General features: G+C 38.0%; 1 protein-coding gene and 1 long non-coding RNA gene across 6 annotated transcripts; both read left to right on the forward strand.

Annotated features, from left to right (window-relative positions):
* The first annotated feature begins 334 nt into the window (after positions 1–334).
* On the forward strand, positions 335–44,391 carry TINAG (tubulointerstitial nephritis antigen). Of its 5 annotated transcripts, none has more exons than XM_026103080.2 (11): positions 336–832; positions 4,602–4,665; positions 5,392–5,481; positions 7,120–7,234; positions 14,556–14,679; positions 16,921–17,071; positions 24,026–24,206; positions 24,648–24,693; positions 29,355–29,460; positions 42,960–43,005; positions 44,084–44,391. In XM_026103080.2, exons 1-11 carry the CDS (start codon positions 463–465, stop codon positions 44,192–44,194), a joined length of 1,404 nt encoding a protein of 467 aa, XP_025958865.1. In that variant the 5' UTR covers positions 336–462; the 3' UTR covers positions 44,195–44,391. The 5 variants fall into 5 exon arrangements, with proteins under 5 accessions (XP_064364650.1, XP_025958865.1, XP_064364653.1 ...); XM_064508584.1 differs by having other exon boundaries at positions 338–622; XM_064508580.1 differs by lacking the exons at positions 42,960–43,005; positions 44,084–44,391 and adding an exon at positions 38,800–42,951 and having other exon boundaries at positions 335–832.
* LOC112984890 (uncharacterized) lies at positions 7,253–12,514 on the forward strand. The gene is made up of 2 exons (XR_003259611.2): positions 7,253–9,822; positions 12,224–12,514. It is a non-coding gene; the product is annotated as an uncharacterized LOC112984890 (long non-coding RNA).
* Positions 44,392–63,512: the final 19,121 nt, after the last annotated feature.

Consider the following 63,512-nt stretch of genomic DNA (forward strand, 5'->3'; position numbering starts at 1 on the left):
ATGTAGTTTCCAATCATATGGAGAATATACATAGATTACAGTTAACTGTAACCAGGAGGAAAGAGAGCTTTCTTTGACAGCATATGCTCATCTCTCATATTATTTTGATGTTAGAAGTTCAAAATACAGAACTAAAATATTGGATCATGTATCTTCTGCATAAGAAATTCAGCTTTACTACAGACTTTCTCACTTGGAAAAGAATACACCCAACATTTCAGAATGATGGATACATTGTGGTGGCTCCATTTCCAGTATCTTGGGCAAATAAAACAGTTTACAACATGTCTGACTAATGATTAACACATACAGATTCTTCACTTCATAGAAAACTGTAGTCTGCAAGTTTCTGTGCATGTTTCTTTCTGAACAGTAACTGAAGATGTTACACATACAGTAAATAGTCATTTTCCTACAAAGAGAAGCATAGGAAGCCTTAGAAAGGCTGCAAGAGACAGAAGAATGTGGCTCAAAAGCCAGATCCTGCTCTTATGTTGCATTGCAAGTGAAGTTTGGATGGTAAAGCACCTTGACTCTAGAAGGAATTTCTCACGAGGACTTTACTCAGCTGAAGACCACCAGTCTGTAAAGTGGAGCAGACTGAAAAGGAGCTTGTACCAAGGCAAGTACTGCAAGACACGAGGCTGTTGTGCAGGAAGAGATGATGGCTGCAGCTTTAACATCGCTTCCAGAGCAGCTGTCTGCTACTGCGATCAGTTCTGTACCACAGGTCCTCCTGGCCCTGTAGACTGCTGTGCTGATTACTGGGATGTCTGTGACAACTCTGTTGAGCCCACCAAATCAGATGAGCTTTGGCCACCTCCAACAGCAGGTACATAGAGAGAGTGTGATGAATTGGCAGCACATCACAATAAAAAGGCACTTGCAACAAAAGCTTCTGATTAATTTTTAGTGTATTAAGTTTTAGTGTATTTAAGCTAAAATGTGACTAAAGACACAGTGGACAAACACCAGCTTTGGTATGAAACAGGAGTAAGAATTTTGCTTGCTATTATTTCTTTGTTTCTAGGGACATATTTTTTAGGGTTAGCTAGATAATATCTCTTTTGGAAGGAGCCCCTAGTTTACCCAAATAAGATAACCTCACTAGGTCATTAGTGTAATTTCATCAGTTTCAATAGCGCATCACAGATTAACATGAGATTAATATCAAGCTCCAAATTTTAGTATCCATTAGTAAAAACAGACCATCAAGGAAACTGAGACTTATCCTAAATGATAATAGTCTGAGGTATCCTGCAGTAGTTTAGACCCAGCATAGATCCTGTGGGACATCACTTTTCTTGCAGCAGCTCAGGTGCAGGAGTAGCTGCAGGAATGTGATTAGAACAGGGATTTTTATCTATTACTGTCTTTTTTTAGTTTTTCACTAGTCAGCTTGTAGTGGAACTCCCTCCAGGACTGCTCTAATCTCAGTCTATTCTTTTAGAACTAGAGACTGCAAAAAATGACCTGCAAGCAGCTGTTTCTCACTTGGTTCCTCCATAGCCAAATCCTGCTGGCAATAAAGATTAGAATGAGGGATTTTAACACTATGTAGTTCCTTACTATTAGTAGTCCAAACCTGGCTGAAAAAGAAGAGACTGTATCAAACTTTTAAAAGCCTAAAATCAACACAAATATTGCCATGACTTTTTAAAATTAACTGTTTCTTTGCAATAACTTTGATGATTATATTTCAGCACTCAAACCACAAGCTCTTGAGAAGGCTGTGTTCTTAAGCTAGGCATAGAGCCAAAACCTAATAAGTGATCATAACAGGGAGTGACAAAAATGCTAAATGCTGTAAAGCAAATTTGGTTTTCCAAAGTGTTTTTAATCATCTAAAAGAATGTGCTATGATTTATGTAAATAAAGACATTTATTTCATATTTATTTAGATTGCACAGTTGCTTATTAACTTCCAAAAGATCACAGGGTTGTTGTAGCAAGCTCTGCATAAACATATAGCAGCATTTCTGCCCCTGAGCTGATAGTCTAAGGTTCTAGTTTTGCAAACTGTTTCAATGAAGTATATCTCTACAAAACCTGCACCAGTCTGCCATGTGGATCCTGCGGTAGGTCTACCTCTGAAAGGTAAAATTGTAATGGATAGTTTAGACAAAGGATTAGGTGAGAGGGAATATTTTTACTGTCTTCCTTAATCCAAAATTTGCATATGTGTTCACTGTTCTGTAGCTCCTGGGTTGTACATGCCTAGCATAGATGGCTAGTACATTTAATCTAATCATGCACCTTTCTTTGTCCTTTAAGTGAACTTATACCCTATTTTTTATATCTTACTTCAAAACAAGTTCCTGTTTTTTTCCTGGTTGTTAAAGTGCTTCACTGATGGAAAGTCAGCTGCTTGTTTTATCTGCTTATTGGATATTTTTTATACAAGTAATTTATAGGGCAGACAGAATAGTAAAACAGTCAAAATGCATCAGGAAAAACATGTAACTAAAGGACCTTTCTAGAACTGAAAAGACTGAGGAACAGGGAATGGAGAATGGGATTGGAAGGAAAAAATGGAGGAAAAAAGGACCAGATGTCTGAAGATTAAGCAAACTACGAGGCATTTTTAGAAATGACGCAAGTATATTAGCTAACTTTTAGTAAGTGAGGCTACACTTCTGTCTTTGGCTAGGAATTATTTAAGCATGAGAAGATCACATATGTCAAATTACTTTTCACCTGGAAGATTTTGATCTTTTGGTTGCTTGTGTTTTTGCTCTCCATGTTTCCTGTGTCATATTTCTTTAAATAAACCAATAGACTGACGTGCTTTACATGGCTTGGAACACACAGCAATAAAGCAGCACTTCATTTCTGGATCCCAGTTTATTCATTGGCGTGGTGCATGGCAGTAGTAAGCTATGCTGTGATTTCTTTCATAAGTGTGCACTGTTTTGAGGCCACTCCTGAGTTAGCTGCGTGCAACTGCGTTGCCATTGTCTTTGCCATACAATATGTTTCAGTGTCTTTCCTGTGTAGTTTCAAAAGAAAAGGTGCACATTCCAATTTCAGCTTTCTTAGACACTGAATAAGAGTTCTGGATTGTTTGTTTGTTTGTTTGTTTTCTGTTATAAAAGAACCCTTAACGTTTTATTTATTGACCAGGTTTATTATTTACCTTTTTATTTCAATTACTTTGGTGGTACAAAAAGGATTGTGTATCCTGTCAGAGTCAACACACTGGATCTCACCCTGGTGGTAGTATAAAGGCAAACAGGAATATAGAGCCGAGATGGAAGTCCTGGTTTATCAAATCCCCTCCCTTTCTACCACAGCCTCCATGTGGTATAATCCCACTCATGAAATCATCAGGCTCTATCTTGAAATGAATTATTTTCCTATTTACCCCACAACTCTGGCTAGGAGGCTTTTCAGAGTCCTACTGCCCTGATGGTTTGGAGCCTCCTTGTGATTTCCAACTTATTCCTATTTATTGCTATCCACTCTTATGCTACCCGTCTCTGTTAGCTTAGATATGTCTACTCTATGTCTGACACTGATATTTTAGGTACATTTATAGGTTGTACTCTTAGCCCTTCTAAGTCTTAACTTGGCTAGGCTAAAAAAGCTGTTCTTCTTGTCTTCAATTCCCTAAGTGTGCATTATTAGAAAGAAAAATGTGAGATTTAAGCAATTTGCCTTGGATGTACTTTGAAAAAATGTCTCCATTCTTAGAAGAAACTGAATTTGAGCAGTCAGTTTGCGCCTCGGTTTGAGTGGGGTATGGCTCACCTCCATCTGAGCTGGCAGTCTCCTATATAACTAACAGAGAGAAATAGGCTGTTATAATCGATTCATGAATTCTGCTCTACTTTAGCATGAATTAATTATGGCCTAGAAGCACATATTTGTCTCTTGTCGATAATGGAGATCTAGACAGCTGAGACATAAGTGTCTGTATCTGGTCAGAGGGACTCCACCCCTTGTCATGAGAGAGAGAGATTACCTTCCTCACAGCTGTGTCACAGAAAAGCCATGATATAATGGTAATATAAGCTGACATTATAGTCATATGAAATATGGTTAAAGCTGCCTGCAAATGGAGTAGAAGGAAAACTTGGGGGTTCCTTACTCCAACCCCTTTCAATGGGTGAAGGAACATGATCTCTACCTGTAGACTCACCAAAATCTGAAGGAAAAATAATATATTACAAAAGGTTTGGAATAGGTATTAGTTTTTAAAATTCAGTAACCAAAAAGAACTTATTAAAGATTCTATTTTAGTTGTGTATTATGTAATAATTTTATTATTAGAAATTTATTATTTTGAAATTATTAGAAAATAATTTTATTTGAAGAATTGTTTGCTATTCACATGTAAGATAGATAATCATTTTTCAGTGTGTGCTTTGATTCTGTTGCTGATTTTATTTACTGTGAATAATAATGTACCTAGGAAAAAATTAAAATTCATCAGACTGTCTTCATTACTTGGAAGAAACTGGAAATAGATATTGCCATCTTTCATCAAAATAATTTATGTATATTGCATTCAACCAAATAATTTAATAATAGCAAGAGTTTTGAGTTAGTTCACTTCAAAATGATTATGTTTTTCACGCATCTATATGTTATGTTGGCAGGTTGTTATAAAGATGGCCGATATTATGGAGAAGGAGCAACAATTAAAGACAACTGCAATTCCTGGTAATGTTTCAGAGAACAGCAAATTGAATTTCATTTAGCATGCATTGTGAAACAAGAATTAAGATAGTGAATGTCCTTTAAATTCATATTAAATGTGTAATCAACTCTGAATGATTGGAAGACTTGTCCTGTATTAAGGTATCATAGACTAAAGCCCCCTTAAAACAATGGTAAGAGATCATTAGCCCTCCTTGGCAGGAGCCCAGCGTCTGAAGGCCGCAGGGTCCTGGCGTGCCGGAGCCCCAGCCCCGGGCTGGCAGCTGGTGGCTGTGGCTTTCCCCAGCTCTCCCAGGCCTCCAGCTGCTGGCTCCGGAGCCTCCCCACATTGCTCCGGCTGCAGCCAAACGGAGCTGGGACCCACAACTGCTTCCTTTTCAGCCCAGGGTCCATGCAGCAAGGTGCCTACGGGCACATAGTTCTTTTCTGGTTACCCAAAATGAAACTTTCTCAAAGCATCTAATTTACAGTAAATTTCTTTTTCTCTGTTTTTTTCTAACCAAGATGGAAACAAAATTTTGCCATACCACACTTCCTGCAAGAACTAAACCTCCCCACCTTGTTCTAACTAGGATTCATTAAATAGTGAAGTAGCACTATTTAGTGAATGTTTTCATTAATACTATGTGACATTTGTGTTGTTTACGCTTTCCTTCCCATTTTCCTTCTGTTGTGAAGAGCATAGCTTTCCTTCGACAATTTTGCTCAGAGATATTCTTGCCCTTTCAGCAAATGCTTCCAAAGTCTGTGGAAGTGTTCAAACAATGTATGTCTTGTTCGCCCAGACCTAATTCACCACATCAATACTGGAGATTATGGGTGAGAACCCTTTTATTTTAAGGTTTTATTGTAAACCTCTGTATTGCTCATAATATGCATATGCAAATTATAAGTTATGGTGTACTCCCCTCCCCAATTACATCCCATCCAAAGACAAGAAAAAGAGATGTTCATATCTGATAGCAAACATCCTTCTATGAAAACCCTTTTTAAATCTCTGGCAGGTTACAGAGATTTAAATAGAAAGATGCTGAAAGTCTCATGCTGGTAACAGCTGACAGTTAATGTCTATCTAAAAACATCTAGTTGACATCTATCTAAAATGTTTTCCAAATTTAGTATAATTTTTTGCTCTTAAAATGCTATTTAGATAATCTTCATCCGTTCCTTTTTTTATTACTCAGGATAGATATTAAAGTTATTTTTCTCTATATCCAACTGTGCTATTCTACATACCGGGACTCTAGGTAGCATTGCAGGAGTGGATGGGCCAAACAGGGACCAAGATATCAGAATTTTGTGAGGTTTAGTGTTTTTCTTGCCTTGAGTTCTTGTTCCCTTCAAGTGCTGCAGATGTGTTAGGGAAACCCTTGGTATCGGAGCAGTATCTCAGGAGCCTGCTGGCCATTTACAGAGATTCAAGGATTTCCTCCCTGGCAGCTGAGGCACTAAATCACCAGTGACATCTGTGTAGGTGCCCAGATTTCAAGTTATGACTCAGTACTGGAACATTTTGTACTCCATGGGAGTGATTCAAACCAACTGAGTTAGGACAGAAAACTAAGTTAGTCAGCTGGACACCTTCACCTCTCTTTCCTTCTGGTGGTAAGATGCCAAAGGGTGGTTTAGCCCATCTGAAATACAGCTCAGCTTCTGCAGGTACTTACTTACACTCTCCACTGATGACAGGCAGACCAAGTGTGATGAGGCTTTGCAGCATGAATCCTACTTCCTATTTCATCATATACAGGCAAGAAAGGAAAGAATAAAGAGAATGTTCTTCCTTGTGATTCAGCTATTTTCTAGTAATAAATCCAATTCCAATATGTTCCAAATGTGTATAATTGCGAGCTTTTTTTCTGTTGTACGTACAGTTTTCAGGGTTAGCACTAAATTCTAAGTCTGGTCTTCTTGCCTCAGAGAAAGTAGGGACAGAATAACTAAAGACAGCCATGGGGCCACTTCTCTCAGTTGTAAACCCAGGCAGAAAGTTGCTAGAGGGGCTTTCTGCAGGGTTCAATGGTGTCTCATCTGAGCCTTAAGGCCATGTAACCTATCGCTTGAAGCTATTATTTTTCTGCTGGCATCTGATCTGAAGCATAATGTAAGCATAACTTCAACACAACAGTAATTATTATCACTGCGCATCTTATTTTCCAGTACTTCTCTGAAGCATTGCATGCTCATCTGTTACTGGCTAACACAGTGCTGACCTCAAATCACCACTTTTCATTCACTGCTTTGTTGCTCCATGCTAGAGCCATCTGCAGTGGAAAAACCTGAGCTAAATATTTTGTCATGCAGATATAATACAATGTTTTAAAATCTAAGCAAATTTGAATTGAAAAGTTTATTTCTGGATGTTATTGCTAGTGGTTATAAAGAACGAGCAAAGTTTTAATGTGAGCAGTATCTCTAACATGGGTTTTGTTTCTTTGTTTTGTGTCTATGAGGAAGATGGAAAGCTGAGAACTACAGCCAGTTCTGGGGGATGACACTGGAAGAAGGTTTCAAAAAACGCCTGGGAACACTCCCTCCATCTCATTCTTTGCTGAATATGAAAGAAACTCCAGTGAGTGTCATGTTCAATTGTTCAATATTGTTAATAACTTTATGATGGGGGAAAAATAGATGTGGAAAATTATAAGCACACAGCTCAGGGATTTAACACTCACCGCTTCCAGGTTGCATATGAAATTTCCAGAACAGTTCTCCTAGCCATAGACAGTGTGATCATTCTGATAGCAATCAAATTAGGAGGAGCAAAAGGAAATGTTATCCGCTGGGAAGCTGCGCACCAATATTCGCTTAACCAGTGCTGCCTTGTAGACCACTGATGCATAGAAATCTTTGCTTCTTCTCCATGTGCTAATCTATTCCAATTGCACACATGACTTCAAAAAAGTTCTGGATGTATTTCTTTAAGGATAATGGCTGAGACTAAACAGGATTCTTGGAAAGAAGTCCTGGAGCTCCATAGGATAAAGCAATGCAAAGATGCAGAACGAGGTTGGCATTTTGGCCAAATGGAAGGAAAAGTGATGGAAAGCATGGGAAAAGGAGATGATTCTCTACTACCAGCTGTCTAAACCTCTTAGCCACGGCCACTTTCTTGGCAGTTAAATTAAATTTCTGATCACATATTTGTGCTCAAATTAATTCTGCAACAAAGCAAATATACTTTAAATTAGGTAGGTTAAGAAATTAAGGAAGAAATGCATAGTTACTTATTCTGAAATAGATTCTCCAGTGTTTTGAATTGGTTAGCTTCTTTCTTGGAAGGACCACAATTATGGAAATCACAGTCTGAAAAAAGCAACTACTCCAGCAATAAGAACAAAATTAGAAAAATTGCAAGGATAAGTAGATAGATCCAGGGTTTGCCAATAACATCAAATGTGCTCCTTTTTGATTTTGGCTTCTACATAGCTCCAGCTACTGATTCTATTTGAAGACAATTGCTGGTGTTCATTGTATATACCTATGCATATAGATATAAGAATACGGCAGAAAGGTCTCCAAATCACGGAAAGCCTTGTGGATACCGCAGGGCAGAGTTATGACTTGAAAGGGAATTTGGGAGAGAGGGGAGGACCAACAATTTTAAGTGTCTTGACCCTTCTTCTTGATGCAGACTGATTCTTTGTCCCACACAAAGTCTGCTTGTCCCAGTGTGCTGAGGCATTGGGTTGTGGCCTAGGAAGATTGCCTGGCACGCTCCAAATTACACTATGAATGATTGTCAGAGCCATAAATAACAGAAACTGAACTCTGGAGTCAATGACTTGCCTCATACGTTCTGCTAGACTGCTTTTCACAGCAGAGGAGGAATCCATTTAGACTGAAGATGGCAAGTCAAAATAAGAAAATGACATAAAAGATTTTAGTGCAATATTGAGTTGTACCTGCCACAAATTGCCAGTGAACTACAATGAAGATAGTTTAAGCGAAGTGGATTGTTTCTTTTTGCGGGGGTGGGGAGGGTTTTTTTGTTTGTTTATTTTGTTTTTTTATTTTGGCAGGGGAAGGGCTGAGAAATACAATGTGATGTTCATATAGCAGAAGCAAGAAGTGGGTATAATGTAATTAGCTCACTCAGACATTGACTTCTTCATTATTAGGTATCTAGTTAGGTGAGACAGTTCCCACCTAGAATAACAAGAAGGGGAAGGATACAAGAAATTATCTATAATATTTTCTCTCTTCCATTACCCTTTGGGGAGCTGGTCACCCAGTGGTCCCATATTATTGAATCTTTGTTGTTAAGCTTCCTGTGGCTTCCTTGACTGTTGCAGTACTTACATCCTTTGTTCCCCTGATGCATTTCCCAGGAACAAGTTCTCTATCTGTTAGCTTTTTACAAAATTTGCGGGCCACAACTCAACTACCTTTGGCTCTGCCAGACTCCCCAGAAGGTTCAATGCAATCTTCTCCAGAAACCCAGCTTTGTGCATTTGTCCATTTAACCCTCAGGAAATCTTAGGCATTGCTGGAAGCGTAAGCTTTGCACAGGATTCTAAGAAATCTTCCTCTCTACTTACAAAACCTAAAAATGCACAATAATAACCTCTGTACAACTTCCTCTGCTTCTGGAGAATGCTTTCACCTTACAGAAAATTGCTCTGAATTTTAAAGGAGCCCATCACCTGCCAAAGGTTTCTCTTCAGAGATATTAAATCTTTTTACTCTTGGATAGTCTTGATTAAAAAAAAAAAATTGTTCTAAAAGGCTGAGAATCTCCCCGATCTAGTCCCCTTCTATAGTTTTCCAAGGAACATCATCTCCTTAGTTTCCTTGCTCTGCCTCATGAAATTTCCTACTTGTCAAATTTCAATGCTTTACAGAGATATGAGAGAAAACTGGTTTTGTCACTTCAGACAATCCAAGTTAGTAAGTGACTCCACTTGAATCAGCAGTTATCAAGACCCAATGACCAATGGGGTGAAGATGTGATAAAGTATCGCTTCATGGCTGGCTCTATGTCTATTATCCCTGTGTGATTCAGCAAGTTTGCAGCAGGGGTCAGGGTCCATGAGGCATACCAGGACAAATGCTTCCAGTTCTCCATTCAAGAGTGACGCGCCGCCAGAGGGGCATCCGGGATTCTTTCAGATTCTGGGGTTAGTTGTCCTGAACTCAAAAGATCGTCATTTGTCGAGGGTGAGAATTGATTAGAGCTAAGAGGTTATAACAAAGCTAACAGTACAGCAAAGCTAGAAATATAATAGAACTGAAAATATATATACATATTAGAGCTCTACAGTTTGATCGTGGGTGCACAATACAGTGACCACTCTTGCCCTTTCCTTGAGGGCCACCCCTCCGGTAAATTTTTCCCCATATTCTCTAACAATGGGTGCACGGTACAGCGAACGTGCTCACCTCGATGGGCCACCCTTCCAGTCTAATTTTCCCCATTTTTGGTTCACCACGCTGTTGACATCAGGGGCGTCCCCACTGACGGGTGAGTCCTCAGGTCCACAGGCCAGCTGATGGTGGGTTCGAGTCCACACGCACGTATGTGGCTGATTCTCTTTCATACCCAGTCAGAACAACGCCAGCCCACAGCCATACCAAGGCTGCACGGCTGTAGTCAATACCAGTGTGCACATCAGCAGGTCCCCTCGTGCCACACACCGCTGGGTGGGTAGCAACGCGCCCATTCGCAGGTCGTTCTGTGGAGAAGGCTCCACAGCCCCAAGGTGTCTATGGTGTGATGTCACTTCTCCTTTGTCTGGCCTTGTCAGTCATGGGGTGGTTAGAGGGTATGTCCCCAGGTTGCAGCAACCCCACAGCGTCAGCCGGGGGTTGTTAGCTCTCAGGGAGCACCCCAGAGCAAACCCATCTTCTGCCGGCTGCACCATCCAGTGTCCCACGCTTGCCTGTGTGGCACCTGTTTTGTCAAACAGTAACCATGGAGTTCACTTCCAGGCACTTTTGAAGATAAGTAACTTACCAGCTTTTCAGAGAAACCTGCCTCTGCTTCCCCTTCCATGAATAATTTTCTGTCACTGGTATTTTGTAAGGCACATCAACACGTTTACAAAGATCTAGTGATAAAACCATGGTAATTTTCAAGAAAGTGTTTCCATTAAAATTCACCTTTCTCTGGGAGACGGGTCAGAAAAGGATATGAATGACAAGAAATTCAGAAATAGTGACTTAAGCATTTTGAAAGGCCCTCTCAACGCCTGAATGGCTGGACCCTAAAAGGACCTTGTTGAGTACTAATTTACCTGCAGGCCAAGGTGCTACTTTCTGGTCATGGATAAAATTGGTACTAATTAAATCTTCATGGGTTCTCTGGGATTATTACTGTCTTTCCCATTTTGTAGGTGAGGAAACTGCAAGACATTTGCCTGAAGTCATCTGTTTAGTTGTTAAAAATGCTATGATTAGTGTTCAGGAGGTTTTGGCTCTATCCTATGCTTATCTGATTAAAATCTGGTAGCTTTGCTAAGGAAGAATGAAAACCATAGCTACCCATTCATTAAATACAACTTCCTCTGAATTTACATAAAAATCATTTCTCTAGCAGGTCACTGATCTACTCTTTCATGAATAAATGAAAACTTCTGATATCTAAAGGGCTGCTGTTTTAATCATTTTTATTTGGTTTTCAGAATGCTTGAGAGAAGCAATTACATGCAAAAATATTCAAGAATCTAATGCCCTTCTGTGTTAGCCATTTTATAGCTACAGAAGACCCTGAGATCTTATTAATGATGTTGAAATGTTTGGTCACAAAATAGAGGGTTTTTAGCTGTTTCTTTGACTGATAATCCAATTACAAATTTGGCTTCATAATGTTACTTCTAATTAAACCGTGTGACAGAGCTACATTTTGGTTTAGGGAAAATACAAGCTTCTCGAAAGTGCTTGCAGAGCTTTAAAAAGCTCTGCTATTAATAAAAGATTATGCCTGCTCAAAAAGGTGATGTTTATCACCTTTATTTATTAATACTGCATGATGGCATACTAGAATATCTAACAGAAAATTATGTGGCACGAGAATTAAATCTGGGCTGAGATGCTCTATGGAAAAGTATGGATAGATCTGAATATAGACTGACAGCTAAATACACCACTAAAATCTTTATGATTCTTGAGAAAGTTGAAGCCCCCATGTATATCACTGCAGAACATGGGTGTTACTTGAGAAGGTTCACATATCTAAGTTGTATCACACAAGAAAATTGAAAATATAATTAAGTTAATAAGGCACCATTTTGAAAGGCATTAAATATCAAAGGCCTCATAAAGGCAATGGAAAAATATACAAAGTATGCAGTTGTTGCCTTAGGATACAAATTATTTTATATTGTTTCCTCTGATATACATCTTGTAGTAAAAAAGTTCAGCAGGTATACATGTCTTCCCTCTTGCAAATTGAAGGGCATGCATGCTCGTTTTGTCTTTTTAAAGCATGTGGTGTAAATAACTGTGGGGTTTTTTTTGAACATTTAAAAATATTTTAATTTAAAAAAATTACAGCTTTTCTTAAGAAAAAATATTCCCACATTTATCATAATCAGTAATTCTCATTTTTTTTCTCTGCTAGGCCATCTAATTTTTCTGAAGAAACGCCATAGCTTCGGTTGGAGTATTCTTCTACACCCTGTACCTTCCCCTTTAGGCCAGGTTGCTTGCTTGATGGCATAGAACATGTATGCAGGATGAAAAAGTTTGCCAATCGTTGTGGTGATTGCATTGTGCTGTCTGATGGTAGCACGTGGAGCACACATTGAGAAACAATCATCTAGATCTACTTTTTGTCAGAGAACAGTAATGTTTCTGAATATTGTAGTAGCAATTTCTCAGAATAAAAGCTTCTGTTTCTGGCTACAGGTCAGTCAAGGCTGAGGGTTAATGACTGATTTGCTCTGGGATTTACAATTTGAGGCTATTAAATACATTGGCAGTAGTTTAGGAACATGCAAAGTAACACATTGGCGCAGACCAAAAATCTATTTAGATACTCCATTTTGAGTATTGTATGCAGGTGCCATCCGGGTTAAGTGTGCTTTATAACCTTTTGCCAAATTCTGCTTGTTCACCAGCTGATAGTGAGCAGTTTTATCAAGCAAATGAAATGCTATTTGTTTGGTATTTTGTCAATAATCTTCAAAGTAAATCTTGTGCTTGTGCTTGCTCATTAATAATGAATCTAATGATAATTTAGCAAGAGAATCTTTAATGTAGCAGTGGCTTTGCATGCATCCTTTGTAGTCAGTCATATGTTTCTAACAAGCTTTTGAAGAAAGTACACTTTTGGAAGTGATTACATCAAAATATTGAGAGTTATACCTTTGCAACATTAAGCAGTTTATTTACTTGTTATGGGTGGAGGTAAAACTTGCAAAGGCGCCTAAGTGACTCGAGAGCATACAATACACTTTGAGAATGTCTAGTGGAATTTAGGACTAAAAGTCTGGATCTAAATTGCTGAACCTAGAAGCACTTCAGCATTACTGGGCCTGGGTGTGTGCACAGACTGTATCCCAATCTAACATCAGATAAAGACCTGAGGTACACGGCCTCTTCTTTCCCTCACTCACTTCTTCTCCACCTTTGGTTTTCTGTGGGAAGGAAATCCAGGCGTACAAGCTGGATGGAAGTACTAGTGTTTCCCAAGACATACCATAAAGCGATCATGACACAGCCACACTACTAAAGCTTGACTTCCCAGAGGGTCCTGAAATAGCTTGAAAGAACTGGGCTAAAATGTTTAAATCACCTGAGGAAAAGGTCTTGTAAGTCACTTAAGCACTTCAGAAAAATTATGAAGCAAGGATGTCCAGAAGTAGAAGACTAAGGATAAATAAATAGAAATGAAATAAAATAAAAGATTGTAAACAGGATAGAAGCCATTGTGCTTCAGGGTGTAAGCCTGCTTATAATAAAGAAGAATCAGAGAATGCTTTTTTTGGGAGTAGATTATCTTACAAATGCAGGTTTCATTGTATTTTCTCCAGAACAAATGCTTTCAACAATTGAGAGACACTGCTGGACTGGATGGACCATTATTGCCATTCAGTATAGCAGTTCCTAGTATAGCAGTTCCTACCTCCCTATGCAGCATAAGCACTCAGTCCAAAAAATTTAACTACAATGAAAAAAAAGGTCAGAGGTTTTGGTATGTCAAACAGAGCAGATTATGAGTAGTTATACCAGATGGTCCTTGCATACATGGATATTTAAGCAAAGTGTGGAGGACATAAATTAAGGCCGAGAGATGAAGATGCCAAAAGAGGGTGGCCAAATGGATGTACTGAGCAGGGCATGAGTTCTCATCAGCTCACGATCAGATTGTGAAGCAGAAGAAAATGTTTTTCCTTCCAGAACAAGGATAAGTGCTGGAGATTGAAAAGCCTCTTTGTGAAAGATGAATCAATGATACACTCTACTGATACCTCTCCTGTGGTAATTAGTATCTCCAGCCACTTGGAGATACATTCATTTCATATGTAAATCATGTTGAAGCAAAGAGTGTAACAGGTACATAACCTTGTTGCTATTCATAGCAGAAGGCTCTTCCTTCTGAAAATGCCACCTGGGTGATAACTGACATGTTTCATTGGGAATTGTTATTTGGGATAAAAATCAGAGGGGAAGCAGACCAATTCCTCACCAGACACTGCCTGGTTGGCAGATGCGGAGCTGAGCTTCCTGGCCGAGCAGTGGAGTGCCAGAAGCCCGAGTCCCCGGCTTGGAGACTTCCAGACACCAAGCGCCTGGCCTCCAAATGGAAGCCACAGCTGCCAATGTTTTCTATTTATTTCCTCAATTTAAAAATTAAGGATTTTTAAGGCAAAGTTAGGGTCAAATTTACTCTTAACGCATTCCTCAGTATGGAAATAAAATATACTTGGGTCTTGTACACTTTGTTTTAGAGAAACTCACTACCAGAAGAAAAATTTCCTGCGTTTTTTGCAGCAACTTATGCATGGCCTGAGTGGATTCATGATCCTTTGGATCAGCGAAACTGTGGAGCATCCTGGGCTTTTTCAACTGCAAGTAATATTAGTTTCATTCTCCTTTTTAAAATATCATTGTATGTTACAAGTGTGACAGAAACTTGTAGAGATTAGTAATGAAGTGATTTCAGCTTGCTGTTCACTTTTTATCAGCAAATAGCAACATTTAAAATTACTATACCTTTCCCTCTAAGATGTCTCAGTGACCTAAGAAATTAAGCTGCAGAGCCTTTTCTTTGCTTTTCATGAATTTGCACATCAGAGGGAGGCTTGCTGGTAAAAGTAAGTAGCAAATGAATTGACTAGTGTGCTTTACCATAACTAGTAGAGTAACTTTTTAAAAATCTACATGGCCTGCTTAAACAACTAACTGCATGCTTCTCTAGAAGGCCTAATGGAAAGCCTAAAGGATGCAGGCTTTTTTTTTTTTCATATATTTTTATATTTGTGCATTTGCCATTATCTAGCCTCACTATTCTAGTAAATTAAGTATAATGTTTTCAGTAACTTTATGAGGAGAAACACTGATACTGCTCAGATATTTGTGTAAGAAATCATTTCACATTCTGTAAACAAAGAAATGTCAGAACATGAGGCTGAGTTGCACTGCTACAGCCTCTGGTTTTATGAAAAATGGACACATGAGAGTTTGTATCCCCTTCTTCAAGGAAACTATAGAGATCCGTTCTGTTCAATTTTTTTAAGCAGCAAGAAATCTGAGTACATATTCGGGCATGTAAAGATAGAGAAAAAATTTATATAGTCCTTATGACCTGATCCTGCCAGTGGATCCCCATGGGTGCAGGCTTCTGCAACTGTTGCTTTAAATCACAGTGCTAAGAGAAGGAAAGGAACATTTAGGTTAGTTAATCCCAACTTTTTGCCAAAGCCAGACTGAACATACTCTGTTACCAAAGTACCTTGTCCATTGCAGTTTTAAATGAGAAAATTGAGAGAGCTTCTAACAGCTCTCCTGACAGATTACTACAGAGATGAATAAAGCTCCCTGAGCAAAACTTTCCAGGTACTCAGCCTAATTTTTGCCTTTAATAAATAAATCCTCTGATTTTAATTCACATCAATTTTCAATGCTAATATTATCAGCTCCCTTTCCATGCTGTTTAGGTTATTCTAACATTTTCAATATGAATTTTCAACCCTTCTTTTTAAAATCAATTTTCATTCAAAGAATATGCAAGCACTGCTGTGCCATATCTTCTTATTGTAATTTCTATAAGAATTCCAAAACTATTCCAAAAAAAAAAAAAAAAAAGCTTTTACATCCATGAAAATAGTTTCATTATCATGTGACATCTCATGCCAGTGTAAAACAGAGTCACTGTTACTGTCGGCTGACTCCATTTGATCTTCCTCATTCTTTTGAAGTCTGGTCTTCAGTTCACTGAAGTCTGTTGATTTTGATTGGGCTTTAGATTTCAATGGAGATTTTTATTTTCAGGCTCAAAAATGAAGTGCTAACAATAAAAGAAGATATAATTTAAGTACAGGTAATGATTGGGATTGGGGCTTGATAATTGTTTCACTGTTGCCCATTAAAGAATGAGAGAGATCTTAATTTCACCTACAATTTAGTTACCCTAGTCTGCCTTTAAATCAGTACATAAATATATTAGTACTTAGAGCCATGACTTGCTGATCTAGTGTAGACATCTAAGATGACTACCTCAGAAGTAGAATTTTCTGTGATTAGAGAAGATGATCCAATGAATCCCACACCTATGCAATAATGAGAGCAATTCCAAAATATTCTATCCAGTACTGCATACTTTCAGTCTTGAATTGTGTTCTTGACAGGACTGTTCATTTTTGAGTTTTTTTGGCCAAGTAAAGAAAGGAAATGTACAAATGAAAGAAAAGAGACTCTTGAATAATAGGAATTTGGACAGGCATCTGCGGAGAGGTGGGGAGTATTTGCATCTTCTGTTGGAGTCAACCAAAGATGGATGTACATTAACAAACACAGTAGAGACTATCAGACTAGATTATTTAAATGCCTTGCCTGATCTTTAGACATATGGGATGCTATGATAACCAGTAAACCTATGAAATTATAATATTACAGAAAGTTGTTCATTTATCTTTGGAGTTTCACACTTTTCTCCCTCAAAATTCTGTACAGATTATATCCCAATTGTTTTGTAAAGATATCTACATATAGCAAAAATATTGATGTTGTATTTCAGGCCACCTTTCACAGTGACCAGAGAGCTTTAAAGAATACTTATTCATTTTTAATAACGGAAAATTTCTTTCAAAATAGGTGTTGCAGCAGATAGAATAGCAATTCATTCTGAAGGTCTGATCACAGACAACCTTTCCGTTCAGAATTTGATCTCTTGTGATACCAGGAATCAAAATGGATGTAATGGTGGAAGCATTGATGGTGCTTGGAGATATCTGAAAACCCATGGGTAAGTATTTAACTATTTGTTTAGATTATTTTAACTTGAACCATTTGGTTAAGGTACATGTGTTACAATGATTATTTTTGACCTTTCAAAATAGAAACATTTAGTTCTGTCTTAGGTCAGATTAACTCTATTACCTCATCAGGATTATCACTATCTCTCATTTACATTTTCTTTAAATCACTTTCTTTGAAGCCTGGGAACTGCAAAGTATTCCCAAAAGGATAAGTGAAGATTATTTTGAATGAAACAAGAACTCTTGCTGAGAACACTCTGCAAACAGCTATCTCCCATTTACACCTCATTATAACTAAACGTTGTCAGTAGCTGTAATGCTGTTGAACTTTGCGAGGTTTCTGTCAGCATCCCTCTGGATGGTAGTCCTTCCCTCCAGCATATTGACCACTCCCCACCAATTTGGGGTCCTTCACAAATTAGCTGAGGGTGCCTTATGTCCTGCTGTCCAGGTTGTTAGTACAGATGCTAAGCAGTATTGTCCCATTGTAACCCCTGAACAACGTCACTACTGAATGGTCACTTTGAACTGTTGACCTTTGAGCGTGGCAGTCCAGTTCAGTTTCCGCTGACCTTGGAAGCTACCCATCCAGTCTATATCTTTCCAATTTATCTGGAAGAATACTACAGGAGATTGTGCTGAAAATGATGCTAAAGCCAAGGTAAATGATATCCGCTGTTCTTCTTTTGCCCATGGAGCCAGTCATCCATTTATAGAGAGGTATCAGGTTGGTTAGGCACCCTCTGCCCTGGTAAACCTGCGCTTTCTGTTCCCAATCTACTTCTTGACCTTCATGTGCCTGGAAATGGCTTCCAGGAAAATCTGCAATGATGATATTTTATATATTCCATAATCAAATTCAGTTGTTTCTCATGTTATGAGAACTAACTTGTACTTCCTGTTCCTGCTCTCTCACTTTTACAGTCACATATGCCTTACTCTGACATACCTGATGCTTTCAGGAAGAGAGATCTCAGGTCTGCTGTCTGCCAACTTTCAATGTTAGTTAAAAAAAAAAAAGCAAACCGTGAACAGATCAAGAGATTGTCAGACATGACTCATCAGACATTGTAGTTGCCATGGCAGCCTGGGTATCCAGGTTAAGACCAAAGTGCTGTCATTCACATGGACACTAAGTACACAGAGCAATCATACTGGTTATCTTCAAGTGTATTGAGTGTATTTTTGCTCTAGCAAGGATTTTGTATTGTTATGAAGAGATTTTACAGCAAGTATTTCTCTATTTTCCTATCTCAGAGTTTAAATATTAGAAGGGCACTAATTATGATCTAGGTTTTGAGTGGTAGACCCTTTATATATGTAATCACATTGGGGTAGTAATGAATTCCACCCTAGAAAAGGCCTCTTAGCATCTCATTCATGTAAAGCCGAAGGACTTCATGATGCAATGAAAGTTATAGTTTAGTATTTTAAGCAATGGTTTTCTATAACTTGAAGAGCAGCCTTCTTTTAACCAACAGCTCAAGCTCTTAAGAAAATAAATAAAACTTTATTTTTTACTTCTGATTGTTTACTTGTTTACCATATTAGGGATAGCAACACAAGAATTGTCAGAGTAGATCAGATAAAAGATCCATTTGAATGGGTATTCTCGCTACAACAGTTGAAATTCCTTTTTTAGAGGAAAAAAACCTAAAGAATGAAGATATAGCACAGTCTCCTAGGTTTCTGTTCCCCCTGTTATCTCTGTATCGACGTAACTACTATAATGCCTAATAATAAGACTCTTTCTATCCCAGAAAGCAGTGTGGTTAGTGTGGTGCAACCCTTTCTGCAGAAGCAATATAAGTATGCAGAAATTAGTTCATTTTCATAAGGAAAGAAAGGTGGGCTGAAATTGTATGAGAAAATTCTTTATCTACTTAATTGTATCCACACTGGAGGTTGTGCTGATATAAATACTGCAGGGAGAAGAATACTTCATGTCTGACCACATCATACTAGTGGGAAACAGTGTGTAGAGCAGGCCTTACAACTGGCATAAGCTTGAAAGCATTGAGGTAGGGCACCTCAGGTCCCCAGAACTCTTGGAATTAGACCTTTTAGCCTATGAATTCCCAAATACATGCATTATTGCTCAGTCATCCTCACCAGACTCTTGCAGCAGACTGTCTGAATCTTCAAGGCAGTTGTAAGAACTAGCATGAATTTTTGAAGACTCTCCATGAGATCTCTGTAACATAAGACCTTCTTGGCCAATCGTCCAGTATTATTGTTCCCACAGGGCCAGTTCCAATATGTACAATGTCATTGCACTCTTACAGACCTGTCATCCATATTTATCCCTTATTACTGATTCACCGTTGAAGTGAACAATAAAATAAACAAGACTTCAAAATACTCATTTTCATTCCCAAATCCAAATGATATTTCAAATTATCCTCCAACAATCCTAACCACAGATAAACACCTTAAGAAAAAGATCCAAAGGGAGCGGGCATCAGAGCATAAGAATGTCCAGAGCAAAGGTTCATCTAGCCCAAACTTTTGTCTCTGACAGAAGCCAAGAGAAAATGGTATCATGTTTATCTAAAAGCAAAATTAACCTTTGTGATTCACTGGCACTGATAATTGAATTATTTTAGTGACTGAAAAACCATAATCCATAATCCTTTACTTTTGACTATGGAAAGATGGAAATTTATGGGATAAAAGTCTGAAGTGTCTCTTGAATAAGCCTTGTTAAATGCTACTTGCTTCCTCATGCTTTGAGGTAGATTTTATTTTATGAGATGGTATATCACAATCATTTTTTTCATTATCTCCATAGCCGGCAGTAAGAAGAAAGCACATTTTTTTTCTGTGGCCTTGTAAATTTTCACAGCAGATTTTCAATGTTGTTTTAAAGCTCCTGGTTTTCTGTTTTCTGAAGTGTGCTTATCTCAAATTTTTGGTAGATTTTCAGGAAAAGCAAGTGCTGGCCTAAACTGTCCCTGATGAAGTCAATAGAAGGCTTCCATAGAGCTGAGCGGGGAGAGTTAGGCCAGCACCGAGACCTGACCTTTCAGAAATGCCGAGCGCCCAGTTAACATCGAAATCTGTTATAAGTGGAACTGAATCACTGCCTGACACTCACTTTCCCTCTCTCTGTCTCTCTTTCTCCATTAATTAAAGAATAAATCCAGCTGATTATTATTAATTTTAGGCTTCTTAGTTACATTGGGAGGGATCAATGTATTTTGAAAGCATCTATTTTATCTGGTAAAGCTTACAGTCTTTAAAAACGGGGAAAAAAAATTGAGTTCCAGGTAGTAAAAGGTTAACATACTTGAATGGAAATACTGCTTCTAATCAGGGCCTGACCTGTTTAATAGTTTGGCCTCTCAGTGGTTGCAGGGTATGATAAGGATATCATTGTTATTAATTTTGGCCAACTTGCTAATAGTATAAGCTAATATTTTATATTATGTCCTTATCTCTCAATTAAGACACATAAATGCAATAAAAATGAAAGATTGTCATAGGGTTGAACACACAAAACCATAAATAACTTCATATGAATTCTACCAAGGTTATGAATGCAGCATAGACTTTTGATATTTGTCACTGGGTATTGCTTGCTCCTAGCCCTATTATATGTGCATATGCATATGTACATGTACACACAAACACATTCATATTTGTTTCAGTTATTCTTCTATGACTTTTCCAACACGGTCTTCTTTGTTGCTATCTCTGAAATGTGAAACATGCTTCAGAATGTGCAGACTAATGCAAAGAGCTGATACCTATCTTTATGCTAAATTATGCTAATCATAACTGCAAAAACTGTGTTTAATGAAAAAATTTAAAAGTAACTGTAATTTCAGAACTATCTTGTCTGAATTGCCACATACCTCCAGTACACCAGCTAGTCTCTTACTGCTTTGCTTCCTTTGCTGTAGAAGATACAGGCAGATCTTGTGACAACTCCAGTAGAACAATCTAGCTGATAAAAGGGAAAAAAAATCCCTATCCCAGGAAGGAATTGCTCCTTTGTTTTATCCGTGTGGAATGTTTCTAAGTACATCTGAGGAATAGGTGTCAGATGTCATCCTATTCCTTATGCTGGGATGCAATCACATGCTTCTGCCCCTCTTATACTGGATCATGCTGTAAGAGCTCTATTTACGCACCTTACCTACTTTGCAGGCCTGGTTGCACTTATCAGCAGTGCTTTATTTCTTTAGGAAATTTGTGATCCAGGGTGACTAGAGAAATTATATATAAATAGAAGCATTCGATATGTATTTTATACACACACACACACACACACATCTATATATATATACACACACATAAACCATAAAAAAGTTTTATTTCAACCCAGCAATAGAAACAAAGCACAATAATTTTTTTAAAAAGCAATAGCAACCTGTGCTATTTGACCTAAATAATTACTATTCCCCGGTTGAAATCTGGGAATACAGAACATCTTCAGACATTTGGAAGGGATTTAAAGGGGTTGCCAGTCATTAGATTGAAAACCTAAGCAATAATAGCTAACAGCCCTGGGATGGATGGTCCCTTTTTGTCTAGGCAGAACTGTGTTTTTTTCCTGCTCCTGGCTGTTTTTGTCTAGCTTGGTCAGAAACAATTTGCTAAGAAAAAAAGACGTTGAAACATTCCCCTCAAGGTCAATTGCTCTACTACCAAATACTTGATAGGAAAAGGCGACATTTTTTTCTAGGGTAATTGAAACATATATGTGTTCATCTTGTAAAAGTTCTGACAACTAAGGAAACACAGGCAAACATAATTATTCCCCAAATTGTGTGGAAATACAGTTTGTAGTTCTTTAGATTCATAGAAATCAGTATATTTGCTGATCTACTAAAATAGATGTTCTTTTTTACAGGAATATCTATTTTAAAATATTCTGCTTCAAATAACTATAATGAACTATTTAGTTCTGTTTTTAAAAGACCCCTCTGATATGCCTCCATGACATCATAACAGAAATTTGTAAAATTGTTTTGGAAACATCTAGTACTATAATGTAAAAAGCTAGGAGGTCCTAATATCTAATAACTAGGTTAAAATAATTGCTGCAAGACTCAGGATGCCATTATACATATATTTCAGATCATCAGTAAGTGCATTTTAAATATATGTTTTATTCGATTCACTTTATTGAACTGAAAGGGATGTTCACATAGTCAAAGTCAGAATGGCTGAACAATTCAAGATATGCTACTTGAAGGAAATAAACATACTGTGTGAAGAAGTAGTTGATTATAGTAAGTTTTTGATGTATTGACAAGGTAAAGAACTAACCCCCCCCCTTACTTTTCCTTGAAACACCTCTTATCTTCATTGCCCCCTCCATCCTTACATGCATTGAGGTCTCTTAACATGGGCTTCAAAGATCCTTTGATTCAGCACTTTGGATATTTTCAGATCCAAAGCTTATAGGACTTTAAGTCTCAGGTGACCGATTACAGCTGTTCCACCATCACTTCTCAGACAATGTCAGTGTCAAATGGTGTCAAGTATTTGCAGCCTGCCACTATAGAAGTGTTTTCCAGATGAAGCTTTGTTATTCAGAGCTTTGTCTTTGTATGCAGAACTCTTTTAAAACAATAAATATAATTCATGTTTCCAATGGTACATTTCCCCCAACATTCTTGTCATAAGAAATTTTTTGTGGTTTTGAGATCTTTATTAGAATAACAACTGTCCAGTGATTACTGGACTCAATATGTTAAATATATCATATAATTTCATTAAACAGTGCTAGCAATGAGTCATATTTCCTAGAAATAAACTCTAAAAAACTTGAATCTGAACCATTAATAGAGCTTTATAGTGAATAGTAGGAAAAATGTAATTGTTGTATGTGTGAGCAAAGCATCTCTCAGCATTTGGAAAATGTTTAGAGATAGACACTTTTTTAAGAAATAACCAGGATGCTTTCCTGGAAGCATATTCCTGGAACCAGGAAGCATATTCCTGTGATATCATGGTCCAAGCTGTCAGTTTAGTCTCCTTGAGAGACTCATTGCTGTCAATGACTAGGAACTGGCAGAGGAAACCCCGTGACTGGTCCCTTGGCCTTTTCTTTCTCTCCAGTGGATCAAGATGGAGAAACCCAGTCACCAACCCTGTGTGAATGCTTTCTATAGTACCTCTCTACAATCAGATATTTTGTTAACTCAGTGCTTAACATCTTCCAAGGCACGTTCTCACTTGTACTTATCTCCAGTGTATTTCAGTTCACTCTTAAGGGGGTGCACTCCACTCGGAAACAAATGCTGTTGGTATTAACCACTTAGGCTTGTACCTTTCTTAAGAAGAACCACCAAATTTAGTCACATGCCAACAGGAGACCAAACATTTTCACTCAAACCTTTAAAAAATGCATATAGGATTTTTATGTCAACAAATGTTCTTAAAGAGAGGGATAACAAGTGTTCCCCTTATTTTTTCAGAAAAATGGAAGGTCAGAGACTTTTCAGCTAAAAGAAATAAAAAGACCTGCTGCTTTTCATCAGCAGTCACATAGAAAATGTAGAGAAAACAGAAAATGGCTAATTTCCCTTAAAAACCTTCTGCTGCCAATATCTATGTTCCACAAACAGTTTTTGCTAAATGTATCCTCTTGACAACATTGGCAATTTATTTATCTTATTCAGTGTGTACCGTCATCATCATCATGAGATGAATGTGCTGGGCAACAAGGTGCTAAAACGTATTTCTTTCAATAGCTTTCTTTGACAGAGGGGAGGGAGCGCACTATTGCAACTGAAACTTTATCATAAGCATCATGCATATGAATTCATCCAAACACCATCCTGCTGAAGACAGTGGACATATTCATACTTTTGCAGAATGTAAACTTACTTGATATGTGGGCAGTGTTTAAATAATTAAAAATTTGAAATAAAACTTCAAAAATGTTTAAACAAGCTTCGTACCAATTTATTTTTTTATCTGAACAGGATTGTGTCTTATTCTTGTTACCCATCATTTTGGAATCAACACTTGCAGCCACCAGGTGAAAATCACTGCTATGTGTCAAGTGAACTTGGAAAAAACTATACAACAGGGCTGTGTCCCAATGCTTTAGAGCAATCCAATCGGTTATATCGATGCGCCTCCCACTACAGGGTCTCATCACAAGTAGGTTCATGCTGCGTATTCGTTCTCTCTTGTATTTGTTTTTTGTCCTTTCGGGCTTGCAAGTTATCTGGCATGTGGAAATGCGTTCACGTTACTTGAGAACTAGGGCAGTTATAAAGTCTATTGCCCTATTATTTTCAGAATGTTTTAAATTCTATATTGTTTCTCAGACCTACATTATCTCCTTAAAGGTGCTGTTTTGTGGTCCTACAGAAATTAGACATAGAAAAGAAATTATACCATCATAACTGTGCATAACTGCTTCTTAGATATGTTTCTGAAGGTTTTACTCATTTGGTAAGCCTAACATTCTGTAGCAGAAATACAAGTACAGTGATATATTTGTATATGTATATGTATAGTTTATGTATAGCACATTTTATTTAATAGAATATATTTTATTCCCCTGAACTCTCCACTCCTGATGTTCCCTCCCCTCAGGAAACCGATATAATGAAAGAAATCATGGACAAAGGACCAGTGCAAGGTATGGTGAGTTTGAAAGATGATAATATTATTACTGAAATAATTAAAGTGTGCAGTGACCTTGTATCAAAATATTAGAAATCATAGATTGCATTCCACAGTGAATAAAACTGACGTAGGGCCTGTAGTTCATCAAGGGACTCCAGCATTTATGTAAGTTTTGGTGTGCAAGCAGTGCCCCTAGGGACAGCTGTACTGGATCAGGGTCCATAACGAGCAAAAAGACCTCGAGCTGGATTTGTTGCAAACTCGTGCAAAATCTATGTGCTGGAAATGTAACTTTTTCCCATGACAGCTTTTCATTCACGGATGAAATAGCAATTTGGGGCAGTGCAGGCGAAGTTTAACATTAGCAGAGCTCTGCCGCCTGGGGCTGGGGCTGATGCCGCCGCTAGCCAGGGCCAGCCCTTCGTGCCTGCTGTCACCCAAAGGCAGTGCCGAAGCATTTGCACCCTCTAGAGAGTCATTCAGTGCTGAAATACCCCCAGAATTTCCCCTTTCATAGCCTGTACACTTTTTCTGCTGCAAAAGGCTCACAAGATTTGGGCTTTTTTGTCTGAGACCTGCAATGAAGAATCCAGCTCTCTTAGGGAAATAAAGAAACTGGCAGGAAGTGAGGGGAGAAGAGATGTTTTGCCCAGCTCATATCTGAGTGCAGCCGCAGGTGGTCCTGATGGTGCCTGCACCCGCAGCTTCTCACCCTCCGGTTCTCCTGAGATGTCAGAGTTTGGGGATTGAGTCTTGGGTGATAGGGAGAGTGCTTCCAGTGAGAGGTCCATCTTTCATAGATGGAAATAAAGGTAGACCTATAGCAAAACTAAGCATTTGATATTAGGGGATTTTTAAGGAAATACTATTTTATATATTATTCTTCAAGTCTGCATTTCTACTGCCTTCAGTTTTACAATGAATTATCCTTGCTTCCAACTTGTTATTGAAATGGTCCAGATTATTAAGTTGAATTCAATACATCATGGTGTTGAAATTTTTTCTTGAACTCTTTATGTTGGCAGCTGCAATTAATTTGAAGCTTGGCCTTAACAAGATTAATACTAGCAGTCTTTTGTGACCTGCCCAAGTTTGTTTGCTCAAGGAAAATATTGTTCCCTATGTTTCATTTGATCTAGGATCTACTTTTTCTAGGATTTAATCTACTGTATTCACATACAGTAAGTTCCACTGGTTTTAAGAAAGAATTAGGGTCCTGAAGATAAAATCTTAGACCATTTTCTGATATTGCCTTCCTAAGGCATTTATGCACAGTTTGCTGGATTAATCTATCAATACTAAATCTCCCCCATAAAACAGTCTATATTCAGCCATTTGTTCAGTCTTAACCATTCAATAATTCCTACAATTTCCTGAAAAGTCAACAGGTTTTCAGAGAAAGTGGCTGTATCAGGTGAAGGTAATGTTTGTGGAAAATCAAAATCTGAAGCTAAGTATATAATAGAAAGTGTATATCGCTGAGTGAAATCCCTTTCCATTTTTTCTTTTTGCTGTAATGAGATTTTTAACTATGTCACAGTTATGACCCCCAAATTTGTCACTGGTTTTCTATTATATCTGCCCGTACTACAGATACAATCAGGGCATATTTCTAACTTTAAAACCATATAATGTATATATATATATATTTTTCAAAACATCCTGCAAATGATCATCAGCTACTGAAAACAATTTTCCAGGATTACTCCATTTGTCATTCCTCAGGAACTTACAAAGTGCTTATGGCCAAACCTATCTAATGTACAAAGTAATTTTTAATAGTTGGAAAACATTCAAAATCCTTTCAAGATCATGATGTAGAGAGTCACCTTGTATGATGATGAATATAGCTGTATTTTTCTGCATATTCGACTAAGAAAATAATTTATTTTCTCATCATTCTGAAACTGTAGATGTAGGAATTTACTTGAAAACTTTCTGTTATGCATCTTTCAAAATCAAATGACAATTTCTTTTTGGCAGACTTTGTTGTGCTTCATGTTACATGAACTGGGCAATTAGCAGTTTCAGCTGCAAATGATGAAACACTATATTTTTTTAAAAAAGGGTTCCATTTCAAATAAACATAGTGAACTTTCATTAGTGCCTTGAAAATATTCAAATGGACCATTGAATACTCCCCTCTCAACTTTTTATTAATGAACTTTAGACAATACTCTGTTAGCTATAGTGTTGACAGAAAAAATATGCCTCTCTATCACATTATTCAGTCTCAACCGAAAGAATAGATAATCCATTATTAGCAAAGCATGAAGATTTTGCCACCACAAAACATATCATTTTAGCTATCGTGATCTTGGAAAACAAGGGTGTTTAATTTACTGGCACAATAAAAGAGAAATCCGGAGAAAGCACTATGGTATATTATTGTACCGTGCTATACTTTTGTTCCTTCTGTAGTGACTGATTTTTAGTTTTTCTATCTTAGAATGTTTTAGATGTATAGATTTTGATTTAAGAATTTTATGCAGAAAAATCTATACTAAAATGGATGTAACAGTCTGATACATTTATATATGTACATCTGACAGCTCAGCATGACAGAGGGAATTCATGCATGAGCATGAATTATAGTTAACCTTATGAAAATTACTGTTTTGAAAATCTTTTGATTCATGAAAAATTGATCCATTCATTCTGGAAAATATACAGCCTCTTCTACCTAGGAGGGAATACCACCATCTGGTAGAGTGTGATCGTCTCAGTCCTGTCCAAGTCAGGGCAACATCACTCTCAAAAAATAAAATATCTTAATAATTCTTGAACTTAATTTTGAAACATCATCCCTCTGTGCACACTACACCTCATGTACCCAGGCCACTGAACTTCCAGTACCATACCATTATTTAGCTCCTGATTAGTATGGACGATATATATATGTATGTATATATATATGTGTGTGTGCACCATATATGTAGGTATAATATGTAATCCTGGATGGTTTTACACTACTGAGCCTGGGGGAAAAGAGAGAAAAAAAAGAAAATTACAGAGAGCTCTAATGGAATCCTGAGCTTGTGGACAGAAAGCAAAAATAAAGTTTGTGTTATTTTCCACTTGGGTCTATTGCTCTCAATATCTGTGAGCTCTGGTCCTGCAGACAGCTCTGGCAAAAGCTGTAGCTGTATTCCTTAAATAAACTTAACTTTTTTTTTTTTTTTTTTTTTTTTTTTGTCAGATATAGCTCTCCCACAGACTTGTCTCTCAGGTAGTATCACAGTTGCTTATTCTCCATGTGTTGCTATCTGCATATATTTTGGATGTGAGTGATCCCATTAACAAAAAATATTTTTAGCTAGGTTTGCTAGGCAAATGGGCTCATTTGATCACGTCCTGCACTGTTCTTTACCTTCCCCTGCCCCCCATTAAATTTGTGAACATTTTCTGTTTTCAATCAAATTTAATAGAGGCCGAGAGGTTGTAAAGATAAATAATTTCCTTTAACTTTATGAAAATACTCAAATAGCGGAACAAAATTTGGAAATACACCAGACAAAGAAAAGACTGCAGCATGAGTTCACCTTACAGGGTACCCCAGGTCTATAGCAGGCACATACGTTACAAACACTCCAACCACATAAAAAGTTGTCAGTGAAACTTGTACTTTATTAGACTCACAAGGCACAAGCTCCTAGGAAATGGAGCTTCATTAATTCTCATGTTCCACATTGTGTGGATGTCTAATAATGTTAAAATCACAAGTGAAATGTAAGCTGGAGCTGAGCTTGTATTTATGCTTCTCATTCACTAGAATTTAAAGGTAATGTGGACCTGCAGAAGTTTTTCATTTTTCTGGTGTTGATGGCCTGCCATATAGCAAAGCAAATGGTACTAAGGTGACAGAAGAAATGTGGAAAAAACCAAAACCAAAACATTTTCTTTAAAAATAAAGGTACAGCTATTCCCATGAAGTGATGCATACACCTAAAATGCAAACTGTAATTTTCCTTCTCTTGCACAAAATCTGCAGTTCATCAGTTCTTTGGCCTTACATTGTTATGGACACAAAGCGTCATATTTTCCCCGTCTGTGCAATACTTTCAGCTGAAAGTCAGGTTGAACATATATATGGAAAATCTATTTTCCTATTTTTTAGCTTTCCATAAGGAAATTCCAATGTAATTACTGAAGTCTGTATAAGATTCAGACAAAGACATGCAATTCACCAGAGGTCTATCACTGTGCCAGATTTTAAAGGCTATTATATAAATGGATATACATTGACTATTAAATACTATTCCTGAAATTTGCTTGTCAGATACTTGTCAGAACTGAAGATTTTATGAATAAACTTTAAGGGAATTTCTCTCATTGGACTAGGCTTTGCTAGGACTGAAAAAAAAGTTATGTACACCTACAGAAGACGATACTTCTTCGTACTTGGAAGACTTACTTGTATTGGAAGAAGTCCCTGATAGGGAGTTTCCATGATAGGGAAACCCAATTAATTTGACAAGAGACGTTGGAGAGAAATCTGTTGGAATATTTCCCTTAGTTTACTCACAACAGGGAACTTCTGTGCATTATAGTTACAAAGTACACTTATGCAGTCTAGCACACAACAAAAACCTCACTGGTAAAATGCAAGGAGCAAACTAGAATAGAAGCAATATTTGCTGACTGTGCTGATTTTTTCCTATTGTTTTTTTTTAGCTATAATGAAAGTGTATGAAGATTTTTTCCTTTACAAGAAGGGAATCTATAAACACTCTTACAATGCAGGATCTCAATGGAAAATTCATTCAGTCAAACTCCTTGGGTGAGTAAAGCACATTTTTTTACCCTTTTCCTTTGTTGGTTGTGCACTTAATAAAATGTTAATATACAGTTTGGAACCCAACAGCTTTTATTGTCAGAGGTGGAGCACTGTTAGCTCCCAACATGAGGTTATTTTCGTTTTAATTTTTGTATATCTGAGAATTTTAGAGGACGCTGGAAAGAGCTATAAACCCATGCTTTTTAATCCACTCTAACATTTACTCTAAAGCTCCAAATATACTGGTCTATAGAACAAAATGTTTTGCTGAGCAATTGCAAAGTATTCTGTGTGTACACCAGCTTACGAACAAAGTTGACACAGTTCCATGTAAATATGTCACCAAGCAGAACGCAAACTGAAATATAAACATTGCTAGCTGCCTGCTAAGTAACTAGCAGAGCTCACCGACACGGCAGCCTAGGCTCTCTATACCCTGAGCAGAAATGACCTGCTGTTGGCATGCTGCTGATTTTGTCTGGGGTGTACAAGGAATGCATACCCTGTGAATGAAACTGCTCCAGAAAAATATGTACATTACAGAAGTAGATTTCCCCTCATATGTTTAACAGTGACACTACGTTAAGATGACAAGTATCTAATAATGTGTACAGTCAAACTATAGTAGACACCCCTGGGCTCTATCCTCAAATGTCAAGGGGCTATGCAAGGATGCCTTTATTAAATCACTGAATGAATAGTTCCACAGAGAAAGATGGAGAGATGGCTCAAATATTTTATAGGAGATCTAGAATATCAAATAAATAATGCTTCAGGCTTATGCTAGGAGGATTACTGAGAAAGTCTTCAACATGTAGTTCAGGAAAATAATATAGTGAAATAAAATGGGGGGTTTTTTGCTTGTGATTTTAGTGAAGATTATCCTTGTAAAGTGACACAGAGAGGCCTATGATTGTGAAATCTGTAGGCTGTGTATTATGGGAATGGGTATGATGGTGGCACAGCAGCAGAGAGGAGCAGCAGGCTCATGCAGCAACAGTCTTGAGCTGATACAGTTGCAGGAAGTATTGACTCATCCTAACAGAAGAAAAGTTCCTGTAGCATGCTTTTAGTGAATATCGTGAAGCAAAGAAAGAGATAAACTGGAACATAGCATAGCATAGAATAACAGAGGACTGCATTAGGAAATGATGTTTATGAAAGAGAGCCTGCATGCAACGGTTTATGTATGCATATACCAGTATACATGAAGGACAATGAGAAACCAATAAAATTAGACAGTAAAATCTGCTGTGCAATGTGAATACCTGAGTTCAGGGATGAGCTGCTGTGGGACGGGGATTGCAGATGTTACGTATGTCTGGTGCAAGTGTAGGGTGATGACAGGTATTCCCTCAGGCAAGTATATATCGAATAAATGACAGGCGGGTGGCAATGCCACAGTGGCACAGGGGGTCAGGGAGATGGCTGCGGAGGAAGCAAGAAGGAGGGCTATTTGACGTAGCCTAACATGCTGAAATGGATGCCAGTTTAAATGGGAACTGATAGGCTGTGCAGAGAAAAGACAGCAGCCTTTAGGCAAGGAGCCCTGTACTGAGAAAAAAAAATGAGAGTATTGACTGAGATACGTAGCTGCCTGGAGATGCTTGAGTTGACCAAGTTGATACAAGACCAGTGAGCAGGAGGAAAGCAAGCTGGCCTGATATGCTGAAGAAGACAAGAGCAAGAAAGTGAAAGAAAAAGGAAGAAAACTGAAGGTGCAGATATATAAGAAACCTCATCATGCTTAGTATTTTAATATATGGGAAATACATTCAGTTACTAATATTCACTGAATGTTGCTGAAGTACTCAATCGATCCAGTAATATACAGAACTACACATCCTTTCATTATCTAAAAAGTAAGTGTTCTGCCCTCTGAGGTTATGCCATATAAAATATTGGTGTCGAGGAGCTTAACTGTAAAAATTGAATTCAAAATTTGAAAAGCTGGAGGCTGAGCCCAAGACTTGGGCTGGTTGAGTTTCTAGTAAAGATAAATCCAATGACAAAATGTGATTCTGCACCATGAAGTATAATACATAACTTGTTATAGATTTTAATATGTCCAAGATCAAGCTGTCACTTTGTTAGATCATTCTAAGTTTGAATTAATTTGAATATAAAATATATTGCCCAGGTATAAGCCCTTCACCACTCACACATAACTTGTCTTTTTGAGCAAAGGATAATATGAACTGCTTGACTTAAATAAAAAAAAATCATGAGAATCTCATGAAACTTGGACTTGCTATAAAAATGTTGATGATTATATGCATTATGCTTAGTGGAGTAGTATTTGGAGAGAAAAATGGAGCAAAGACATACTGACATGCAGGGTAAAAAAAACATGTTTGTGCAGCCTGATGTTTATTGTAACCCGATTTTTTATTTCTAACCGTTGCTGTGAAAGAGATTCAATATTTGTAGAAGAAAGTCATAATAATGAATGGCCTTATTGAATCCATATTTGTAATCTCTCAAAAACATTTTTGAAAATGCTTCACACAGGCCATGCATTGTCGTGTGTTCAGGGTGATGGAGTCTTACAAAATGCAGATATATTTTAGAGGAACTTTCCAAAGCTGTTTGTACTGGAAGACAAATACACGTATGAACTTTCAAATTGATCACTGAATCATAAGGATTGTAAATCCAAGGACTGAATTCCATTGTTCTGCAAGCTGAAACTACTAGGTATTTTCTAGCACCTGAAGGCTGTTTATTTATAAAACCACCTTTGATTGGACTATAAATCTGTCTCCAAGGAGATACTGTGTGGCATCAGGCTCAAGGAGAGAATGGGAAAAGACAGAGAACTGCCTGGAAACATGAGAAGAATATGGGCAAATGAGGTTGGTGGGGGTTATAGATTGTTTGGATGTGATCGCAGTCTCCGTGGACAGTGAAACAGCAGCTTCTAGAAGCTGAAGGCAGGGTGGATTGACCCCACTGACATTTAGAAAGAACAGGGTCTCTCAAGTCCTTCCTGTGTCTTGTATTCAGAGAAGGGGAAGCAGGCATAAAAAAATGAGGTACAGAGACTGGGATTCATAACAACCAAGTCTTGATGTCTAAACGTTAGATGTATATGTCTCTGCTTGGCAGCCATGCTTCCCTTCATAATCCATAGATATTCATCTGCTCTATCCTAGGTATCTATCTTAATGTACATTAAATTGCTTTGCCAGCCCTTATTTCTCTCTCTCTTGAATATGAAAGAACCCATGGATAATATCAAGCTGCAGTAGGTAACATTAAGATGTCTAGATTAGAGTAGGTGAATCCCACTTGTAAAGGCATTATAAAATACCTTAAACAACAAACTGATTGTCCTACTAGAGTGTAATTATAGTAAGGTAGTATCTTAAGGATGTCTTGCATATGTATATTTGTGTATATGCGCGCGCACACACACACACACATTTATGTGTATACATACATAAAATTACCACTGATAATTACACTAGAATGAAAACAAGCTAAGGAGGCTCAATGAACTGCAAATACTGAATGGGACTGAGGACTCTGTTATTATAAGAGGACTAATGACTGAAAAAATAACATGTTAAACTGTACTTTTAATCTTAATTTCTCTAATAATAAAAGCAGACTGAATTCACATCACAAAGGATTTTTGTAGCAGATTTACCTTCCAGGTCTACGCAGTTAAGCCAGAGTTGCTGAACAAATGTGTGAAGTCTATTTTACGGCAGGTTCTCTGTGAGATTGGTGCTTGTCTTTTTAATCCTCCTCCTTCCCCTTCTAGTCCTCTGGCTTTCTTAGTGCTATCTAGGAAAAGAAGACAGGAGACAAATGTAGTGTTCAAAGGTAAAGAAAACAATGAAGCAGATTTGTAGATGGTGTAAATGTGTCTAAGTCCATTAAATTTAGAGGAAGTGTATTGGCTTGAGTAGCTAGAGTTCTAGTTCAAATATATCTCTTTCTAAAGTTGGATATAGTAAGGTAAAAAATCCAGCACTAATTTTTGCAGCCTGCTTGGACAGATTTTCCCTTACCCTGATTCCTCCATTCTGTTCAGCATTGGTGCCAAGGTACAATATCTGATCCATAGTTCCACCCAAAGAGCTGTTTCTGCTGTACCCTTGACACTGAAAATTTCAGAAAGCCCTCAAAAGCTCAAATCTTGGTCTACAACCAAATCTATAGACCATAGCCTTAAGGCATAGGGGGCACAAGAATAATTTTATTAAAAGCATTAGATAGTGTTCCACAAAAAAAGATTATTTCTGAGAGATTTAGAAGGTGCTCCTAATGATAAAGGACTTTCATAAGAGAAGGTTGAGAAATGTACATTCATCAGGAACACATCTCCCTTTTATTTTTATGAATGATTCACTGGAAGCTTTAAATTCAATAATGCAGCAGATTAAATGGCATTGAAACAACTATGCCCTGAAAAGGCATAGGTTGAATTCATTACTTCTTAACACAAAAAGCCACACTAATGGAGATAAAATTGATATGTGAAGCAAAAACCTGTGTTTTGTTGTTGAGGGGATGGCCAGAGAGAGCAGCAGCAATTTAAGACTTAATACACAATTAAATGACTCACCTGGGCAAAATCCAAAGGCTTAGAAAAAGTTCTTATTGGTAACTACTATTAATGATCTTCCAATTTATGCCTTTGAAGACACTCGTCTTTGCTCCAACTCAGACTCAGAACAACAACAAATAAACACCATCTTAAACAACAGAAGTGGTTTTCTTCCCGGCTAAAGAAACCTTGAAATGAATTCCCTGTTTCCTTTGATGAGGGAAGAAAGTCTACATTATCATCAGACAATCAGCGTCAAATAATCTACATATTTATTACAAAAATATTACAAAATTAAACAGCACCACTCATAAACTATTTTACAGAACAGAGAAATACATTGCAAGATCATGAGGAAAAGATCCCCCGGTGTGAGGCGTTTGGTGTTTCATGCAGTTAAATTCAGGAGACTCTCTCCCATGTAATCTGGTATGGTAGACCTGTGGGCATGATGTAACTGCAGAGTTACTAAAAATTTCATTCATCTTTTGTATGCTAAAAAATTCAGGTGAAATCACAGTATCAAATTCCTGGAATCATTTTCTAGGAAGGTGTGCCTGGCAGGGAATGCTAGTCAGTGGCTCTAACCTTTCCTTTTATGAACAAAAGATTAAGAACCAAACTTTTGTCTAATTTAGTAGGTGAAAATCCTAGTCCTTAGGAAAGTACTGTGTATTTGTGCTATAGTACCAAGAATACAATTTAAACTGCAGTAGTTATGCCTTTTTTGTCTGGTAGCATTATAACAGTTAAATGGTAAAGTCCAAGGAAGAAAGGGAGATGACAAGTCTTACACTATGTGTATTACTGGCTCCAGCTCCTTTTATCTGGAGAAGGAGATACTGTGAGCCTCTTACAAAAGCAAGAGCTGGATATCAAAATAATCCAGGTCAAGATGGGAGGGACTCATTAATCTTTTTATTTTGTTTCTGTGTATATATAGTCTATGAGAAGACGGTTGTCTTGCCCAAAAGATTTTATTGTTTTTTTGGTCACAGTGGTGACAGTAAAATAACAATGACTACATATAAAATATAGTATTAGACAAATAAACCTAGTTTGTTAGCACCAGTTGAGGTGAGCACTTAGGCAGGATGAACCATCTTCAGAGGGTATCCCTCTCTCTTGATTATAGAAGTGGCTCTTTTCCTAATTCAAATGTTTCAGTTCCCTAATATTAAATGGGATTAATCTGAACTTCACCAAGTCTTGTTTGATCACTAGCATTTTTTTTCAGGTACTGAAAGGGAATCTCTGTATTCAAGGCTATTTTGATTGAAGATTATGAAGGGTTCTTATTAGAGAGCTAAGTAGTATATTTATTGCAGAATATTTTGGTGCATAGAAGAAAAATCCATTTTTAAAGTAATTTTCTGTCACTGATGGGCAGATCTTCTCCTTAATGATTCCTTAAAATCTCAAAATCTCTTATTTTCTTCTTAATACAAATGGAAATTTTAGAGGGTGTAAAATTGAAAGCTTTTCCTTACGACTGAAAGTTTTTCATAAGAATATTGAAGGTGGCAATATCAGTGGTCCAGAGCTGTGTAAAAATATCTGTAACAGGTTCCCTATCTCAGTGAATAATGAGGTCCAGCATCTGTTTGCTTTTGAAATGTCATTCCTTGGAAGTAAATATCACGCTGGAATAATTATAAAAGAAAGAAACAAAAGAGTGCTATTAGATTATTTTGATCATCTTCCAGAAAATGAGATATTGTTCTCCAATAGATGGTGTCCAAAAATCTGTCAACTCACTTTTAAAAGTCTGTCATTTCCACTGAGGGACTATTCCACTGGGAGTTAAATTGCTTCACTGTTGGGATACTTTTTCCTGATAATTTCTTTCCTTGACTTCTTCCCATTATTCTACAAATAGACACTTAATACATGACACTTAATTCTCTCTTTCTTCTTGGTCTTTAAGCCCTGCACACATCTAGGTAGTTAGTTAGCATCTATATATTTTGATTTATTCTTTTATCATTTCCTCCCATGAATGTATGTTATTGTTGCTCTGTTTATTCCTGGCAATGACTTCACAGATTTAGTGTGGCACTCCAGTCACACACTGTATGGTCCAAACCTCTATGGTCTTGCCTATTTATAATCCCAGTTTTTGAGATTTTCTTTCTAATGCTGTTAACATGCTCAAAACAGATGCATCTAATTTCCTGCTACTACGTCTATTAGCGGTTTCCCTCTGTTTTCCAATATCTTGGCTTCCCTGGAGATACTGGAAATCTCAGATTAACTTCAGCAAAGTGAGGATGTCATTAGTTAGGAATATGAAGTTTGCATAGATTTACTTTAGGAAAAATTGGTGAAGACTGTATTAGCACAACTACAGGATCTCAGGAGTAAGAACTGCCACAAAAAGTAAAAGAAATGGAGAAGGATATATAACATGGACTATATTAGAGAAATTATATCAACTAACAACTGTGAAGGCGTCATAGTTTTTTTTATAGAGTAGCGTCACTCATTTATTAATTCCTACTGATTTTAACTTATAGTCACAGTATCAATACCTCTCAGATTTATTAATGGATTGCTAGTTCTTTTCTTTCTTGAAAGATTACTTCCCGAAAGTAGATAATGGCAACAACATTTACTCTTTCACTAAACCATTTTTCACATGCAAAGCCCCATACAAAGGAGTTTGGTTCCATGACTAAGACTCAAGGCACCGCTGTTAAAAATGAACCGTAAACTAAAGCAACATTCTCCCTTCTCCCTCCTGCTGTCAATCCCGCAACCACCTCTTGGTCTACCCTGTGAGGAAACATGAAATGCAACCCAAATTAGTTTAACAACCTTTTTAGCACAAATCATTCCTGATAAAATTTTGTTCAAACTAGATTGTACCATGTATGATTTTGTGCTATATTGTGAAAAATGATATATAGCATTCTCATGTTCTTATGATCATTCTCTCCCCCTTCCTCTCTTTAAATTCTTTGATTTTATCCCTGATGATAGAAGATATACAGCATCAAACTTCTTCAGTCTTCAGTGTCTTAATCCGCCTTATCTTTCACATTACAGTTATATTACATATATATATAGTGTATTACAGTATATTACTGTTGTATATTTTTGGAAGCTGATACATTCCATGTCTCCAATGAGTGGATAAAGATCTCTTTTAAGAAGTAAATCAATTTTGATGGTTTTCAGAATTCCAGGGTGAAATCTGTCTATTAGGTTAAAAAAATTCAGTTTGTGCAGGACTGAGACTGACTTATTTTTTGGTATATTTTAGCAGTTCCAGTAAAATACCACCCCACTACTCCTTCATTTTCTGGTATATAATTTATAATTCCTCATAATTTCATATTTTATTTATCATGTTTGCATGCAGTCATACACTTTTCTGTACTTACATCCCCACAGTCTTCCATAGGTAATATTCTTTCTTGTAGCTGTTTTTTTTCTTTTTCTTTTCTTTTATATATTCATATGTGGATTCAAAATCAGTTAGTTATATTATTACAGCACATTAGTGGCCGTGAACAAATGTTGTCTGCCAATTCCTACTCCAATACTTTATTCACCGTATATTTCCTAAGAGTTTCCAGTTTTCTCCTTTGCTCCAGTCATGCTTCAGTAGGCACTCATGCTAGGGTTCAGTTTGAGATTAAGATACTTACATTTACATATCTGCAAGTAGGTGTGATGTGCTGGATATCTAAATTATCATTACAGAGATGGAGATCTAGTCAACACAGGCAGTGGACCCTGCAGAGCAAATCATCTGGCAGACTATTGGATCAATTAGTTGCCTCCGCATGGCTATTTGATGCTATGGGAAGTGCTCTAGAGCATCCCACCTGCTGCTTCTCCAACAGGGCACAAATCTCTATGGGACACCCCAAGACTTCTCAACTAGCCCTAGACACCATAGGCATGTACTCTGCTACTGCGAGCCCACAGACACCCAGCACACTTGTGAACGCCTGCATTTAGATGTCTTAACCTTGAACTAAATCCCTCAGTGTTTTACTATCAGGGAAAAGGCAAATTCTAATTCCAGTTCTGACATTAACATTTACATTAAGGCTAATAACACCAATGTTCAGAATCTCAGAAGAGATCAGTACAACTGACTCCATTAACTGTGTTTTTAATAATATTGTTAAGCAAGTTTTAAGTATTCTACTTTTTCATGCACTATTAAATAATATCCTTGTACTACTGTTGCCTTCCACTCCACTTTTCAGGGATAGAAAGGGGTAGTTTGGGTTTCATTTTTATACCCCAGCTGCTTATCTAGCTCTTTGTTGATTATACTTTTAGTTACTCAATTTTAAAAATTCTGCTTTTGAAGATTTCAAAGGACCACCTAATACTTCCTCTGAGCTGCTATTCTCCAGGAAAAAGGATCTGGAATGTTATAATTTTTCACTATTACTATCAATGATATAACAGGTTGCTTTTTACTCCTATTACACCTTCCATGAGGACTCCTTTTTAATTTATTAATGAATAAACCTTTGCAACTAACATCTACTTTAAAGTAACAAAGAAATAAGTCAAATCACAAAGATTACCCTGATTCAGGAAAAGATGCTTCCACAGACTCCTACCTATTTAGGAAAAAACACAGGACTTGAACTCCATTGAAACAAGACTGTTTTTCTGAATTGTTGAAATAACACACCGTCTAGCTTTCATTCAGCCTGTTGGATAGCTGCTGGATTTCAGAAGATTCATATGTCCCCTCAATTTCTTTTCAGACCACTGGATAGTATCTGACCATTCCAACACATTCCTCTCTGCAGGTTCTTGTGCATACTTGAAGGAGCAGTACTTACAGCAGCAAGTGCAACAGAAGTCGAAATGCAAGCTTAATTTAATATTATTAATTTTTACTATATATTCCTTCATAAATCAAAAAAATCATCCTCAGATGCCTGGCCTTGGCAGAATAAAGGATATTTAGGGATTTGTTTTCTCTGATGAAATTAAGTTTAAGTTAAAGTGCAGTGCTTGGTTGCTGTAGCTTACGTTTGAGAGGTACAACTGAGGGACACATTGCAGAATGAATTTATCTCATCAGTAAGGTTGAAGTGATGAAAACTGATGAAATGTAACTATATCGGCAGGGACAGGGAAAAAGAAAAATTGAAAAGATCAAACGCAATATTTATGCCGAGAAATCTATTTTAGAAAATATGTACTCCTTTTCTAAAGATACTACTGCAGAAATACTTTTCACTTAGGAGCTTTTGGAAAGAATTGTTTCCTCGTTAGAAGGTATATTAGTATGAATCTAGAAATCTCCAGAAATGCTATTAGCTGGAGCTGGCATTCATTCCCAGAGGCAAGACATCAAATCAGACTGGCATATGGCCACAAACACTGCATCATTGAACAATATATATCTAGCGATTCACAAAAGAACAGCTGTTTCCATTACATCTGAGTGCTTTTCCGATTGAGAGAAGCAGGTTAGCCTGAGAGAAATGAAAACTGGTGATCCCAGCCAATCTTTAGAACAACCCTGAGCAAACAAGGGCAAGTTTTGGGAAAGGCTTGGTTAACAAGCCCAGGACCTCCTGCCACACTTACTGCCTGTATGGGTCAGACTCTATGGAGGTGTCAGTCTGTTTCACCTTTCCTGCTAAGTCCTGATCCTAATTCATTCACTAAGAGTGGTTTTGCTCAGTAAGCAGTTATCTGCTCTTTAGACTGCAGCCATTAACATATGGCAAAATGGCTTGCCCCATCGCAAGCATATTTGGTTATTTACCTGACATGCAAAGTCCATACAATGAATACAAAATAATCTAATAATTCATAGAACCACATACTAACTTAGGCAGGAAGTCATCTCGTTCAATCCTCCACTACCACAGCGGGAGCAATTTAAATGAAATAGCTGAGATTATAAACTAGTGGAGGTTAGAACGCTCTCTGAAGGTTCAGTCCCCCAGCTCAGGACAGGGCTAACTTCAAAGTTAGCTCAGGATGCTTGGGGCGTTTTCCAGCTGAGTTTTGAATATCTTCAGGGAAAGATATTCCACAACCCCCCACTTTACTTGTGTCTAACCATACTCATTATAAAATACTTTTTTCTTTAAGTCCAATTACAATTTCCCTTTGTGAGTGTGGTCTCCTGTCCATTTGCTGGGCACCTCTCAGGAGAGTCTGGCTCTGTCTTCTCTGCATCCTTTCTTTACAAAGCAGAAAACAGCAATTATATCTCCTTGAGCTGCCTCTTCTGCAGGCCGGACGAACCCAGCTCCCTCAGCCTCTACTTTTATAGTGTGTGCGCCAGAGCCCTGAGCATCTCAGTAGACTCCCCCAGTCTTGCTCCAGGCTGTCGATGTCTTTTCTGTGTGGGGGAGCCCAAAACTGGACATGGTGCTCCAGATGCAGAATGACAGGTCCTGTGTAAAGGGGAACAGTCACTTTTCTTGACCTGATGGCTGCAGTCTTGTGTACTTTGATTTGCAGTATTTTAATTTATAGTATTTGAATGAGTAACTGTGGGAATGGATTACTGACTAAGCAGCTCTTTCTAAATCATAAAATAAAATGCTTATGTTAACTATTCCTGTTTGCATGTGATTAGGCAGCAATAAAACCCAGGAAATAAAATTCAGATGTGTTAAGGATATTAATGGATCCTCGTCCATTTTGATCTCAGAGTTTTTTTCTGATTAGAAACATTTCTAAGTATCAACAACTCTCTATCAATGTAGGAAACAAAAAAATCGAGCTTTTTAGAAAACAATAAGCATTAGGAAAATGTATGACAAGAACATGAGCCTGCAAAAGATGGTCATCATCCTGCTCAAGCACATGGGAGAGATAATCTGTACTGCTAAATGAAGGAATACATGGATATAAATTCGAGGAAGTTTTCATATATCTTTAAAACTGATGTAAATATTGGACTTGCACACTGAAACTGTCTCAACTGATGGAATTTTTAGTAAAAAAAAAAAAAAAAAAAACCTCAAAACCCACCAGGAATAAAGTAAATCTCAAACTTACGTGAAATTAAATAGCTTATGCATATTGCAATTTTTTATCTATGATCATGAGGAACTGTATCCAAGATATATTTGGCAAAGAAATGGCGAATTTGATTAATAATCACAGAACATTCATGTGACAGTGTAAAAAGCTGTAGCTACAATTTGTCCTTCAAAGTTTAATCCAAACTTCATGTCTTTAAAAAACATTTGTTTTGAAAGAGGACATTTCTATCTAATTGTTCTGTCATCCTGCTCTTCTTGGCAGATAATATTGAGACCATGGTGTGCAGTATCCAGAAAACAAACAGCAATATGTTGTGCCGTATTGTTTTTAACTCTAATCCTTATTATACTACTCACCTGAGTCTGAAGGAGATCAAAACAGGAAAGATTAATCAGGAAAAACAGGATGTGTCTAAATGAGGAGATAGATGTACGCTGCAATACACCTTCTCCCCACAAAGGCTCTGACAAGAGGAGTGACCGTGTAGTCGCAGAGGCTGCAGTGGGATGCTTGTTAGGCAAACTTCCAGTCCTCAAAGGCTGGAAACATTTTCAGTTTCTCAGCTTAGACACAGCCACGAGAAAACAAAACAAAACAAAACAAAACAAAACAAACCTGTGCACTTATCCTGTTCAACATCTCTTCATATCAACTTTTATACTGAAAGATTTGGAAACAGTTATGCCTGATGTTTTAAATTTGTCTTTCCTGCTTTTTTCTTCTGGGACCCAAGTGCTCAATGTACATTATAGCTTAATATTAAGCAAGGAAAGCTAACGCCACCTTGGCTGTTCAGATTTTTTACCAAGATACCACGAAAATCCAATTTCCCCACCCACACTAATGGGGTTTCCCATTTTATATCTCTGCTGCTCGCCTCTCGCAGTCTACAGAACATTACAAATACAGCCCAATCACGCGGTGCCAGTGCGATGCGTGTGTGATAAATACCCCATTGACAGCATTTTGTACACTGTAGAATTAACTTTATACTATGGCAAAACCACAATAACAGTTCATATCTTCAATTTTCTAGTTATTTGTCTGCTTGTACACTTAGGCATCATGGCCGATGAATAATAAGTAAAGACATTCTTTGTATGACTGCAAAATGAGACAGAGCTCTTTAAATAACATACTGATATGTATACCTATATACAGGTGCACAGTGCAGCTTTCTCTTGCTGAACTGCATGCAGATGATGGCCTCGGAGTTTTACTTGCTCTGTACATATACACAGAGAGGCTGAGCAGCACAGAGCAATTCAGCTACAACTGCACAATTAGGAAAGAGCTATTGCCTAGCAGGTGGGGTGAATCTCTTGTGTGATTTCATGGGTTTTCGCACAACATTTATTGTGTCCTGAAAGAGCTGACCCTGTGTGTCAAAGATGTCAAAGAAATGTCAAGTAAGTTTACGGGTCATTCCCCACACTGTGCAGTAAAACAGATTAGGTTGTCAGCAATCTAATTTGAGGTGAGATTGGCTGGGGACACTTTTAGTCTCAGCTCTGCCAGCTATTTTGGTAAAAGTGTTGGATGAGATCTTTGACAGAAATGTTCCTAGGGATTTTCAACTGAATTGCAAAAATGTGTTCACATTTATTTAAATACTCCTGTGCAGTTCAGTTCAGTTCAGCTGGCAAACTCTCCAGAGGAGGGATTCTGTCGGGGAAAGCGTTAGGTTATTGCAATGACAAACTAAAGCTACACTTGTGTTGGGAAATTTCTGTAGTCCCTGACAGCAATTTGGCTTGTGGCTAACAGGATATACGTCTTCATTTTCATCTGTTGACAGCATTTAAAACATGGAGGTATCTATTAGTCATGCTTTTTCCTGGTTTTGCTGTTAGAACAAGTAACTATTGTAAGCGTTTCTTTCTGCTTGTTTCAAGCAACAAAGTGTGAACATATGCATCAGAGGCCTCACCTGTATCATCTCTTGTAACAGGTGGGGAGTACTAGCTGACAAACATGGGCAGAAACAAAAGTTCTGGGTGAGTGAATCCTTACCATTGCGTTTTGAGGCAGAAGACAAAATCTCTAAATTACAGATTATCAGAGAACTTCTTTCCTTTCATTCCCTCTTGCTGTATCTACTTTTTTTTCTCACCACCTTAAAGTCTCCTGCATAGTTCTAGCCCTTTTCTGCCAGCCTTTTGTGTTGCTGACCTTTGAACTGTAATATCATCTGGCTATTTCAAAGTCTGCTTCTTCAACTTGTCTTGATCTCCCACTTGTATCCATGCTTTTCCCCACACCATCCTTTCTGTTTCAAAGAATACCTTCTCCTTATTCAAACTTCCCATGAAGATCTCTTCTTTTGCTGCCTGAAAAGAAGACTCAATAATATTAATCACTATTATTGGCTAAGCCATTAAAAAAAACAAACTGTCTGTTTAAAGTGCATTGGCAAAGGCCAGTCAGCTATCAGAAAAAATTAAGCATTGGCTTTCTTCCACTTAGAATAAGTCAGATTCTATCACTTTGATTATGATTAACAGCTCATTCTGTTATTCCTGTGTTCAGCAGGAGGTAATCTGGAGTTTACATAGCTGATGGCAGGGCTCATGGTATAATAGCTTAGTTTTACTGACATCTAGGGCAAAACTCCTACTAACTTCATTAGAAACCAAACTGCTCAAAATGTCAATAGCTACACGAATGAAATATCATTCACTAAAAGTCAGCTTTTTAATATCTTAGGTCTCTCTTTAACACATTAGTTGTAATTGGAATTTTGACCGTTACTGTTTAGATGGTGACTTCCTCCAGCCAACTGTTGAATTATTTAATGATTTCTGCAAAAAACATATCAAACTACCTCGTAGAAATAGCATTCTATTTTTATTCATAAAGGTTTTGGAACTGAAATTTTGATCAAAATAGAAAGGAGCAAATATTTAGAAATCATAAAAAACAAATACATTCTGATCCTCAGTGTACCAAATCTGAGAAACTGTTTCTTTAGTGAAGACTAACACATAAGATGCATTTTACTTTTTCACACCTTGCATTTTTAAATACTACATAAAATTACAAATTAGTAATTTTTTCCTCTTTGTTTTTCTTTAGATTGCTGCAAATTCCTGGGGAAAATCTTGGGGAGAAAATGGTTATTTCAGGATTCTGCGAGGACAAAATGAATGTGATATTGAGAAGCTGATTATAACCACTTTGGGATAGCCATGGTCTTCCAAATTAATGTATCATACTGTTCTTTCCATTCCATTTCCTGTCTTTCTAGAAGAAATAAAATATCAGCTGCCAACAGGAATCATCGGTCCTAAAATTATCTAAAAGAGAAAGAGCCCTGCTATGTTACATAGGTGGGAAAAAAGAAAACTGTCATGAAATTCCAGTGAATAAAGAATTTTTAGTGACATCTTCAGGGTCTTTATTAGCCTATTCCTCATTCTTTCATTCTAGAAAATGGAGAACTTGACTTCTAATATAATCAGCAAAGGAGTAATAGCTTTTCCTTCAAGAGGTGTTCATGGTGGTAGTATACAACAGATGTCCTTGCCACTAAACTTAGGTCACAAGTTATGTAGAGCACTTCTGAAAGAGCTTTTATTAAAATGCTAGTATCACACTGTTGCAGAGCAAGGTCTTTTGTGGGCTCGTGTGTCACACAGTAAGCTGAATTTAGACACAAAAACCTTAATCACTTGAAATTTACAGCAGATTGTAACACAAGTAATTTGAGAAAAGCTAACCTCTCTGACAGAAGAAGTAACTTTTTTAGCTTTAGTGAGCTAATTCAGTATTTGTGAGGAAAATGTACTGAGCCATCTATATGGTGACTTCCTAACTTCTTGATGTGCATTGATTCCCTAATCTTCAAGATTTTGAAAGAGGAAGTGTAGCTCTGCAGTGAATGATACTGTGAAAGCATATCCAGGCAGTTTTGGTGTTTTGTTTTATTTAACCTTCACTTCAAGTTGCCTTGCGCTGTTATACTTCTCAGTTCCATCAGTGGCCATTGCTACCTCTGATTCACTTGCCGAATTTATCCAAAATTTTTGCATGGACAGTCATTTTGAGTGTCTTCAGTGAACAGAAAGCTCAGACTAGTCTATTAGATCTTTATCTGCTTCAGTCTGGCTTGAATGAAACAGCATAAGCAAGTGAAACACAATCCACCATGTAAAATCTATTTATTGGTTTGCAAAGTGGTACTGTCTTACCCCACATTCTGGGATGAATTTCTGGTAGGCATTCTTTGGTACTCTGAGGGGGTCTATATACTCAGTGCTCTGTCTTCCACTCTTTCTCAATAGCATAAAGTTGCTGTCTGCGGAAATGCCACAAGCACCATGCTTCATATAAATAACTTCAAAGTGGAGTAATTCACTTTTTATGGTAGACAACCCTGAAGGAGAATGCAAAGAGAACTTTGCAGCAGGAACTTTGCCATTAAGGAACTCAGTCTGTAAACTATACGGTGTCTTGTAGTATATCTGACTGTCTTTGTGGCCTCTTCTTCTGTCTCCTGCGCAGTGAACACACAAATGTCATTTATATATATTTGTCAAAATTATAAGGCTTAGTGATCTACTATCACTCCTTTTCCAAAGGGTGAGGGCGACTTTGGCTAGCTGACTAAATGCTGGCAGGAGGATTTCTTGTGTGGCATTTTTGCGATGATGTCAGCTTGGTGTATTTCCATCTCAAAAGAGCAGAACAGTTCATCTGCACTGGTTTCCATACTGTTATGAGGAGCTATAAAAGTGCAGCAGCAATGAACACTGAGGAATGATAAGGCTACAAGGTAGTATGAGGAAAGGAAGAGCTAGCTAAAAGAGTGATCTAGAGGCACTTGTGAGGTTGGGCAAGTAGAGAAGTAGTAGCTGAGTTTAATGAGCCAGGTTTCTACTGTACAGTAGACAGGTGAAACTGGGCACCATGTTAATTCTAAGTGACTATGGAATGACATGGTACCCAAATTTAACAGGCAGGCAAAAGTAACTGTGTCTGGAAGTCCCTTTGCTCCGCGAAAACTATGCTGATGCTCAGGCAGCTGCTCTGCTGCTATTCAGTGTAAGAGTGAAGGGTCTCCTGCCAGTGCAGGTCTTCTCACTCTGGCTGATCAAGAGATGATGGAGCCTGGGAGCTGCTGGCAGCTCTGCATCTTGCAGATTGCCTGGAGACAGATTTTAAATGTCAGAAAGGCTATGAGCTCTTCTATTCTGCTATTTGGTGAGCGCACAAGCAAATTTGTTCTTCATTAAGGTACCTCCTCTCTCATTTTTTGCCTCTCAGTCACTAATACTCAGCTGTGCATACTAGCTTGGACTAAAAGTGCCATCTAGCCTGGAGTTTCTCCTATGTAAATGGAAAGGGATAATATGTAGGCTATAACTCAAGCTAGCTCAATACAGAGCTCATCGGCTTTAAATCACGAGTGTTACTAATTGTCCATGGGAATAGCAGAAGGGTTGCTGCTGAAAGAGGAAGGCAATGCAGAAGTATCCTCTGTGTTTGTGACATGCCATAACTTCCCTTTTCCACTGAAAGCAGCTAGGTAATTATTTAGGCAAATAAATAAAGGCCTACTCAGATTACACATCATAATATCCCTTTTTAGCAACATTCTGTGTGAGGTTTTGATCAGCTGTGACTCTAATTGTGAAACTTTTACACTGGGTACAGAAGTATCTACCCATGTAACTACATATGCCTTAGGACCTGAGACCTGACAGACTTCATAGCTGATTCAAAGATCCCTGTGTAAGTTCCTACATATTTAGAAACAGTTTCAGATAGACCTCTGAATGTAAATGCCTATAAATTTTGGGAGAGTTTGAATCTTCCCAGCATTAACTAGACAGAACAGGATCCTTTTCAGTTTACATTGACTATCCTTGAAAGTTTTCCGCAGTCAGATAATAAATGTCACTGCTGTTATCTTGTAGATGAACTAGGTTATTACCTTTTCCGATAACTTTGAATGGAAATTCTTTTAAAAATTAAAACAGCTAACAAGCCAATAAAGAAACCTAGCTAATACTCTGTCACTACCCTTTTTCCATCCTATTGTGATACAAACACTGCCCGTCTGTTAAATGATAGCAAATCCAGCTGTGAAGGCTGGTTCCTATTCTATATGGTTCCTATTCCCATAGCAAGCACTATCAAGCCTCCTTATATTCTGTGTGTGAGTGGTTTTACTTGCATAGGGGAGTCCAGCAAGCACTAAATTCCTGAGGGCAGCTACTCAGAGAGGGGATCTGTGTCAAACACAGATGCCCAGGTCATGGGGAGCTGCTTCTACACCTGGCTCCAGCCAGAGATTTCGGTGGGGCTCAGAGGCACACAAGGCTCCTTTGCACAGCTATCTCACTAGGAATTGCTGCACACAACTTAGCACGGCCAGATTTCCAGAGCTCTGAGTGGTTGCTCATCATCACTAGGAAGTCTGCAAATTGATGACACCTGCCATAATAGCAGTTTTCATTTCATGTAACTGTTTCAGAATCCCATGTGTGAAGAGGACAGTTTTACAAAGCTGTGCGTTGTCATTAAAGCATGGTATGTAAGTACTCTCGCTAAAATTAATGGAGAAAGGAGAAGCACTTGATTATCTCACCTGATGAGCACAATTGCTTGAGAACAAAAGGCTGAAGGCAGCCAGGCTGCAAAAAGAGTCTGGAGCAGAGGAAAAGGTTATACCAGTGTGGTATTTATACAGATTGAGGCTTTCCTTCCCCTTCAAATTAGGGGAGAAGTAGAGACTGTAGGCAGCCTTCACAGTGCTTCTTCAGCAACTGAGGGAAGCCTTCCTGCCCCGCTGTGTACTTGCTCTCCTGCCTCCAGCTGGGAGATGTAGTACATCGCTTGGATTTTACTAGGCTTTTTTGTTTGTCTGCTGCTTACGACATATAGCATGCCTGTAATGTTCCCTTAGCAGGCTGTAGTTGGGCAAAAAAGGTTTGTCCTGGATGCACGGAGCTGAACTCCTTCTAGAAGCATGCTTAGCTCAGGGAGGCTTCTGAGCTTCAGGCTGGTCCGAGGCAACCTGCAGCTGGCACAGAGTCTCAAATCTGTGAGTACATAGCTCTACAGATAGATAGGTAAGTACAATAAATGCTGTGCTGTGGGGGAATGCAACAGAAAGCAAGCAGAGACAGAAAGCTATGGGACAAAAGGAGCTTGCAGCAGGAGCAGAAGACATCTCCCAAGAAAAATAAAAAGAAGGGGATGTTTGGGTTTTCTTGTAGTTCCAGGGGTCAAGGAAAGTTGCTGGAGTGAGAGCAAAACTGGAGGAAAGAAGCTGCACTTCAAGGACTCAGCCTTGTAAATCCTTCTAGTTTAATGTTTCATTAGAGATGTGACAGGAGGCTGCACCAGAGCAATTAATGTTGCACCTACCATGTGGCAGGGTTTCCCTATGCAAACAACTAGCTCACATCATTGCACCCAGTCCCCAGCAACTTCTGCAAGGATTGAGCCATTGGCAGGACAGGGGCTGAGTCCTTGCCTGAATTATCAGCAAGCTGTTAGCAACATTGCTTTATTCTGAAATACTCCTACTTCTCTTCGGCTAAGATATGCCAGTACCTGGTTACCTTGTTTGTTTTCAGGCAGCTTCAGTCTGGCTACTTCCAGGTGTTCCCTTTTTCTGCTCTGGAATTTTCTTGCTCTTTTGATGCTGGTACCATGTGTTTTTCAGCAGTCACTTAGAGCTGAGAAGTCTGGCAGAGGTCAATGAGTGAAGACTGTTTAGCATGAACCTCTGCTTAATATAGCAGCCACTTCCTGCTAGAGCATATAGGCAAAATGAATGCAATGAAAGGAATCAATTCTTGCTTTTCTTTATAACGATATAACTGTCAAATATGCATACAGTATTAATGACATCAATGATTATTATTGCTTCCTCTATAACACTTCTCTCACTGTGTCTAGAAATCTTGAGCAGCACCATGCAAAACTAATCTCATAGCATAGCAGAGGAAAAAGCCTGAAGCAGGAGGTCAGACTGCTCTCCACTGAAATCCTCAGTGATATAAAGTTTTCCAGGGGTACTTGAAGCCACGGACTGCTTTAGGCTGCATATGAAATGATTTAGGGTTATCTGGAGGTTTCACTCAACTGTGCCAACAGTAACAGCCATATAAACACAAAGATAGGAACTCATGAATTTAAACTACTCTCGTAATCTATGCATAATTGCATTTCCATTGCAAAACTCTGAAGACTATCGCATTTTTTCCTCTGTGGCATAAACAGCATAACTACTGATTCTGTGCATTGTATCTATTAAATCATTATAAACAGCATGGCATGTTTTATCAAAGAAAATTTTCCAGAGAAATTATGTGTAAAATACAAATATTTTGTCCTAGTACACTGTTCTGTTACAGAGTGAAGGACTTGGCTCAGGGCCCAAATTCACTGGCAACATTGCTATTGACTATGATGGTACTACTATTCGCACTGAGGTGGCATCACTCAGACAACAGTCTGTTCATCAACAAGAAACTTGCTAGCAGGGAAAGTGGGCAAACAAGGCCTTAGAACCTGCATATTTCCTTTTTATTTATTTTATTTATTTCACCTACACAGGCAGTTTTAAAAAACTGTGCTGTCTTGATCCACAGCCTATAGAAAACTGAATTAAAGATATGCAACATCAAGAGAAGCCAAATTGCTGAAATTTGCTGAAATTTGTCAAAGTCTCAGCAGTAGAAGGAAGGCAAAAAGGCAGGAAAAAAAGGAAAGGAAAGGGGAGAAAGACTTTAACATACCTCTCATTTAAGCTAGGACTGGAAGCAAAACCTGACTGTACTTTTTGTCTTGGAAGCAAGTTTTGCCGGGTTTCAGCTCATCATGAAACAAAAATTCAGACCATGATTACAGGATTTTTATCAAGTCCAGGCCAAGTTTTGAGCAAGCACAAAGCAAGTGTATGTTGCTGGTGGAAGCTGTATTAACCATCCTCTTATAATGGTTTTCCTCCATAACCAGCCCTAGCTTGGAACTCAGCTCTGTTCCACTTTGATTTCCTTGTTGGCTCTAATCCAAAACTAAGATGAACTGTGGCAGCAGATTAATGCAGCTGCACTGAAGGAGGGCACCAGGTTTGGGAAAAAAAAAAAAAAAAAAAAAAAGCTTGTTTGATGTCCAGTGAATAGATCCTGCCAAATTTCATACAACACTGCTAGACACAAAAATAGTTGATCACCATGGGGGATGCTGCCCTTGTGGCATTTTCAAGGCAAATAATTGCATGATGATTCATCCAATAAAAGATCCCAGATAGAGGGGGGGGAAAATTACAACTAATCTCTTATTTTTCTAAACCCTGCAGAATTAATAATTCCATTGCATATCTGAACTTCCTGCATCTGGAATGAGCAGCTGTCATTTCACTAATTGGCTAGTTTTCACATAGATTTTCATTCATTGTTCTGATGCTTCTCTGCCTCTTCACGCTGCATTGCCTTTTAATGTGTTTGCATTTGCATATTACCTTTGTCACCTTTATTGACATACTCGTGTTTTGGATAGTAAAGTTAAATAAGGTTGCAGGCAAGCCATCTGCGTATGCTTGGAATAGCATCCTCCTATGTTTCCATGGTGTTTCAGAGAGGCTGCTAGAATTTACTTCAGTAGAGCTGGAGAACAAGAAATTTAACGCAACTCAGAGGTACCGGCATTTTCTCAATGGACAGACCACCCATGTGACCATTACAGAGGAGGAGAGCGAGGGAAATAGAAATAGGCAAAACAGCAGTTTATCATCGACCAGTTGTGATTTTGTTGCACTTTTTTTTCAGTCTAACTGAGTGTCTGTCAGCTTAGCTCCTGTGCAAGGTGGTGCATGCTCTGTCTTTGCCAGGTTCTCTGCTTTCTCAATACAGCAAAGCCTTTTTCTGGCAGGGGCTCACACAAAAGGGAGAGATTAAAGATTAGCTGTTGCAAGATAAAAGCATGAGAAACGAAGGGCACACTTTGGTGAATATATTATGCAAAGCCCTTGATTTAAGCCTGAAAGTCTTGACCTCTTATCATGTTGGTATTGGGAAAATATGATGCTTGAGTAATTCAGATTGATGCCCCAGGTTGGCTTCAAGTATGTGTGGCTCTTAAAGCTACTTAAAATTTCCTCTGTATCAGATACCCTGATTTTCACAGTTGTACACTGATTTACACAGTTGTAGGCTCCTGGTGGGACTTGTGTGATGCAGAGGACAAATAGAGATCACACTCCACAAGGTGCAAATAGCTATAGTATGTGTGCACATGTGTGGATCCGTGTATCTGTGTATTTGGGTATACATATAGAGAGAATATTTTTGTCCAGAACACTGTCATCGTGCTAGATAAGTCCCAAAGGAGAGCTAAATCCAATTAGCAGGTAATTCAGGTAGTCAGACTGTTCAGAGCTGGATAGGTCTCAGGATGGTAAAGGGAAGAAAAAAATGTTTTTATTCTGAAGGCAGGTTGCTCGATTAGTTTAAAGACCATGAAGGTGTCAGCAGATAACAGGTGAATTTGCTTTTCTGAGAACACTGACTAGACAAGATAGGACTGTGTAATCATTTTTTTTCTCTGTAATAATTTCAAAATAATGACATAGATGAATTAATCTGTAGCCAGAGGGCAAGAACTTTACCTTTTTGTACTATAGGGACAGCTCTGCAAAAATATCACATCCTCCAGCACCAGCGGTGATGCAGACTCTCTCACACAGAACAAGGAGGCTTGGAGGAAAAGGGGAAAGAAATCAAGCTTATCCTCTTTCTTCATGTGTGTTCTTGAACAGACAGATTTGAACTTTGTGGTGTCATGAGAGAGATTTGCATGAGTTTGATGCATTCCTCAGCTTCCTTCCCCTTCTTCAAGTGACTGCAGAAGCCCAGAGGAGTAGTGCTGGTGCGCCCACGAGTGTGTCCAAGTTTCAATGAGACTGATGGCCTGACTGTAGACCTAGCTTTTTTCTTTTTTGAAAGTCTCCCTCTTTCTTCAAACCTTTGAAATAAAGCAACTTGTTTGCACAGCACTCTTGCTGTTTGGAAGGGCTTCAGTCATGAAAGCATTGAGGATGCTGATGAGACATGGCCTTAGTGCAATGCCCATCTCAGCAATCATAGCTGTCTTTATCCACAGGGATCAAATTCTGTGTCAGAACCAAGTGTAACAATACATATAGGCCTGCCTATAGATTCCTATGTGAAAGCTGTCTCCATGTGCAGGGGAATGCTGTAAAGGTATGCATAAGTGTTTATAGGATCGAGGCTGTTAATGACTTAGTTTCTGCCCTTTTGGGGGAGAAAAGGATCATTTCTCTGCCTTTGCATTTAATTTTCAATAGAGTAGAATATAGAAAATTTCCACATGTGTGTACCATTTTAGATTATGATGCATCTCCTAGGAAAATGGAGTACCACTATAATTGTAGGACACAAGTAATGTTAATTTAATTGCTGAAAGATAAGGCTATTCCTCACTCTTTACAGAACAAATCTTTAGTGTCTGCTTAATCGTTCATTTAGGTAGATCAGGGGTTGCTGATATGTGGGAAATCTATGATCTGCTACATAAGACCATTATCAAATCTGTTTCTCACTGGTAGCAGGGAAAAAGTATTGTAAAAAGTACTACTTACGCCCAATATAAAAAGCCTGAAGGCCAGGATGGATGAACAATTAAATTACTTTCAAATATCTCTTCCCTTCCCAAATAAATTCTTCCCTGTGGCTGTCCATGTGGATTTTTCTCCTTCTTAAGTGAGCTGGGTGTCTTCAGGAGATCGGTCAGCCTCCCTAGCGCTGACTTGGGTAACAGGAACCCATCCTCACCCCAGGATTCAGCAGCGGGAGAGAGTCACCAGGGACACTGGGAAAGTTTGGGCCATGCAAAGACTTGAGCAAGGTAAGCGAGGAATCAGCACGTTCTGTCCATGAATTTGCTTTCCAGGGCTGATGTTGCTGATGGAGGTGAGGAATGGATGGAGCAGGATGAAGCAGGACTCGAGCCTGCGGAGATGGCGCTGGCTGGCATGCCCCTTCCAGGTGTAAGTGCTGGCCCCTATTTCCTGTCCCCGTCTGCTGTATTAAAGCACCTTTAGGAGTCCAAGGGCAGGTGCAGCTGTCAGTGCAGACAGAGAGAGCAGATACCCAGGCGTCCTGAACTATGTGTAACACTGGCCAGTAGTTCTCTTTTTATTCAAATATACTTTCAAGCCATCTGCTTTCAACACACAGAGAAATGTCCTGTGAGTTATTGATTGTCTTTGTCACAAAGTTATTTCTATTGCTGCAGTATTTGGGAATAAACTGGCTGTCTCTAGTATAACTCAGTCCTCATTAGTAGATTCAATACTAGACATGCAAGGTAAGGATTTTTTGAAAGTGCTTAAGAAAGATGCAAGTCAAATCCTATTGATGCGCAGGGAAGTTGAGTGAATTATTTCTGGGTGCTTCTGAAAAGCCCACTTATGTGTATTAGAAAACTGATTTATGTTCATAAAACTATTCTTTGCGGAGTCACAGTGTGAATTTTAGATCACAATGTGACTTAAAAGAGCATTTTAATGGAGTCTAGCTAGAACCTAAAATCAATATTTCATTTCTCTTAAAGGGGGCCTTTTCTTTCTAAAAGGCACAAAGGTAGTGGCTGGAATAAGGAGGTAAGAGATTCTGCCTGATAAGGTCATATAACACTTAATTCACTATCAGTACCATGCGATCTATATTCTTTCACTTTACTTTGCACTATACATTGCACTTCTTTTTGTCTTTTGATATAAACAAAATTGGTTGATAATAATTTCCAGTTGATTTTTACATTTATACTTAAGAGCCTGATCTAAAGTTATACCTACACGTTTTTATGTATGACCTTCCAGGTTTTTGTATTAACATCAGAAGCTTGCATAGGATTGCTCCAGGGTCAAAGAGCTGAGATGACTTCTCAGATCTCCTGTGATCCACCAGAACAAAGACCTCCTGCTGCTGAGGATGAGAGTAACTGTGTGTCTTCTGTTTCCCTGAGGAAGAGTATGAGGGATAGTGAAGGAAGCACAACTGATGCTTTGAACAGCTCTGTGCACTGAAATCTATGGAGGCCTTTATGCGACCCTCTCTGGTCTGTGTCCCTGTTTAACAGCTACACAGCTGCATGCAGCTCACACTTTCTGTTTATTCCCGCCCTGACTTTGCGGGGCACAGCCAACAGGTACATCTTAGATTCCTCTACCTAGTTGCTAGTATTCTTTACTTGCCGGAAACATGCCATTCTTCAAACCACAGTTCTGCCTGCTTTCACAGATACTTGTGCTCAGAAACACTCTTAGACTGGTTTCATGGCAACATGCATAAAGGGATAGTGTTCATTCATCTAATCTTTGTGAGCCTGGGAAAGATGAGTTTATGATGTGCAGAATCCATTGCAATTCATAAGTTCCTGAGCGAGATCTAAGAGGTTGGAGTCATTCATAACATGAACCTAAAGCAAAAACGACTTATATAAGATTGTACAAGTTAGAAAAAAATCTTTTCACCCAGGATTTCCTTATCCAGATGAAACAAAGCTTCCCACAAAATGAATTGTATGTAATAATAATAAAAAAAGGAACAGAAAAAAGTAACATTTTCTGAGCCTAGTGTAGCACTTTTCCTTTGCAGCTTCTAGTGTTAAATCCCCCACACACAATTCTCACAATAGTAACAATACAAAAAGAGTTACCTTCCTCTTTTTTTTTTTTCTTTTTTCTGGAAAAGAATGCTCCTTATCACAGAGAAGTGTAGAGAATCCTTCAAAGGGCTAGTATAAGTTTATTGAATATCAGTAAACACAGGGATGTCTTTCCAAAAATTACTTACAGCTACATTCCCGTTCTCTTTAGACTCTACAGAGCCACAGACATTAGACTTCAAGCTGGGACTTCTATTTTTAGAAAGACAGTGAGTTTCCTTAGCAGTTTCTCTAAGCTGGCTGTAATTCTGTCTGAGCTGAATGGAAATGAAAGAATGAAGTCACCTCATTCATTAGTTTCTTTAGATGCACATTGTTTGAAATGGTACTGGTTTACTGGGCTTTATTTAACTTGACTGTAGCTTGCACTCAATCTAGTTTTAATGGGAAGACAATAATCAACGTCATGTTCAGAATAAAAGTGGCATTCACCCATTGCGTTCTTTAGGACAAGTGTCTTGAAAAATTCCATAGTCACATAATTGTAAGTCAGGCCTCAGGGAATCATGAGATTGATGTAAATCATGAATTAAAAAATAATAATTATTAGGGATTACTTCTTTCGTGCCAGGTTTTTGAAACCTTTGTTGGTTTACATACATACAGGCCACACTACTTCAAACCTTTCCTCTGTAGCTGTGTGAACTTCAAGATTCATCTAAAATGGGAAAATTAACTGAAACTCTCCCATGAGTACTTGAGTTCCAGAACACAAAATACTTGATAAATCCCAGGATGTAAGATTGAAAAAAAACCCCACTCTGTATCTAATAATGACGTATGCATTTATTATATAAATATTTATTTGGTAGTCAGATTCAGTAAAGATGCATTTCTGAATTTTAGTGAATTTGGCATGTTCCTTAGGAAATACTGTGGTACACTGTATCAATTTTAAGTTGACTGCTACAAGTAGTTATTGATATTCCCACTTGTTCTAGTATTAAAATGTTGAAGAGGCAAGAAAACTTGTTTTATTTGATGTGCTTCACTATTTTGAAGTAGTGTCACACATCATACTTTTCCCAAGACCAATTAAAGGTGACACATGGCTATTAGGAGTCTTCATATGCATGTACTTAGTGGAAGACTTCTTATTGAAATAGAAAAGGGTTTTTTAACCACCATGGTCATATCTGGTTCACACCAGATATATAAAAATATAATAATGACTTGAAGTTGGGAGTTTCATTCCATTCTCATTGTAATAAAAATTATTCTGTGGCAGCCGGCTTTAGATGGCAAACTGAGTTATGGTTCAGCTTAGAAATTAAACATATGCTCCAGTGATCAACCTGAAAAACTTGGAGTTCATGTCTGTCTGGGCTGTGTGTGTCACCTTGAGCAAGTTTCTACACTTCACTGTACTTTGGTTTCCCTTGTATAAAAGAAAATAACTATTTCTCTACCTCAAAGTGCATAAATACATCCCAGGTTATACCTTTGCTCGCAACAACAATTCTGACTTATATGATGGGTTTAATATAGGTCTGAATGATTCTGCTGCCAGCCAACTGAAAATAATTTCTCTCACTTTGCACATAGTAGGAAAAAAAATGGTATCCTATATCCAACACCTCTGACATCTAGTAAAGAGAACTGTTCCTTATTTAATACATATTTTGATATTAACCATTTGAAATTTGATTTTTATCTCAGACCAAGTTCTGGCATTTCATACTTTTGAAATATTTAACATAATTAATGAAAGAGGGAATGGCCAAAAGCCAGTAAGTGACTCAGTAAGATGTGTACCCTTTGACTTTCAAAACTCTTAGTTAGGAACATAATTTGAAAGTCTTGAGACGTGAGGAAATAAGGACAGCTATATTGAGTCAGACAAAAAGTCCATGGGATTTTTGTCTGACAATGGCAATCGTAGATGCCTGGAATGGATATATTGCAATAATTTCCCAAATATTTTTGAGAATTTCATGGCTGAGATTTTCTGATGTAGAGTTGAGTATCTAAGTATTTAATAACCCCAAGTTGGTTTTTTTCATTCTGGCTAATTAAGTATACCAAATTATAACCCACTTTACTACAGAATTATATTTTGGCCATAATGTAGGTATAGTTTGAGTTATTATTTACCTTTATAATAAAGATTTACTTTTTTTACAACCACTCCATCAGAATATCTTCAAGAACTTTAAAACTATTGATGAGTTAATCTTCATAAGGTATGGAAACATGACTGTTATTTAACAGAGAGATAGTGACTCATGTCCCATCACACAGGAGTGTCACAGAATACCCGAAAATAGATGTTTCTGTTACATTGATATGGGGCTTTATGCTGTCAGTGGAAAATCCCTGAAAGCAATCTGGCAATTACTGGGGAAATTACTGGGTTTTATCACTGATCTTTGAGCTTTGCTTTTATTAGTTTTCTGTTTTCTTAGATAGCTTTTACTTCGCTAAAATGTTGTTCTCTTGTTCCTGATTTTTATCCTTGTTCACTAAGCTGCAGCCTAATTTAGTGGTGGAAGACTCGCAGATATTTTCATGAAATACCTAGGAACTTACCGCAGGCCCACGCAGACCTCATTCGTGTCTCTACTAAAGCTGAGGCAATGACAATGGATAAGCCAAACTGCAGGGAAACGGTTGTTTCCTGCAGAATGAACTTTCAAAGAGCATTAGCTGAACATCACTCGTTCTTAAATACGGAATATATACATATACAAACATAAAAGCAAAGAAATCAGATGTCCTTAATTCTATTCTTCACACCCAGTCCACCTGCACAAATAGTTTTATGAGTCTCAAAAAATAATGTGTGGCTTAGACTCAGCTCACCTGGCATGCTAGCATTTGCATTTAAATAATAAATCACTATATAATAATTCTGTGGACAGAACCCTGTTGCTCGATTAAGCCTAATAAGCCGCCTTCTTCCCTCTCACTATACTTTTTCAATCACTTTTCATCCTAGCAGACATTTGCAGAAAAATCAAAGAGCCATTTAAGTAATCTGATCAATGTTTTGCTCAGTAGTTTCTTTAACGTCATCTGCTGTTTTAAGCTATGAACAGCTTCAGTCAGTGTCCCTTTTGAAAGCTGTACTAATCTTTTCCCATATTGTTTCTCTTTTCTCTGTCTTTTTCCAGCCTTCCTTAGTTCAGAATTCACAATGGAGCTGATGGTTGCTCTCTGCTAAGAAAGTTCAATTGTACAGTAAAAATTTCCACCACTAAATAGAACAAGTGATTGCACTTTATGTGATATTATTTATTAAAGTATATTCATGTGTAAGAATCATAAATCTAGTGTGGCAGTGTCCAACTGAGTAACTGGACATGCACTGCTCATGCTATAGGCCATTTCGCTACCTCTCTTAGGTATAAGGGGAAATGCTGATAGAGACCTCTCATGTGTAGCTGCAAGGCTTCCAAATTGTATAAGGCGGATATGCATTTCTGTGTGGTTTTGGTCAATGTGGCAGGTACATGTGTATCAACAGTGCTACTTATTTCTAAACAGCTGCTTCAGATCTGTGAAAATCCTTCTGGCTTCTGAACAATAGCTTGAGCTTATCACCTGACTGCAAAAGTACAGACACCACTCTTCCAGTCTGAATCTGGAAAAAGCTTTGAGTGTGTCACAGAACTGGTTGCCTTTTCTCTTGGAAATGACCGTGACGTTTCTGATCACTGCACATCCTACTTGGTTCTTCAGTAAAGCCTGACTTGTGCTGTCATTCGGTTACAAATTCCCCAGGGATCCAAACAGTCAAGTGTCCTTCCTTCTCTTGCTGTATGCCAAGATGCCCTCCAGGCTAATGACAGTGAGGAGAAAACCTTTCTTTTACACAGCTCCCTGTTGTAAAGAGTTCCTAAGCTAGCCTGAGCATCCTGTTACTCCTTGGCTGCTCCAAAAAAGGGGTGTTACAAGGCATTGAGAGAGCATTCCACTTTTGATTATCTCAAAATCAATGTCTTGCAAGCCAGTTTATGGCAAGTGTATGATAAAGAATATAGTTACAAAAAAAAAAAAAAAAAAAAAAAAAAAAGGCAGTTATGGAGTTCATTGAGACACCGAATGGAAATTAAACCATTCTTACATCTACCTGCTATTAGCCGAGTTCCAATCAGCGCAGCTGACCACTCAAGTCTGGTGGGGGCTCTGGGTCCTTTGGGATCCTGGGTCCTTAGGCTGTATCCATGCACTTGGGAATTTCCAATTCCTTTTATACTCAGATTCATATCTGGGATTACTCCTGGTGAAATCATCCTCTGTTCCCTCCTGCCCTCTTTCCCTGTCCCCTGTGATTTGATAACTGTGAAGCTGTTATGCCCTAATCTCATAACTAGGGTTAATGCATGAGGTAAATTTTAGACCAGACATGTGATTAACCATCACTTTTGTGTGATTGCAGCACTATACCTCTCAGAGACAGGATTGAGAGGACATTAATAACTGGACTTTTTATTAATTGACCCTTGCTCAAGGAGTTCTGTAAAAGTTTGTGATAAAATATGTGTTTATTTCCCAGTGTGCTCTCAGAGGTATCTATTCTATCCATTGACTGTAAAGGATCTGTTGGAACTAGACGAGGCTTAAGCAAATTAATCTTTTGGATCTAAAATTAGATATTCCTACCCTATCTTTTCCTACAATGTAATCTATAACTTAGAAAATATGTAAATTGGTACTACCCATTTATCTTCACGGTCACCACATTCTCCTTTTTTTGCGTGTTAACATGACAGAAGAGGACTGCCAAAATATTATGAAATATTATGAAATACTGTGTTTGCATTGCTTTTATTTGGGTTGACTTGCAATATCCTTCTGCAGAGCTGCTGTTCCACATTCTACAAAAGAGAACTTCATCTCATGGTATATAGAGCACAGCACTAGAAACAACTGATGTGGAAGAATAAACTGCTTCTAAATTATGACACATAAATAGAAAGTACCTTTCAGGTGGAAAGCTATTTCGTCTTTTAGCCAAGTTAGAAATGGCTAAAGCCTAGCACTGTCTGATGGTTGTATAAAATGCATCATTTTTTTAAGCCTTGTTTCCAGTTAACATCAAATGATACAACCACTAAAAACAATGTTGTCATTGTGGCCATGGTCACTGCAAAGCTGTAAAGGGTTTAGCTGCTGTACGTAAGAACTCTATTATACTTGCTGTCTGTATGAAAGAAAAATATTGTTAGTGCAACCTGTCCTCAGGCATTCATGGTGTTTACAATCTGACTTTCACCCTCTGAGGAAATTAAACCCGTGAGGGGGAAACACAACTAGGCAGGCAGGACCACCGGGGCACCATGGTGCAGATCAGAGCAGCCGGTTTGCTGGGGGCTTCCAAGAGCACAAGGTTTGCAACACACCTGTGCTAATTCATGCGAGAGACAAGCTACTGGGCTAGGTGGTCTGCCTGATATATTAAGAACCAAAAAAAAAAAAAAAAAAAAAAAAAATCCTCTGGTATCTATGATGGTTAAGTGATCTTCCATGACACATTTCCTGTGGCTGAAAGTAACACATGCATTCATGTTAAGCACTGTTTTCTTTTTCATGTCTGTTAAACCTGCATCATTCTTTTGAATAAAATGTGTGGCAAATATTCACTGGCTTGGATTATACCATTTCCTGCAGAATGAAATGCAAGTGTCATTATGTTAGTGTATAATTGTTTAAAGGCTGTGCACAAATGTGGAACATTATTCTTAATTTAAAAAAAAAAAGCATGAAGCTTTTTGTTTCTGTAATGAAACTGCCATCAGTGCAAACACATTAGAGGTACAGAAACAGAATTCACATTTAAAAAGCAGTAGCTGCCTGCATGCTATTAAGATAAGGAAATAATATGTTTCCAGCTGAATGACCATGCTTCCTGACACTCCATCAGGCAAACAGAACTTACAGTTCATTCCAGCCTACATAAAATTCCAGTAAATAAAACAAAACATGATGTCACAGCTGGGGATTCACAGATGGCCTTAGCACAGTACACGCAAACAAACTAGAATGAAGTTGATGATAATAGAGCAATATTGCTTCAGTCCTCAAGGATGTTTAATTCGGGTAAAAGTCTTTCTGAGAACATTTGGGGTGGTAGTATGATTCATTAGTTGCTCTACATAGCGCTATGCTGTACTGCGTGAGAAACATTTGTAAAATTTCAGAACCATAAGTTGGTCTGAACTAAAAAGATGTAACTGAGCAGCTGGGAATATGTGCTGGAGATCCAGGAACAAACGTTAGGATTTGAAACTGTAAATAAAAGACCTGCAAAGTGTACAAATCTTAAAAATGGAAAGGTAATGTGGAAAATGAATATTTCTTATAATGACCCTAGTTATACTATGTAGCCTACTACTATTAACCTATGCACTCTTTTTCCCTTTTTAATAGGGTTTTGCTCAGAATTACAGAAAATAAGCCTGGAATCAGAAAAGCCAATTCATTTTGCTCCTTCATTCAAGACAGGACTGACTGTATCTAAACCATTCCTGGCAGATCTCTGGCCAGTTTTTAAAACCTGCAGTGGAAGATGTTCCACGTTATCCCTACGCAATCTCTTCTGGTACTTATCTGTCCTCCCATTAGAAGCTTTTCCTCCTGTCTGGTTTAAACCTCCATTGCTGTAATTTCAGTCAATGCTACTTGTCTCATTCACAGCAGAAGTGAAAAAAGTTTATTCTCTTCCTTTGTTCAGCAGCCTTTTAAGGTTACTAGCATGTTTCCCTGCAATTTTCTTTTCTCTTGACTAATCAAATAACATTTTTACGTTTCCTCCTAGATCCAATTTACTATATCTCTGATAATTCCTATGGGCTCATCTTTCTGAAGTGTAACATCCACAGTTGGAAACAGCAGTCCAGGGGAAACCAAAGCAGTGCTGCATAGGATACAGTGACTACTTCCTGCCATTCACCTTGAACAATTCAGTTTTTACCTTTGAGTGTGCTAGTTTTGGTAATACCATTTAATTATGATCAGTTTATAAACAGTCATTACCCCAAATCCTTTTCTGCACTGATACTACTTATAGTTGATCGCTATGTGTAACTGATTTTGTGCAGACAATTGTCTCTCTTTCCAATGTAGGACTGATACTTATGTTCTTTGCCATGTTTTTTTCTGATAGTTTCTCCCATTTGTCAAGATAATATTTCAGTCTCATATTTTTCTTCCGCTAAGCTTACATCCCCTCCCTGCTTGCTACCATCTGCATATTTAATGAATAGGTCCCTAATGAAAATATTTTATATAGGACTGATGATTTCCTCCTATAGAACTTATTACATCCTTTAACTTTTGACCTTTTGGAAATTGCTTTCCCCAATTACCTATCTATTTTGTGGTAAATTAATTGTGAGTGTACTTCCCTAGCAAGCTAAGTGAATGCCCTGTTGAATAGGATTAAAAATCCTATTACATTCAACAACATCTCCTTTCACCTGACTACCAGGTTTGTCATCATGTCATAGCAACTGAATTGGTACAATGTGATTTCCTCTTGACAAATTCACATAGACTGTTACTTATCACTTTGGTATGTTCTAGGTGCATAAAAGTAGACTTCTGGGTTGCTTTGCTCTAATATTTTTCTGCAAATTGAAGTTAGGTTGACTTCTGTAGTTTTTATCCTACTATTCAGTCTCTTTTCTTTCCTAGGAATGTTGTTATGATTATTGTCTCCTCAACTGCCTTCTACCTTCATGTTCACAACCAGTTTTCCATAGTGTCCAGAACTGAAAAAGACACTGCCCTTCAGGTGTTTTCTTAACTTTATGGATCTAACATTGGCTAGCCATGTCCTGCTATCCCCTTGTACTGTCTGCCACCTGTTCTCTTTTTTCAGTGGATAGGGAGTTAAAAATCTCCCATTAACATCAAAACCTATGTTCTGGATAATTCTGCTAGACATTTTTTTTTCTTGTTTTTCTTCTCTAAAGGTTTCTTCCACTTGATCTTGCTGTTTTAGAGGCCAGTAATAGACAGCTGACTAATATTGTTGCTTTTTAACTTTTACCATTACACAAAGATCTAAGAAATCTAATTTTCGTAATAGCTTGGACTCAGAGGAAGTGCATATGCCCTTGATATTCAAAATGATCTCTCTTTTTTCTCTTCCATAATAGGTGGCATTATTCTTGGACTTCATTCTTGTTACAGAAATGATGTCACTGAGTGTTTGTTTTGGTGCAGCAATAATTTTGATTGCATATTCATATTCTTGTTTCCTCTTGTTTGTCTACCATAGTTCTTGTATTAGTGTAGGTGTATCTAAAATTTTCAGTAGACTGATCTGCCTTCCTCCTTGCTGTGAATGCCTATACTTCCTCAGTTTTCCAGGCCTTTATCTAGGCCGTCTACTGCTGAATTTGTCCTGAGTTCCCAGGAGTCCTAGTTCTAGCTCTTCTCATTAGATGAGCTGTTCTGTTCCTGAGACTTTTTCTTCTCCCTTCTGTATGCGAAAGACTTAATTCCAGCTGAAGATTTTTCCTTCTTGGGACACTGTCATATGATAAAGGAAAGAAAAAAGGCTTCCCAAACAGCCATTATTAATTCTCTATGGTATGTGCCTGTCCATACATAAGCCTTTACACTTGGCTAGAGAGCCTGAAGATTGCCGTCACACCTAGATCTTCGACAGGCATTTGCTGGCTCTTTTCAGATCTCAGCGAGAAAGAATGCCAGCTCAAACCTTGAAGAACAATACGATGTTTAATTAGAACATTCAAAGGTCGGAGTGGAATGCAAGGTTAGCAATTAAATCTTATATCCCTTCGGATGCTGGAAACCCTGAGATGATACAGCATTGGACGGACCT

The sequence above is a fragment of the Dromaius novaehollandiae genome, chromosome 3, assembly GCF_036370855.1.
Source record: "Dromaius novaehollandiae isolate bDroNov1 chromosome 3, bDroNov1.hap1, whole genome shotgun sequence".
Classification (NCBI taxonomy): domain Eukaryota; kingdom Metazoa; phylum Chordata; class Aves; order Casuariiformes; family Dromaiidae; genus Dromaius; species Dromaius novaehollandiae.

What these genes read in the sequence shown, in the direction of transcription:
- TINAG (XM_026103080.2), top strand. Translation starts at nt 463, where the DNA reads ATGTGGCTCAAAAGCCAGATCCTGCTCTTATGTTGCATTGCAAGTGAA. An exon ending in ACTACAGGGTCTCATCACAA is followed by an intron (nt 24,207 to 24,647) that starts GTAGGTTCATGC and finishes CCCTCCCCTCAG; the next exon opens with GAAACCGATATAATGAAAGA. An exon ending in GGACAAAGGACCAGTGCAAG is followed by an intron (nt 24,694 to 29,354) that starts GTATGGTGAGTT and finishes GTTTTTTTTTAG; the next exon opens with CTATAATGAAAGTGTATGAA.